A 72089-nucleotide genomic window follows, 5' to 3' on the forward strand; every position below is an offset into this window, starting at 1 on the left:
CATTTGTAGACCCCTCCCATCTCTGCAATGTCCTCAATCAAAACAAGAGGGTGGAAGTTCTCCTTCATGTTACTCTGCAGCATTGAAAATCTACCTGAAGGTTCTGCTTATTGAATTATCTTTGGGTGAAGTGGACACAGAATGCAAGGGATTGTGTACCTAATCAAATTCAGGGGATGGTGACAAGAATGATGAATAGGATGTAAGCCAGATTGTGAGAGTCCGCTTTGGGGGATGTGTCCATGATTTGATTGTACGCTTGTGCAAGGTACCTGACCTGGATTACTACTACACCCCACCCCCAGTACTGTAACATGGTAAATAGTTTGTTGTCCACATGCAAAACAACATGCAACAACATCATTTCATTTGTGCAATGAAATGTTACCATGTGAACCAACCAACACTAAGGATGTAGCAGAATAGTAGAGAACTCTAAAGCAACTCTAAACCAATTGTGAGGAGATTCTCACTTGAACAAGTAATGATTAGATTCCATGCAGCTCACAGGAAGTTTAAACAGAAGGATACTGTTCTTTACAGAATTCACAAAATGGTCATTTGATTTCACAACATGGAATTGGTATTTAATTATTTGTAAAAAATAATATTACTTTATTTTTATATATTAAAGTGGTTGCATTTTTAAATTATGAATATTTAAAAGGCTTTATGGGACAACTGGCAGCCCTAATTATGGACATTCACTCTGTTCCTGATGATGAAAGATAAATGATGTTTACATCCTGTTTCCCTTGTTCTGGCATCATAGCGGATTTCCACAAGCTGTGTCCCCACAGAGTGATTGGGAACAACAGCTGACACCATTGGTGGCATTGTCTGTTTTCCTGCCAATGTAGTCACTGCAGATTGCCTATTCCTGCTTTTGTCTGTCTGTCCCAGTTATAAACAAGATTATCAGCTCTTGGCAGCAGTTAAAAACACAGGTAAAACTCCTGTGAGTCTAACTGAAAAAAGAAATCGCTAGAGAAATACATTTCTGACTATTGGCCCTGTGTTAAAGATGTGAATACTTTAAATGCTCTAGATGATTTAACTCTTTAGATCAGGGCTCACATACATTAATCATTAGAGAGATGCAGAGATTGCTGTTTTTTGTCAATACTTAATTACATTACATTGCATTCATTAAGCAGATGCTCTTATCCAGAATGACAATGGGTTCATTTGATTAATATGAGCAATACTTACAGACCTACTGTACCTAACAACATTTGCAGCCCAACAAGTAAAGATGCAACATCAATAAGGTACCTATGTAATCCACGATCTAAAGTACGTGTTCTAAATACACATGGACTACATCCATAATAGAAACATAAAATGAAAAAATACATAAATCCATAAAAATACCATGACCTATATGAATACAAATGAATTTCTGTGGGATGGGGAAATGGGATGAGAGGGGCCCCAAGATACAGCCTGAAAAGGTGAGCGTGGGTTGGAAGAGAGCCAAGGATTCTGCTGTCCTGGCCACTTTGGGGAAATTGGTCCCACCACTGTAAAGCCAGTACAACCAGGCATTGTGACTGGGAGAAGCGACCACACAGGGAAGAGAGAGCTAGTCACCTCAAGGTTGTGTAATGAGAGATCTGGCCAGGGTGTTGGCTTTGAAGATTTAGGTATGGTGGAGCTTTTCCATTCACTGCCCTGTAGGCTAGCATCAAGGTTATAAACTATATGTGAGCTGTAACCAGGTAGCCAGTGAAATGAGTTGAGAAGGGTTGTTACATGAGCACATTTGGGAAGATTGAAGAGGAGTGGCGCACGTGTCTGCTGTATTAGGTACAGGGGTTTAGTGATGCAAAAAGGGAGACCCATGAGAAAAGAACTGCAATAGTCCCGGCGTGTGAGCACCAGTGCCTTGATTAGGAATTGTGTAGAGTAGGGAGTGAGGAAGGAGTGGATTCTTTGGGTGTATAGAAAGAATCAATATACCTGGTTCACTGCCGCAATATGGAAAGAGGAGAGCTGATCGTCTAGAGTTATGCATTGTCTTCTTGCAACAGGAGAACTTTGGGTGAGCTGCACAGTACTTCAGTCTTAGCCACATTGAGCTTAAGATGACGGTCCACTATCCAGTATGAAATATCCTTCTGCCAGAGATGCGAAGTGTGACTTGAATATATGATGGAAGGAAATACAGGAAAAGCTGTGTATCATTACCTTATAAAAAGGTGACAGACCCAAGGGATTGTATATTAACAGAAAAGAGAAGGGGGCCAAGTACAGCACCTTGGTGGACACCAGCAGGAAGGTCTTGGTCTGAGACATTATCCCTGGAAACCCTAAAGAGATTAGAATTCAGTCCTCTTGACAGCAGTGTCTGACATCCTATGTGAGGTCAGGGCGGAGAGGAGGACAGTATAAACTATAGGCTGGAGAAAGGTCCGGTAGGATTAGAACAGAAGAGAGGGAAGTCGCACAAGCTGACTAATGCACTTTGGTGATAGAGAGAAGGGTGGTTTCAATAAAGTGACCAGTCCTGAAGCCAGACTGGAAGGGGCCAAAAATGTTGACTAGAAAGTAAGAAAGTTTACTAGAAGCTTCCTACTCCCCTTCTTCGCCTGGGTTTTGGAGAAGAAGGGGAGTAGGAAGAGCGACTAATAATTCTGGACATCAGAAGGGTCCAGAGCCTGTTTCTTCTACAGAATGTAACCTGAGCTTTCTTATAACTATGGGCTCACTGCCTATTGACAGTGATGAGTTGATCATGGAAGAGATAAATGAGAGTATGCTGAGTGAGATGGTCAGACTCCTGCAGGTCACTAACCTGTGCTTGTGCTGAGCTCATTTACTGACTGAGCCACTCTATAGGGCCTAGCCTGTGCTTGTGGTGACAGCCTTTACTGACTGAGCCACTGTATAGGGCCTAGCCTGAGCTTGTGGTGAGCTCCTTTACTGACTGAGCCAGTCAAGCAGAAGGACATGGTATGCTTTTCTGCAGTGGCTGCCCAGCTCAGAGAATCAATGAAGGGGATCTTGTGTTGGTTCTCTGGGCCCTCAATGTGTGGTTTCTCACAGGAGGCTGGTGTGGATAAAGACTCCATTGTGCTCAAACCCTCTGGACATGAAGCTGGCAGCATCCGAGTCGGGAGCCAGACAGCCTCCTCCAGTCCACCTCAGGCTCTGACTAAGAGCCGTGGAACGAGCAGCCAGGCGCCCGCAGAGCAAGGCAACACCAACACACACATGCCTTCCACTGTGTGTGTTTGTGTGTGTGTGGATCTTTGGTGAAGTGCATTGTCTGGATAAATGCTATGCTTCATTGATTCTAAAACTTCTGGAAGGTATAACCAATTAGCCTAATGGTATCTAGTACTTTGGGAAATCGTTTTATACCATCCTTATTCATAGTTAGAGCATTCTGAGGTTACATTATTTATCAGTAGGACTCCTCCATTAAAGGAATCCCATTCAGCATTTTTATATTTGTTATATGGCTGTATTGTATTTTGTTGGCAAACAAATACCTTCAGATATCAGGATCACAACAAAGTCATCTCAAGGTGTCTGATGATCTCTTGCACTGTGTGTGTGAGTGTGCATCTACTAGTGATGGTGTGTGTAAACTTTACACTGAGCATGTGCATGTGTATGTTTGTGACTAAAAATACATGCTTGATTGATGATCATGCCATCCTCTTAATTCAAGATAAAATCATGCCTGTGTATGCATGTATGTACGTGTGGTGTATGAGCTCAGAGAGTATAAACACATAGCTTCTACTACCTCGACCAGACAGACTAATATAGCCCCATATCCCTCCCAACCCCAACATGCCAACCCCAGATCTAGGGCAAAATCCACTAGCGGATCCTAGAACTGGCTTTTTGACATGGATGTTGGTATGGTTAAAAAATATGGCATATTTTTATGGTTAATGATGTCAGGGGACTTGAAGCCTGTTCTGCAGCATAGGAAGACAGTTGTGGAACTCACACATGCTCACACTCACACACCCACACACTCCTGTTCTGTAGGCCATTATAATAACCAGAGGCATGATTTCATCTTGAATTAAGAGGATGGCATGATCATCAATCCTCCCAGCAAATTAGCTTGCCTTCATCCTGGATGCATCTGGCCTAATGGACTCCTAATTTAATTCACTCCTCCGCCCCTCACTGGGGCCACCACCCCACACAAGCAGACATGCCAGAGCCTCATCATCCAGCCTGCAGCCCGAAAACACAGGGCTAATTCCCATGGTAACCCCACTGGTCCACTTTAAAATGTGACCCAAGCTTGCATGATTGAACCGTGAGTCATGGGCATAATCTATTGATTTTAAGAGAATGCTGTTCATCCACCTCTTCGTTTGAGTGACGCGCAGTCTGATGCCTGTCCTGCCTTATCATCAGCTGACAGATTACTCCCCATCTCAAACCGAATTAGAAAATAACACCTACGTCACCATTGCAAGTCTTTCAACCATAGATGAATGAAAATACCACTAAGCAGAAGGCTTTCATCTGAATTGGTGTCACAGTGTTCAATGTGACCAGGTCTTTGATAATTAATCCCAGGTCTTCTTGGGTATACGTTACAGTCACTGATCAGAAGAAACACAGGATCGGCACAAGCGAAGGCCAGCCATTGAGGTTTGTGGTTAAAAGGCCTGTTTGGGCAGTTTTCTTTCTGCTGGGGCTGGATTGTCCAAAACAAACTCTTAGTCTGACGTGATGGAAAGCCCCTGGCTCCTCCCTCTGAGCCGCCCACACACCCACACCCCCTCCCACAGCAGCACATCGCAAATTCCAAGCCTTGTGCTGGCCTACAGAGAGCCCTCCTTATACGGCCAGTTTGTGAACAGCCCAGGAGCGCTTCTCTTGCTCTCTCACTCTTTCTCTCTCACACACACACACACACAACCCCTCCCTGCCCAATAATGTCACACTCCCTGCATACAGTAACAAGTCAGTAAAGCTTACCAACAAAATCAATCTGTTTGGAGGAGGCCAAATCAATTATTAATTTAGAGTAATTTTGTGCATTAACTGCCACACAACTGTCACCGCCCTCATTTAGTAATTGCTCCCAGATGTGCATTGACACTAACCTTTTCATAGATTTGGTCTCATTGCAGCAACCACAAATATAATACTGCACTGTTTCCCACCTGGCTTGCAATGGAAACAAATGATTAAATGGCAAATGTAACGAAATGTGCTGGCTTGTTTTTTAAGTGTTCCAAAGCAAATTGAATATTGCATCCGGTGTTACATAATGAGGTTTTTGCTTCTCACGACATATTCAACACACCTCTACTGTTTCACATTTTCCCATGTGATGATGGGGTTCTCTAGCTTGTTCCACTATGGAATGCTTTAGGAATCCATGCAGGACTCTGTGCATGACAGTAGTCCCTTTGTGACAGAGCGCAGCTCTAAATGTGTGCTGACACTGGGAGGCTGAGGAAAAACAGATGCACTCATCACATTCATATGGCTCCATCCCCTCCTCCTACTCCCAGTCCTGTTCTTCTCTGGGGAAGGGCAGATACCAGTGATGTGATTTCTCCTGATTGATCAGGAAATGCCATTTTTCAGACCATGAATGTCTCAACCAGAGGCAGTGGACAGTGGCGTGTCATAAGTGCACACAGCACGAGCTTTGGTACTCTGACATCTGAAAGCAGGATAGAATGTTCAGTGATAAAATTAAATGGGGACATTTTGGTGTGAAACATCAGTCTCCTCTGACAAATCAGAAAAAAATTGCACCACTGGGCTGTGTCACAGCTGGTTGTGGATGTATGCAAGGAAATGCTTGCCCCTTTTGTGAGCTGTTATTAAAAAACAAACAAACAAACAAACAAAAAAAAAACACAATGGAATACACTTCAGATTTTTTGTCTGTTGGTTGCTTATCAAATAATGCACCTGTAGTCCCATTACATCATAAGCTAAAACGTGGTGTGGAGGCCTGTATGGTCTTATGGGAGAAAAAGATTGGGTAAGGTAAAAGTGAAAAAAGAGACTGGCTCGCCAGGCTAAGTACTGCCTAAAGAGGACATTTTGTCAAAACATGTTGCATGCTTTCTTTGGGCACATACAGCCATAGCTATTGTCTTCTGCTGTTATTGCAAGTAGTTTTACATCGATTTTAATTCACCACGTACAAGCAAACCAACTCTAATTAGTGTATATGTGTTTGCTCTCCTATTCCGATTTCATTGTTCTGTTGACGTGATGGCATATCAACAGACTGCACCAATTTGGGAAGAGAACATCAGCTGTTCTGCGTCGATGCTAGCTACACCAACTGACCGCCAGGCTGATTTATGAGTTAAGCAGAAAGTCTTCATCTGGATGCTGGATGTGGGACAGCGTTGTCCTTCGTTTCTCCAGTATTGTGTGAGCGCTCACAACTGGGAAAACACTGCATTACTGTTGGCAGTGCGAGCTAGTTGCCGTGGAACCAGGCCAAGTTAGTCACTCCGTAACAAAAGGCGCAGATTTAGCGAGTGTTCACACTGCCCTGCAGCCTTGCACATTTTTCGAAATTTTCTGGAACAAGGTAAACAAAATGCCGGCGTGCCCAACAATCTGCACATACGCTAAAAGTGACATTGTGGTCATGGTTTATTTATTTATTGCGTGTCGTATTTTTCTAAGTTCACGAGTCACCGCTAGCATTCACAGGTGATTGGACAAAATCCGAAGTAGTTTCAATTATTTTCCTTTTAAAGATGGCGAAACTGAAAATATACTTGTGACTGAATTTGTTCTTAAATGAAATGAAGACTGGCTTATGATTTTTATTATTTTACAAAGATAATTATGTGAAGCTGGGAAAGACACAGGCTGGTGTATCATGTTTTTATTCAATTTTTGTGATCATGTAACAAAGAATAAAATGAAACTGATCACAAAAAGTAAGTTTTGGAAGAGATAAATGACTTTAAAAAAAAAAAAAATTTTGAGAGCCCTAGGATCAAATGTTTTACTAATTTCCTTTCTATGGGTTGTTTTTGAGTAGGTAACCATTTTGGGTTTGTGGTTTCGAATTCCTTTATGTACTGTTCTCACTATTCCAGAGTTTTACTCTTTTTCTTACATTCAAGTTTCTATACCATATTTTTTTAACTGAATGGCTAGTTCCAAAAAAGGCTATTGTAAGCCAATTCAAATATTTTGGTGGAACTCTTATGTTCCCAATAAAAATTGGCCTTTGATCAACATGTTCCCTGGTGTTTAAAGCTCACTAAAACCCCTACAGGTCGGCCATGAAGGGAAGCTGTTTCAGTGCAGTACTCACGCTCAGCTTTAATAATGAAATTAAGTTTTTGGTTTTAGTTACATTTATCTCCAGCACACAATATTTACAGCAGTTTTGAAGAGTACCGATGCAAGTCTGCTCACATTAAAAAAATTAAAAAATAAAAACTTGTAAGAAAAATCCCTGCAACAGCCATATGTTTGTCAGTATTTTAAAATAAACTGGCTTTTATACTTTGTTTCTGAATTTCATTGGTGTATACTGAAAACAAAAGAGTTGACAGGTTGCAGCACTGGGAAGCACCTGTGTTTAAAATAATTTCATTAGAGAATACATCATGCATACAGGCAAAGAGACTGATCAGTCAAATTTCTAATCCAGTGTAGACAATTTCACATTCACATTAAAAGGGAATTGTAAAAGAATGGGATCTGTGTTGAGTTAAATGCCAAGCTGAAATCAATAAAAATGGAAAAAGAAGTTTGGGCATTTGAGGTGCTTGGCCACTGAATCAACTAGAGTGAGAGTTAACATTCTCTGTCCCCCTTTGTGTTCTGATTATAATTGACTGAAGTTGCCTGTTACAGATTACATAATTACTAACAACACTCTTTCCATAGACTTATCCAATAGAGAGGTGAGGGTCACAGGTCTAAATTCATTAAGTGATATAGACTCAGGTATATTTCAAATTGGTACAACAGTTTTTCCATTTGTTTTGGTCAGTACGTATATTGAGCAAGAGCTGGAAAACTTTGAGCTGATTAACACATTTCCAGCACTCTTTACAATTTATGTAGCTACATAATTATACATGCAATGGAAGCAAAAATCAAGGGATCAGGGCTTGAATCTAAAGCCCAGTTATGAGTATTCATTCTCAAACACTTAGCTGCTCCAATGGCCTCGTTCTAATTTGCGATGAGAACCACACCCACTCCACATCATTGGGTGTTAAACTATGGCTGCGCTGGGGGTGATGTCAGAGAGAAAACTGTGACTACAAAGACAACCCCCGATTCTCAGTGTGATAGCTTTGCCATCAGTCAGGCTGAAGACCAGTCTCTGGGGATCAGCTCAGGTTTGCACCAACAAACTGATCGATGCTGCACCACGATGCTGTCGGGCACTTCTGCTGTGTGTGTTTATCTTCTGTGAGGCCAATCTCTTTGGTTATGACAAAGCACCCAATGCAGTTGCAGTCTCTCAATGTGCTCGCTGTGTGACTGACTCCAAAGTAATAACAGTACCATCATTTTACTAGAATTTAGCAAAAGGGAAGTATTTAGAACACAGGGTTCTTAACTCCAGTACTGGGAGCCTATGAAATCGGTTGTTTTTTGTTTTTACCTTAAAAATCAGATATCAATTCAGACCCAAGAAACCATGGGAGGCCAATTAACTTGTGTAACAAGTAATTTTACTTCATAAATTAAGTTCTGAGTAACAACAACCAGCAGATCCTGTGGCCCCCCACCAAATCAGGAGCAACTATTCGGTTCTTGTTCTTTTTTCTAAACTGCCAACACCATTCCAGGAAGATGTGTCTCCTGTGAAGCACTCTTGAAATTAAGATACATTTTATGAAATATTTTAGGTAGCCAATTTAGGTTACCATATGGCATAATGCTATTTTTGTGTTTGTGTTCTTTTTTGTTCCAACAGTCAACAGTCTGGCCAAAGAATGATTATCAAACCAGCTTGAATGTGAAGATCACAGTCAAAACTGTGAGTTAAGTATCGTGTTGAAGGAACAGAGATTCTTCTTGCTCACGCCTGTCTGCTCAAATGCGTTGCTGCCCCACCCACCACTTTTCTGCAGCTCCACGCTATCCTACCACAGCACATCACTGTCACACTCTCGCTAAGTGCTCTCCAGAGCAGACACATGAGAACAAACTGACCTCTGTGTGTGCATGCGAGACATTAGCAGGCAAGGCACAGCACTCCCAAGCACAGTTTGACTAGCCATGCATGGATATTTCACATCAGGATCAGGATCATGTTTGGACCGGGTGAGTCCAAAAAAAGAAACTGATGGAAACTACAGTAGATCATATTCTATGACACTTGGATTGTTTTCAAATGGTAATTTTTTATTTCTTATCACATTTAAGTTTTTTTTAGTTATCCACCTGTACTGTATTTTTGATGCACCGGTGCTGAAACTCAGTGTTGCTGTGTACTGTATCAGTCCAGCACTTTACTACTGTAGTTCTTACAGATACATTTCACAGATCAGCTGTACAAGAGCTCCCTCTTGTGGTAATATTGAATATTATCCGTTTCCACAAAGAGCAAGACACCCCACAAGTATGTAATTTAGGTGTATTACTTGCTGTGCTGAAAGTTGAATGTGGGGATCAACACCCTGGTTTAAGGACAGTATAACATTAATGTCAAGACACATCAGCAGTGCTGTTAATCTGATCTTTGGCGTGGAAAAAGTGTGCAACAGATACTAAACCTCTAACTACAGAACATGATATGATATTAGTCAAGGGAAACAAACAGAGAACAACATGTGACATGGATACAGAGGCGCTACTGGCAAATATTGTGAATGACATTGTGATCAGCACTTAGTATTGTGGTGAAGGTTGTCTAAAATCGGCTTCAGGCTTCCTTGTGCAATAAGTGTTACGAAATGGCATGAGCCTTAATAGGATTCAGCTGATTTAAGCACTGTTCTGAATTGCTCCTAAAAAGGGTGCTGGAGGTCATTCTGCTCTCCACCATGATTTATAAGCCAATGAGAATTCCTCCATGTCTCCTTTTGCTGAGCCTAAAGAGATAACTTTATGATTTTCATGATTTATGATCATTTTCAGTCTTCTGACACCAAGAACTAATATTTTTGTCCTTCTCAGCAGCTTCTACATCCTTTTTACAGAGTGGCACCAGCCAAATGGCATAAAAGGGGACTTTTTACTTGAAAAAGCACACCTGGAATTGTGCTACTAGCTATAGGTTGGCCAAATACAAAAATGGTAAAATAATAATTATACAATGCTGAATAGTTGTTAAACATTGAATTATTTCTATGCACTCAAAATGGAACATTGTCACAACTATTTCTCAAAATGACTAATGAAAAAATCTTAAGGTTTATATATAGCTTATTTACACTTCTGTTGCATGTAATGATAAACTCTGGCATGAGCATTGATCAGTCATTAAAAAATTCATCACCCTACCCTGTCTCGTTATTTTGCTGTGCAAAAAGAAGGATGGTACACCAAATAGATCACGTTAACTTTATCATTCAGAAGTTTGAAGTGGTCATATAATTTTGGTGCTTACTTAACCAATATAATACATTTTTTTATTTTATTGCATGGCATTGTGTGCTTTAGACCTACATTTTCTCAATTAAAAAAATAATTGAACACGAGAGCTTGAGTAAAATTACTTACAAAAAGTAAATAATGCAGAAAAGTTGCATATTTTATTTTCGTTTATTTATTTTGGTAATCCAGTCACGATAATAAAAAAATGTCATAGTTATTTTAATGAACTACAATAACCACCACTTTCACGGTCGCGTTTTTGTGCGTCATAGTTTTACGCACAACCCACATTGTCCAATGACGTCCTGGGTTGGTGACTATTGGACGAATGACAACTGGAAGCCTTTCGAAAGGAGATCAATATGAGTAAATAGTGATGTGGTTATGGCTGGTGAGTTTCAAAATAAATATATTTGTTTGCCTTCCTGCACAGACAGGATGTACTATGTTTAGCAAACGTTCTATTGCTGCAAGATATATGAGCTTTTTCTCCATAAAACAACGTGCTTAATATGAGGTTGAATTAACGTTAGCTTGGTCGCTATAGCAAGCAAGCAAGTTCAACTAACCTTAGCTAAACGTCGTTAGCTTGCTAGCTTGGCTAACTTAGGGATTGTCAGTGGGTTACTAACATTCGTGACCATAAATTGATCCCACAGTCGTAAAACAACATGGTGTTAGCTGGCTAATAATAATTTTAACGACTGTTTGAATCAAAACATTAGCTAGTTTGGTTATCAAAAACACTGTCAAGCCTAGTTAGCGATAGCTACCACATCGCGCCTCCCTGTCATAGAGCGTCATGTTCGGTCCGCTAGCGATCTACCTACCGTTAGCAAGGTCCGTTCCTCGGCGAAACAGTTTCCGTATCAAGTTTAAGTTAGCGGTCTAAGCTTGTCATCTAACCGTATGTACCTACTACGGTGTCGTACTATTAGCTAGCTATATACAGTTCAATAGCAAGCTGGCTGTGTGTTAACTCACTGTTAACGTAAACAAAAGGCCAACTGGATCTTTGCATCTTACTAGTAATAACAGACATTCACCTCGACCTAGACCAACTCGGAAGATGTGTTAAACATGCTGACGAAGAAAACTTGCTAGTTGAGTAAGCTCTAGCTCGCAAGATAATCTGACGAAATAGGCAACACTAAGTAGTTTAACGCTTCTCGTCGTAGCATCTTCAATTTAAAATCGCAATTTGGGCAAGTGCAAATGCTACTGCATTCCCACAGACACGATGCATATAGCTTCTCAGTTTACTCATTGTCAGTCTGTTTTTCCATCACTTGTGACATTGCCAGTCTAACCAGACAGTGCGCTAATTTACTGTAAATGTAAACGCTTGCATTTTGCTAATATAAACACTACCTCTTACCTAAAGGCATTTAAATTGAAACCAAAAATAAGGGCAAACAGTTCTGACGTCTGAATCTGTTAATGAAAAACGATAAATATAGGTGTAATCTTTTTTTCACCAATTTATGACTTTTAGAAAGAGAAAATGGTGTGATGGAATTCCTAAAACGGTAGTCCCGTACGACGAGGGACCAGGGGGAACCATGTCGTCAGAGCTACAAGAAACGATATGCACGGCCAGGCAAGAGAGGCACAAAAACCTGTTCCTGAACTATCGGAACCTGAATATCTTTCCTTTGGAACTTCTGAAGGACGAGGGCCTGCAGTTTCTGGAGCGCCTCTACATGAAGAGGAACTCTCTAACCACCCTGGTAGGAGTCGCTAATCCACTTTACCCCACCCTACCAGCCTAAAACAAGAGCAGTTTGTTGATGATAATATCGTAAAAACAAAGGGTGCTTGAGAGCTTGACTCTATCAACCAAAACGAATGGCTGAGCTGAGCTGTGCCAGTGTGGTATTTACACAGAGTGACTTGTTTTCTGATTTTTTGTTTATTATTTTTTGTTTCATTTCTGTGCATCAACCGCCATAGGTTGTTGCTTTAACAAAATATGAGGTGCGTCAAACGACCATAATTATTTCCACTTAAAATAGTGAAGACACTATTTTGTAAGACGATCTTTCCAATGTATATTCACTTAGTGAATAGAGAGAGCCTCCCTCTTTTATGCATGGAGGAATTCCGTCTGTATCCTAATTGGTGGGCATCCAGCGAACCCCCTGCTTTGGTCTCATTCTTTGACAAGTGCAGTCAGCCGTGAAAAAGACTGTTCTGCTGGGGGCTGTGCGCTCAGAAACGGTGTGCCTGTAATTAGCTACAGGTGTTTTTAGTACCGTGGCCAATAACGCGCAGCCTGTTGCCTCGTCAGAGAGCTTTACGTTGGTTAGAGGAAGAAAATAACTGGCCAGATGTTGGAATTCTCCTGCAGTTTATGTTTTGCGTTCATGTTTGGTAAATTATGCCAGCTGTCTTTGTAAATGGGGAGATGACATTCAGGTCGGCCTTGCAAAAGAAATTGGCAGAAAACTTTTTTAAAACGATCTGTATGGCAGGTTCCTTTTTTCTCTTTCTTTGGTCGGTGAAAGTGCAAATGACTAGATTGGCTACATGGTCCTTTGCTTCCTGAACCATGGTTCGTCTAGTTTGTCTCTGCAAAAGTGCATTGAGTTTTCTAGGTCACCTACATACCTAACGGTTAATGATTTAACAAATACAATAAGTGAGAATCACACATGCAGTCTGTTGGAAGATTGGCAATTGACTGTGGTGAACTGTAGTGATAGTTGTACATGTAGTGATAGTTGTGCATGCAGTGAATTCAGTGAACCCATGTCATTGTTCAGTATCCCACTCATGGTATCTGCTGTTTAATCTCTTCCTGTTTTCTATCTGTTCGTCCACAACAGCCTGAAAATCTGGCCCAGAAGCTCCCGAACCTCATTGAGCTGTGAGTACGCTGGGAGTGTCTGCCCTCCGGCTGATTCTGGGTTTATGGCCTTCTTCTTTACTTAGTTTTATATTTTTTCCCCCTATTCTCTTAAAGTTAAACAAATCTTATTTTTGATGTCACTTACTACATGTATCACATCACAATGTTCCAGTGATGAAACACAGTTTGTGTGTGAGATGATGTTCTCATCATTATTTTTGTCATGATTATTTCTGATTATGATGTCACAGAGACAATACAGGTGTGGGACATCATAATCATTATTTTGATTGTGATGTCACAGATACACAAACAAGTGCGCCTTGTACTGTGCTGCATCAGTACCAGTACAGTACAGCCAGGTACGCATGTCCTAATCTGCAGGGTCCCTCAGGTGTACAGTCTATGGATTTAGTAATTACTTCCATGAATAATCCCAATGAAACACACTTCTGTTCATTCAGCTGCACTGCTCATAAAACTCCTCTCTGGAGGGGGAGGGGTCAGCGCAGGGCGCTCAATGGCTTGCAAGCAATTCCGCCACTTATTGTTCCATTAGCGCCTCCGCTACGGGAGGATCTTTTATTGGATGTAGTCCGTTGGGTGCAGGTCGGAGGATGGAGGGGGCGTCGCTGGCGAAGATGATACGGGCCGTCGTATATTTATCTTGCGCAATCTTTTTTTCCCTCCCCCCCCCTCAGGGATGTTTTAATAACGGCTCGCGTCACTGAAGTGGAAATCTAGTTAGAGGAATCTCCGCCCTTCACTGCTTGCCAGCGTCCACGGGTCCATATATAATGTGGATGTGAGAGGGGGCCTGGAGCGCAGTCCTCAGCCCCGTCACTGGCCTTCTCCTTCCTGGTTTTATAGTGCCCCGGTCCATCGACGCAGAGACACTCAAAATGAGCTTCGCTGCGATATTACGAACAAATGATCTTTCACACTATCAGTTACAGGTGTGCAGTCAGGTGCCACCTTATTTTCTTTTCGGTCAACCGTGGAAATCAAAGCTATTACTATTATTTTATTAACGGTCATATACTCTTGTATGGGGCAAGTTGCATGTCGTCTTGTACGGCTGGATATTTCTCTGGGGCAGTAAGTACCTCAAGGTTGAAATTTGCACTGCCTGGCATTTGAACCTGCAACCACTCAGGCTTATTATGTGATGCAGGCTCAGCTGATATAATTGTGTACTGTTCGCCTTGAAGATTGGCTACAGAGATGAAAGTGCTACCCTTGGGAGTTGATGGGGAGATGCTTGTGTGAGGAACTGTTTTGCACCTGCAGTTGTCATGGAAGCCTCTCTGATATTTATGCTTCCTGATTACCGTTCAGTGTAATGCACAAGCTGTTTAATTGTTTTAAGTGATTAAGAAAAAGCACATGAATGGAGACGGGTGTCTCTGAACGCTATGGAATTTCTCTATCCTTATGCTATTAGTGTAGGGCAGTTGGCTGAATGACATGCAGTTTCATGGTCGTCCACTAGGCGTCGCCAAATAATCAGACATAACATGTACCTCCAATGGCGTAGTAGATTTTGTCAATCTGGAAGGAAAGTGCACTGTTGCCTGTGGTGCAGGCGTACATTCTATTTGTTCTGTAAGGGAGGTGGTATTGATAGGCAAGAACTTCACTGGGTGTCTTGCAAAATTTACTTTTTAGTAACATATTTCAAAACCGCTGACTGCCAACAGACCTTCATCAGAGTATTCTATTCATAGTGAAATGCTTCCATGATAACACTCAAGGGTAATTAGGCTACCGTAAGTCAATTATGACATCATAAAGACAGACAATTATTCAGTCATTCAATCTCACGTGTCATCAATTGTTAATTAGTACTTTACAACATTTTCACCTTCTGTGTGAAGTTTGGGTGTGTCTTTTTAAAATCCCAGTTCCTGCAATTTGATCCAGCACTTCAGTGTTCCCAGTTAAGTGAAAGTAATTGCCTACAGTATTGCAGAGGCTGGAGCAGTGTTATGCAGATAGGGATCAGTTGGATTCGGGCTTTAGATTAGATCTCAGTCAAAGTTTTCCTGGAATATTTTAACCCTTTTGACACCAGTTAAAATTCCTGTGTCCTTCTGACAGTTTTAAAAGTAGCACTTGTTTTCATCAATATTAAGTATGATGTTTTTATGTGATTGTACGATTTGGTTGGTAGCATTTAACTGAAAGTTTTCTCAGGACCTGCATGTAAAGAGTTATTTAAAATACATGTTTGACCCAGGTCTGTTTTAGATGTTACATCTGAGCGAAGTTCACTAAAAGGCTCCATCTTTTCTCCTTAAGGTACCTGCATTCCAACAACATCGTCATTGTTCCTGAAGGTAATCTCACCTTCTTGCCCCTCACCCCAGTCTGGATTCCCCAGAGTCTATCCACCAGATGCTGTTTTTTGGTCTCTTGAACTTCACCTGCTCCCTGTAATCCGAATCTGTGCCCTGCTTAACCCTTTGAAGAGTCTAGTTTTTTTTTTAAATGTTTTTTTTTCTTCAAAATTTTAGGTGATTGTTCTAGAACTCTGTTGCTCTGAGTTATCAGCTGTGATGGTTACTTCAGCATTAGAATGTTCAGCTAAGAACATTCTAATCACATATTTGTGATCTTAGGGTGAAATTTAGCTGTTCTTAAGCCATGGTCTGAAAACTGTTGTAGTCACCAGACTGACTGTGATGCACCAGAAGACAGCTTGTTTGTAAAAGGTGCTGTACAAAAACAGGGAGGGATGGATGGATGGATGGGTTGATTGAGTGATTGATTGAAACTGATCCGCCCTCAGCCATTGGAAACCTGGCCAAGCTACAGTCCCTGGACCTGAGTGACAACGCCCTGCAGGTTATCTGCCCCGAGATTGGCCGACTGCGCTCCCTGCGCCACCTCAGATTGGCCAACAACCAGCTCAAGTTCCTCCCACCAGGTACGTCACACCTGCGCGTGGTCCTGGAGGGTCACAGGGTCTGCTCGGGTCCCCAGTCCTGGTCCTGGTGCATCGCTGGGTCTGCTGGGGTCCCCAACCCTGGTCCTGGAGTGTCGCAGGGTCTGCTGGGGTCCCCAACCCTGGTCCTGGAGTGTCACAGGGTCTGCTGGGGTCCCCAACCCTGGTCCTGGAGTGTCACAGGGTCTCCTGGGGTCCCCAACCCTTGTCTTAGGGTTGCTGATTTTTGTTTTCACCTTAAGATCAGCAACCAGTCCAGTCCCAAGTCAAGTGATGCGGGTTAACTGTGTAATAAAGTGGTGTAATTGATTCATTAGGCCAAGTGATAATGAGTAATAACACAATATAACAGCACACACTGTGGCCTTTCATCCGTGGAGTTTGAAAATGGATGGAACATGGGGCACCCCTTTCCTGCCCATTTTTGCTGAATTGCCCCATTACTATCCCTGTGCTGCTCCCTACTGCCCCTTGTCTGCTCTCTGCTCCCCATAATAACTGCCAACTGCCCAATACTTTCCCCCTCCTGCCCTATTGCTGACTACTGGCTGCTACTGCCCCCTCCTGCCCTGTTACTTGTCCTTACTCGGGGTGGGCAGTAGGGAAGCAAGGAGGCAGAAAAGGGTAGTTCTAGTCTCCATGCTTACACAGCCTCCTGCACAGTGTCTTAGGTCAGGGCAGCCCCACCCTGTTCCTGTAGATCTGCCGTTCTGTAGGTTTTCATTTCCACCTTAATTTGGCACATCTGATTTTATTCATTAGCAGCTCAAGGAGACCTCTAGCTGTTAAATGAGGTGTCCTTTGTTGGAGTGGGAGTGAAAACCCCACGGGACAGTAGATCTCCAGCAGCAGGGTTGGACGGCCCTGTGTTAAGTGCCTCCCCGGCCTCCCTGACACACAGACAAACAGGAACTTGTGCATGTGAGCGGGCGGGGCCCTGAGGGGGGCGATTCTCCACGGCGACGCCGCGGGGGCCTATTTAAAGCCTCCCAGGCCAGCGGCGGCCGGGCCGCACGGGGCAGGGGTGCGTTTGAGCGAGCACACACCTCTTTTTTTTTTTTGCAGGGCCGCTGTAATTATGCCTCTTCCTGTTGACTGTGGTCATGGTTTTGAAAGGGTGTGTGCGCGCGCGCATGTTTTTGTGCGTGTTTGTTTGCATTCGCGTTTGTGCGCGGATGTGTGTGCGTGCGCGTGTTTGTCTCTTGGCGGTTCTTGGCCGCGGTCCTCAGAGGGCCGGCCCTTCTCCTCTCCGGGGACCAATCGGGCGCTGGCCCTTCCCTCGGCAGGCCGGTCGCGGGCCAATGGCAGGCTGGCCCGTGTCCCCCTGGCAGGCGCCTGGGCCTGCGAGCGCCGTGCGGTTTCCTAATTTAGTAACGGCGGGTAAAAATACGCTCTAACAAACGGGCTCTGGTATGCCAGGCAGGCAGCCAGGCCGCGGGGAGAGGGGGGGGGGGGGAGGGCTGGAGCAGGACCCAGGGAGAGAGAGAGAGGTTTGGGTGTTTGGGTGAACGAGCGAGTGGGCGTGGCCATCGGGGCGACAGAGCGGCCTTCGGAATGTCGGCACCGGAGTAACCGAATCCAGACCCGCGCTCGCTGCTCAGAAGCCCCCAGACCCGCGCTCGCTGCTCAGAAGCCCTCGGACCCGCGCTCGCTGCTCAGAAGCCCTCGGACCCGCGCTCGCTGCTCAGAAGCCCCCGGACCCGCGCTCGCTGCTCAGAAGCCCTCGGACCCGCGCTCGCTGCTCAGAAGCCCTCGGACCCGCGCTCGCTGCTCAGAAGCCCCCGGACCCGCGCTCGCTGCTCAGAAGCCCTCGGACCCGCGCTCGCTGCTCAGAAGCCCTCAGACCCACCCGCGCTCGCTGCTCAGAAGCCCTCAGACCCACCCGCGCTCGCTGCTCAGAAGCCCTCGGACCCGCGCTCGCTGCTCAGAAGCCCTCGGACCCGCGCTCGCTGCTCAGAAGCCCTCGGACCCGCGCTCGCTGCTCAGAAGCCCTCGGACCCGCGCTCGCTGCTCAGAAGCCCCCGGACCCGCGCTCGCTGCTCAGAAGCCCTCGGACCCGCGCTCGCTGCTCAGAAGCCCTCAGACCCACCCGCGCTCGCTGCTCAGAAGCCCTCAGACCCGCGCTCGCTGCTCAGAAGCCCTCAGACCCGCGCTCGCTGCTCAGAAGCCCTCGGGCCCGCGCTCGCTGCGCAGAAGCCCTCAGGCGTTCACTTCCCAACGTGCTGCCGGCCTGCTTACACAGTTAAAAACCTCCTGGCCAACGACGACGGGCTTTGTTTTTTGGTTTGTGGCTCCAGCGTGGGCCCGGGGGTAGGGGGCGGGGGTTATTGTGCACCAGGAGCCGTGTGTGCATGTGTGTGTATGCGTGTGCGTTTGTGTGTGTGTATGTGTGTGTGTGCGCGCATTCCAGGGCTATTCAGCTGAAGCCTGTGGCCAATTCCTGGCCGTCATAGCTCTGTTCTTGGCACTCTGACCACTGAGAAGAAAAGGAAGCATTATCCGAATTAATCACAAATTGTGATTACATCCAGTCGATTAGCATCTGCTCAGTGTCGGTATACGTCCCACCGGTGTCATAAGTAATACTGCAGCAGTGCGTATTTTAAGAAGGCATCTGTGTGTTTATACGCATACACAGAATTCATACATCGCTTTAAAAATAGCGCATGGGACATGTTTGGCCCATTTGCATCTCTGTAAAAATAAGTCTGGCCCCTAGGAAGAAGTAGTTTACGAAATCAGGTGTTGTGTTTGGTGTGGGCCCCATGGTGGCAGAGCAGCTGCAAGGAGATGCGCAGACTGCACAGCTGAAGCAGGTAGCCTGGTTTGATGCCCTTTGACCTCCCCACTGAAGAGACGCTAGCAGCCTAGCAGCATACGTCACAGCATCAGCCTCAGCTGTGCTCCTACAGTGCCTCTCTTTACAGTGCCCTGAAAAAGTATTTGCTCCCTTCCTGATTTCCTCTCTTACTGCATGTTTGTCATACTGAATGGTTTCAGATATTTAGATAAAAGTTGATATTAGGCAATGGAAACCTGAGTACACACGAAACATTTTAATTATTTAATTTCATTTTCCATGGCACTGTATGTGCCTGCAAGAGTTTTATTTTGCAGTCCCAACCAGTTTTTACATTTTTTATTGTCTGATCCTCACGCATCATTCTAAGATTTGAGTCCTTCTCCAGCTGCTTGTGTGCGTGTGCGTGCGTTTATTTTTAACCTTTACCTGCCTTTTTGTCATGTCTGTTTTGTGGGTTTTACATTGCAAGATGTACGCTTAAGATTTTTTTGTTTTAATAAAATGAAAATGTGGCCCAGTTTCTTCTGTCGACAGCTTTTAGAGCACACGGGCAGACATTCTGGCGGTTCAAACCGGGCTGTGCCGCAGCTCTTGTGATTAAGCGCTTTGCCTCGTGCTGTTGTTTGTCCGCGGCCGTCGAGCGGCGGAAAGCATCGAGCGCACGTTTCCGCTCTGAATCATCGCCGTGCGGAAAACCTGCCGGCCTCGCTCGTAACTTTCTGCCGCGTTACTTAAATATTTCGCTGAAGAGCGTCTCTTGCATTTTGGCCCCCTTCCCACCCCCCCCTGACGGGGTGTTTGCGGAAGGTAAATAAGTTGTGTGTTGCGCGCTCGCTGCGGTTTTCTTTCCACGAGGTTGTGCGTTTCAGTTTCTGTTTCCGCGCGCGGGGCCAGTTCCTGTGTGAGCCCAGGCGCAAAAAATTCGCCCTCTGCCAACTGCGCCACACCGCGTTCCCCTGCCCCCCAGGCCCGCTGCCGCACGTCCTGAAAACCCCGAGCGTTTCCTGTAAAACGGCCCCAGAAATTCCACAAATAGCACGGGCCGGCTGATAAGGGCCTGTGTCCATTTCTCAGGACGTGGGTGTTTCTGGAGGACTGGTGTGAGCGCTGATTTTTTTTTTTTTGGGCTTACCCAGGGCTGCCCTGCCCTGTTCCTGGAGATCTACCATCCTGTAGGTTTTCATTTCAACCCTAATTTGGCACACCTGATTCTGCTAATTAGCAGCTGATTGCGATCTCTAAGGCTGCATTCACACCAGGTCAGGCGATGCGGCACCTTGCCGCAGGGTTGTGCGGCGGTGTGGGCGTGTCACTACATGGCCCATTTGTGTGACGTCGTGTTGTGAACTTTAACCCCGCCCCCTCTGCATTTCCTGTCCGCTAACTCAAAAAAAAAAAAACGACAAAAACGCAAACCGAAGGAAGCTCCTTGCTATCGTTATTTTGCAGCGTAGACTGCCAGCCAGACGCAGACGTCAAAGCTGGGTACACAAAATAAACCAAGCGAGGACACAACTGGGAGAGTATCATCGTTTGGTCCATGAACTCCATAGTGCTAGGTACAATAAACTAACATGCAAGAACTGCTAAATTTTTTATACAACTTAATTCCGACGTTCGGAATTGATATTTAGCTAGTAATTATTGTTTTGGTACTCGTCCCATTACCCGGTACTGTCAAATCACGATGACGATTATAAAATTAAATCCTAGGAAATGAATCGCGTCAGTAATTCATCTGACAGTTGCTCGGTAAACAGCGGACTGCTACATGGTCATTTAAACAACTTGCGTGATTGGCCACTGCAGCGTGACGTCGGGTTGCGTTCCGGAAAAAGTTGATTCCGGTTCAACTTTCTTGCCGCAGGCTGCTGCGTTTTTTTTCGGCACCCCATGCGGTCCCCCACTGCCGCAGCCTAAACGCGCTACCCCCATTCAAATGAATGGGAAGACTGCCGCTTTTGCCGCACAACCCTGCGGCAAGCTGATCTGGTGTGAATCCAGCCTAACTGTCGAATGTGGCATGCTTTGTTAGGGTCGGAGTGAAAACCTACAGGATGGTAGATCTCCTTGAAAAGGGTCGGGCAGCCCTGCTCTAACCAATTCCCCTGTCTACTAACCTGCTGTGTACAGCACTGCTGGTTCACCTGTGTATCGGACCACGGTAAAATATATTCACCAAGGCTGCATTGCTGATGCTCATGACTGTAAAAAAAAAAAAAAAAGAAAATCTGATCCTGATTGGGCTTCTTAAATCATGAAGAATCAAATTGGCATGAAATTCCAAAAAAGGTCAGCTTTGGTTGTGCACTTTAAGCCACTGGGCCCTATGCAGAAATCAAGCCTGCAACCGCAGGATTTGATGTAAACAAACAACTACAATATACTTTACCTTTCTCTGCTATTCCTTCTGAAAACTCTGTGTTTCACTTGAGTCTGGGATCATGATATCATTCAACACTATTTGGCAGCACCTCTGTGGGTGATTGTAAGTGAGAATGTAAATTGCGGTGTTGGTTTTTGCTTGGAAAACCTAATTAAAATTGAAACTTATTTTTAACCTGAGTTTGGAAAAAAGCAAAAATTTCAATCTTCTTTGAGGGGAACAGGAGGATAAAACGGAGAACAGAACACCCAGAAAGAGCTGTGGTGCAGTGCTCTGTTTTGAATTTGTCTCCTAAATGCTGTCATTTGTATCGAACTGAAGGCACGTTTGGAATGGCTGAAGCCAGTCCTTGGCTGAAAAAATGTAATGGGTTTGTGGCTTATAGGTCTATGAGTCGTAACGTTCATTTTAATGCTTTACAAGTGCCGCGCGGAAGATGAAGAGGCCTCTTTGTGAAGAGCGCAGTGTCCCCCTGTGGTCTAATTGAAGTGTTTGCGTGTGTAACAGAGCAGTCGGGGAACAGGTGTTACTCCGCCCCAGCTGTTTACCGCCAATAGACGCAGAAGCTCGGAGAAATATTTTTGGAAAATCTGGAGTTGGGTTTTTTTTTTAGTGAGAAAGGCGGTGGAGGTGATTTTGGGGCAGAGCGTGTCGCGCCGTCTTTGTGGAACCATCTGGAAAAACTGCTCTTTCCTCGCCTTTGTTCCCGCTGCGGTTTTCGGAACGGGACGAGCCGGCGTTGTTCCGCAGTCCGAGTGGGCGCGGGACAGGAAAGAGATCTGTTTTTTGTGTTGGCTGGTCTCCACCGCAGACGCACAGTTTCTTTAAGGCGTGCGGGGGGGGGGGGGGGGGGGGGGGAGCCAGCGGTCGGAGGTTTGTTGACCGCGGTCTGACTGGGTCCGGTGAGTTTTAGCCAGCGTTATGGTACAGGTCAGCGGATGACTTGCCACCTCCACCTGGAGTTCCACCAAAAATAGATGATGGTTTCCGACAAGTAACTGTTGGTTTATTGGTGTAGCTCACCCCTAGAAGTCGGGCAGACCTCTCACACCAGAAGGCAAGAATTTGGTTAGGCTTGCTGCTAGCAGTGGGAGGCTTTGAATATGTAGCTTCAAAATTCAGACCCTTTAATATATTCACAACATACAAATTTGGTACACCTCGTAATATCTTGACTTTGTCTTCCCCCCCCTTCTGTTGTCTTACTAGCATCTTTTTTCACTGGCGATTGAAAAAGTATAACATTTAAACATTACGGGAGGCCAGTGCACTCTTGTTGTGCCATTTAAAGAAAGAAAAATACAAGCACTATACTGAGGAATGTACTTTATTCTGACCTCGCATTTGTGTGGTTATGGTTGCACGGTCTTAAAATTACCTTTCACCGTTAAAGGATAATTACACATTTATGCTTTTGCCTCTTTCGCTTTGTTTTGCAAATCCACGATGGAGCGAGCCTAAACAGGAAGGGACGGCAGGAACCCACGTACAATGTCAGGGGTTTGGAGTAAGAAGCTGTATTGTGGCTTACCAAGAGTTGCACTTGCTTTCCAAGTTGTTGTTTTTTTTAGATTTCAGGAAAATATTTTGGCAACCAGCAATTTTGCAGGTGACAGAAAAAAAAGAAGTATTTTTTTTTGCCCAGCAATTTAGAAGGAGGAGGAAAAACAACCCCAAAATGAGGAACAATTTGAGCCAAGTGGGCTCCGCTTCAGAAACCGCTAAGCGTCCCAGCGGCGTAACAGCTAAGACGCTACGAGCTGCGGGTTTGTGGAGGGGAACACCGTCTCGTTCCAGCTTTCGTTTCGATCGTTCTCGGCTTTGGGCGAACTTGTGGATTTCTCTCCGTGCTGGCTACCTTCTGAAAGCAGGCCGAGCCGTGCGTTTGAGCATGAAGAGGCCGGGGCGAATTCTCGCCGTCTTTCTGCGTTCGCGCCACGTGGATTCCATCGGCCAAACTCCCGAGATTAGCCAGAGCTCTCTGGTGGATATTGTCTGTGATTTACGGAGACACAATGGCGTCTTAAATCAGTAACCGTGTTTTGGTCGCTCCTGGCTTGTGACGGCCAATTTAAACATCGAGTGGGGACACGTGTTGGTTTTGTTTGCCTTGGCAATGTTGCCTAGGGCTTTAGGGCTCCCAGCTTGCACTGAGGCTCAACAAACCGATCTATTCTGGTACGGGTAGAGCATACGTTGTGTTTTTTACTTACATTGCTGGTCTCTCCTGGAATCTCCAAAGGAATGCTGGGATTGCGTGGAAGTGGCTGTGGTGTCGTGGAGGTCTGGCCGGGGCCGTCTAATCCCGACAACTCTCCACTCTTTCTGGAGAGCGTTTCTGCCGTCTCGTTCGTTAACCGCAGGAGAATGTGCAGGGCTCTCCAGGTCTTATTTCAGGGCCGAGGAATTCACAGTTTATTGAACTAAAGACTCAGTTACACCTGAAAAAAAGCCTGACTTCCACAGTGCCATAAGGAGGGCAGACCTCGCCCTATTTGTTTTGCCGAGCTGGCTGTAGGAATGTTCTGGAATCTCAGCCTGTAAAGAGACTCATTTATCCTCCATTTCTTCCCCGTTTCCTCCTCTGCCGACGGTGGCTTGCGTTCCATGCTCAGTCGCTTTAGTGATCACCGGAGGCAGCGGTTGAAGGTAAAAACATGTGCCGTCTATGACCCGGGATTAGGACGAGGTATGGCGGAGAAATGGCAGTGCATGACTGACATGGAGGCCATCTTCTGCCCGGTCAGGCCTTTCTTACCCACGCTTGTCTGGACACAAACCTTAAACCAGGGCTGCCAAACCCTGTTTCTGGAGATCTACTGTGTCCAGTAGGTTTTCACTCCTACCCAAACAAAGCACACCTCATTGAGCAGCTAGTGATCTTATCAAGCTGCTAATTAGTATAATCAGGTGTGCCAAATTAGGGTTGAAATGAAAACCTGCAGGGCGGTAGATCTCCAGGAACAGAGTTGGGCAGCCCTGCCTTACCCCAAGCAGAAGTTTTGCTCTGGTGTTACTCTCTAGTTTCATTCCTGCAGTAACTGTCAAATGCACACCTACTCATTTGTCACATGCTTCACACTACTGGTTAACAAGTATGTTCATGCTTCACTCGTGACAGAGGAACAGATGCATTCATGGGAGAAGAACTGAGCCTCGACAGCAGGCAACTGTATGTCTATTATCGAACAAACAGAAAGTGGCTGAGGGTACAAAGACAGTGATTTCAGAGTTCCCAAAAGGCTAAATATCAGCTGGTGTGCCCAGACCCCAAATTCTGTGGCATATAATCATGAGCATAGAGCAGTAGCAGTAAGTGGAGAATGTAGCAGTGAGTGAAGCTTAGCGTAGGGGTCGGGCTAGCTTAGCAAAGTGGTGACCGTATTGCTGTTGTAGCAGTGGATATTGGTTTGCAGTATAGCGGTTTTATAGCCACTCAGTATAAGGTGACTATAACACTGGAGTAGTGGCAAGTGAAGCTTAACTTATCGGTGAGCGTAGTCTAACATAGCAGTGATCATATCGTGCTGGTTAACTGTGCAGTGTAGCACTTTTGTGGCTGCATAGTGGAAAGGTGACCATATTGCTGGGCGTAGTCCTGGTGTGGTAGCGTGCATAGCCTAGTGTAGCATCGATGTAGTAATGGGCGTAGCTTGGCACAGCAGGGAGGGTTGCATGAATGTATCGCTGGTGTAGTGGTGAGAATAGTGCTTTTTAATGGAGATCGCAGTGCTGATTTAGCAGTGAGCATAGCTAACAAATGTAGCGCTGGTATAGTGGTGAGCATAGTGCTTTTTAATGGAGATCGCAGTGCTGATTTAGCAGTGAGCATAGCTAACAAATGTAGCGCTGGTATAGTGGTGAGCATAGTGCTTTGTAATGGTGAGTGCAGTGCTGATTTAGCAGTGAGCGTAGCTAACAAATGTAGCGCTGATGTAGCGGTGAGCGTAGCGCTTTGTAATGGTGAGTGCAGTGCTGCTTTAGCAGCGACTCAGCGAGCGTAGCTTAGCACAGGTGCTGCCGGCTGCTATGTGGGTCAGAGGCGGCTCTCGGCGGATGCAGCGAGATTGATGAGGAGTGCCTAGGCTGCGTTGCCGCGGCAGCGCACCCCCAGCCAGTCTCGCAGCCCTCGAGCGCCGGAGAGGCTTCCCAGCTGAGCCGCCAAGCCGCCCTTCAGATGACCTTCAAATTATCCCCGCTTTCACTGCCCAGCCCTCCAAGGGCTTCCTGGAAAGATCTTCCCACCCTTCCCTCATTCCCTCTTTCTCTAGCTCTTTCCCCTTTTCTCCTAGTCTTTTCTCTGCCTGCTCTTGCAGTTTCTCTCTCTAGCTTTTCTCCTCTCTTTTTTCTGAAGCTCTTTCTTCCCCCTTTCTCTTTTCCTTCTCCCTCTCCTCCTGTTTTTCTCACTCTAGCTCTCTCCCTATCTCTTTCTTTCTCATTCTCTTTCTGTCTTTTCCCCTCTTTTCCCCTTTCTGTCTAGCTTTATCCCTTCCCCTCTCTCTCCTTTCTCTCCAGGGCTTTGCGTCTGTTTCTCTCTCTCTCTCCCCCCCATGTCTCTGTTTCTGTCCTTCGCTGGCATTAGCGTGAGATTCTGAAGTTGAGTGGCGGGAATCGAGCCGCTCGCGGTGCCACCAGAACCATTTTCCCCCCACTGGGACCCGGTCTTAATCCTGGAGCTGCCTTTACCTCTGCCAGAGCCACGAGCCACAAGCCACTCCATTTCATAAATACAAAGAAATGTATTCTTCAGTGTGAACGAGCATACAAATGCCCCTCAGCTTCTAATGTGCGTGGCTGGATTGATTAGTTCTGTCTGGAATGGGCCGTGGCTGCTGAGCCACAGCTTAAAAGGCTAAGTGACTCGGCACACTTGGTCCTTAGGAAAGCTGAATGGTGCCTTCAGTTTGTTTTGCTGAGGAGGCTGCACAGTATTTCATAGCGGGGGAACCTGAGGTGGCCGTACGGATGTCCTGGGTTGATTGAGGCCCCTAGCTGTTTGATTTAGAAGGCTGATCTGTTGCAGCCAAATTATTCAGTATTAATATTTAATTAGCCTGCTGTTCCTTTGTGAAAAATAGTTCTCGTTAATTTTTTGGCCCGGAGCCTGGGTATCGGCACTTTTCAAGCGGAATGTTTTTCTCCGGATTGTGTCAGAGGAGAAATGCGTTAATGTGAAATACATTTGTCATTGCATTTGAACAACAGAACGGAAGGAAAGCAGAGCGTTCTCTCGTCCTCCCTGATTGCTGATGAATTAAAAAATAGACAGAAGCCATTGTGTGTCCAGTGCAAAGTGAAACCTGCACTGGTCTAGAATTGCGAGTAGACTCAGGTGAGTAAGTGTGGTGTTCTGAACAGTAGAGGGCGATGGAGAGCCTGCTGCTCTCTCACAGAGGCAGACTTTAGTCCTTGCTTTGCTACCTCACTGGCTTTGTTCTGACTCCTCTCCCTCCTTACTTCTCCATTTCTCTCTCTCTCTCTCACGTGTTCTCACACACTTTTGTTCTTTCTCTCACTTTCCACTTTTTCATATAACAAGAAGGTTGCCATCAAGGTGACAGGAAACTTAATTTGCACTTTCCTCCCTCTGACATCCAGCATCGGCTGCCTTTCTGTAAAAAAAAGAGCATGACACAGGTCTCTCTCTCTCACACACACACGCGCACACACACACACACACACAGGATGCCCAGGCAGTGTGGTGTTTTTGGGCTGATCTCGGCCCTGGTTGAGGAGTGCACATGTGCCCCTCTCCACTGCTGTAGTCTCCAGCACCCCATCGGGCCAGCTCTTTTAATACTGCTCCTCATCAGCTGTTAGTTGATGCTGTTTCTCGTTAGGTCTGTTAATGCTGTTCCTCGTAAAATTTATGGTAATGCTCTTCCTTGTTGGATCTCTGTTAACGTTGTAATCTTTTTGGTTGGAGCCATTTGCACAGCCTCTGGAAATATAATGTCACGTTACAAGCTGCTTTGGAGTAACTTAATGTGTATGGTTTGCTTTAAACCACTGTAACAGGTTCTTGGCAGTGGGTGAACGACACTGGCTTGGAATTGTCTCGCGCAGGTTTATTTACACAAGACATAACGAGGCCACAGCACGCAGAGCACAAAACAAGAAACACAAGGGTTCTGAGTCCAGCAGCCTCTTCCTGCCAACATCCCTGTGTGCGTCTCCTTACTCCAGCGCTGATCTCACTGCAGGCAGAACAGATAGAGATTAGTACTCATTATCAGATTGCCTACAGCTGTGGCAGCAGGCCAGTTTAGCCCCCCCCCCCCCCCCCCCCCTGCTCCCCGCCTGCAGCCGGCCCCGAAACCACGCCCCTACTCTGGCAGGCTGTCAGAAACCTCTGTAAATATCTGAAATATCTTTCATTGTAATCAAAAACCTTCCAGGCTAATCAAAAGATACACTGCAACTGAAAAAATATGTTAAAAACTACAGGAAAAGTAGCTATTCCTAAAAAAAAAAGCATTGTCTGTACTGCTGTTGCTCATCATGTTCTGTGCCAGCTGTTAATGTCATTCTTTGGTAATGCTGTTGATGCTTATTCACTCTTAGTTAATGTTGTTCCTTACTCGATCTTAGTTAATGGTATATTCACTCTTAGTTAATGCTATTCCTTATTCACTCTTAGTTAATGTTGTTCCTTATTCGATCTTAGTTAATGCTATTCCTTATTCGATCTTAGTTAATGCTGTTCTGTGTTAATGATATTCTTTCCCACCTCTAAGTTAATGCTATTCCTTGTTCGCTCTAAGTTAATGCTGTTCCTTGTTAATGATATTCTTTGCCACCTCTTTGTTAATGATGTTCTTTGTCAGCTCTTAGTGCTGTTCCTTGTTCGCTCTTAATTCCTGATATTCCTTGTTAATTGTGTTCTTTGTCAGGTCTTTGTTAATGCTGTTCCTTGTTCACTTTTAGTTAATTCTATTCCTTGTTTACTCTTTGTTAATGCTGTTCATTGTTTGATCTTGATTAATGCTGTTCCTTGTTGCTCTTAGTTAATGCTGTTCCGTGTTTGCTCTTAGTTAATGCTGTTCCTTTTTGCTCAGTTAATCCTGTTTCTCATTAGATTGCTGTAAGTTCTGTTCCTTTTGAGCTCTTTGATTCTGTGTCTTGTCAGCCCTTTGTTAGCGATGCTGTATGCCAGGCCTCGTTAATGCTGTTCCTCGTTAGTGCTCTGTCGGGGCTGTTTTTCATTGGCCCGGTGAATGCGCTAGGCATCGGGGCAGCACTCGGGGGCAGTGCCTCTATCATCCGCATAACAAAAATGTGCTGTGTTGTTGTCTTATGTGTCAGCCAATCAGCTTGTCTGCCTATATTAACTGCCGGAATGTTTTCAAATTTTTGTTGAAAGTATTGAGAATGTTACTATCAAAAATGCATATGATGAGACTGTTTTTTTTCCTAAATGAAGGGCTAAAGTATTTCAAATTTGACATTGGTTTGTATGTGTCGATGGGAGGTCACTGACGTAAAGACTGACTTTGTGTGTGTGTGTGTACGTGTGTACGTGTGCGTGTGTGTGTGTGTGTGTGTTTGTGTGTGCGTGTGTGTGCGTGTGCGCGCGCGCGTGCGTGTGTCTGTGTGTGTGTGTGCATGTGTGTGTGTGTTGTGCGTGCGTGCGTGTGTGTGTATACGTGTGTGTGTGTGCATGTGTGTGTGTGCATGTGTGTGTGTTTGTGTGCACGCGTGTGTGTGTGCGCGTGTGTGCGCGTGCATGTATGTGTGTGTGTTGTGTGTGCGTGCGTGCGTGTGCGTGTGTGTGTGTGTGTATGTGTGTTTCTGCATGCGCGCACACAGAGATAGGGGACCTGCGGGAGCTGGAGACTCTGGACGTGTCGATGAACATGCTGAGCACGCTGCCGGCGCGGCTGCACCAGTGCCTGTCCCTGCAGTGCCTCACCGCCGACCGCAACTGCCTGCGCTGCCTGCCCCGGCAGCTCACCCAGCTACACAGCCTCAACGAGCTGAGCATGGCCGCCAACAGCCTGGCCTCCCTGCCCCTGGGTGAGTGAGCCACAGGGGAGGGGAGGGGCACTGCCTCTGGGGGAGTGAGCCACAGGGGAGGGGAGGGGCACTGCCTGTGAGTGAGTGAGTGACAGAGGAGGGGAGGGGCACTGCCTCTGGGTCTGGGTGATTGAGCCCCAGGGGAGGGGAGGAACACTGCCTCTGGGTGAGTGAGTGACAGGGGAGGGGAGGGGCACTGCCTCTGGGGGAGTGAGTGACAGAGGAGGGGAGGGGCACTGCCTGTGGGTGAGTGAGTGACAGGGGAGGGGAGGGGCACTGCCTCTGGGGGAGTGAGTGAAAGGGGAGGGGAGGGGCACTGCCTCTGGGGGAGTGAGTGACAGAGGAGGGGAGGGGCACTGCCCCTGGGTGAGTGAGTGACAGAGGAGGGGAGGGGCACTGCCTCTGGGTGAGTGAGTGACAGAGGAGGGGAGGGGCACTGCCTCTGGGGGAGTGAGTGACAGGGGAGGGGAGGGGCACTGCCTCTGGGGGAGTGAGCCACAGGGGAGGGGAGGAGTTGGCCAGGTGGGAGAGGGTACTGAGTTGTCAAGGGGTGACGGGGGATGCAGGGGATCGGTTGAGGAGGACGGGAGGAACTACAGGTCATCTGGGGACGCTGGGCTAGGGAAATGTGTGCTGTCTGTCTGTGAAGGGGTGAGCTGGAGGTGCAGAGCTCCCAAAATCAGGGCCACTGACATCCGGGGTGACCACGACCCCTTCCCCCATCCTCATTCTTATTCTCATTACAGCCTAACGAGCGCAGGTTAATCTGATCTGGTCTCTCTCTCTCTCGCTCTCCTTCTCTCCTCTGGCTCACTGCTTATTTTGGTTTTCTCACAGACGACTTTCAATAGGACAGATGCGTTTGTTTTATTAACGTATTTATGTTTTCTCCTTGGGAAACTGTTTGATAAGATAAGATAAGATCCGAGCTCGGGCTCAATACCCCTCCACTGCCTAAAAGAAAACATTTTGCGAAACCCCTGAGGTCTGTTCTATCGCTGACACCCAGCCAGACATTTGGAGTTAATTCTGCACCTTTGGAGGTGGAGTGCCAGGGAAGACAGCAGATCACGGCTCTCAGACAGCAGGCAGGAAGATGGCCAATGGGGCGGAAGATAAAACAAGCGGCCGTCGCCTGGTTCCGAGAGCACGGGAGTGGCTGGAAAAGGCGGTGGAGCGAGAGGGAGGCGGACCCAACCAGACTCCAAGCTTTTTTTCTCTTTTCTTTTTTGAGGTGCCGTTAAGTTGCCTGATCTGGCTGGAAAACGATTCAGCAGACTGGCTCCGGTATTACATTTTTTCCACGTTGATGATTCGGCGTATTTTCGGCCCAGGAGTTCAGACGACGGGGGCAGGAAGAGAATAATCCTGTATTGTTGCCTCTGCTCAGGGCCTCCGCGCTGAAATTGCTGCAATATGTTGGGCACCGGTTCCTTTTATTTTGGAATCATTTGAGGCCTACCTTATCCAGGGGTGAGGGCTGCTTGGAGAGTTACTCTTCCTCAGTGGAGAGGGTGGTTCCAATGCACGAGGAACAGTTTTATCACCGGCCCTGAAAATTCACTAGCGTTCACATACAGCTTTGAAGCTTTTGAAGATGATGAAGATGGTCATGATGATCTTGATCATGGTGATTAGGACAGCAATGATGGTTGATTGACTTCACATGGCATATTTCGCGTCAGAGAGGTTTACAGTAAAGGGCAGTGCAGCAGTTGGCCCATTGCACTGACCTCACATCAGAGTAGAATTGACTGATCTCAAGCCCTGCCTTATTTCTTGTGGTAGCTTGCTAAATTGAATGACTCTGGCCATTTTTCAGAAGGCTTGATCCACGTAGCAACAGCAACCAAGCATGGGCGGGGCTTGCAGTTGGTCATTCGTGGAGCCGGTTGAATTGGCAGGTGATTTTGTGGACTGGTTGGTAATTTAACCAGGTCACTGATGGAGCCCTTTACTTTTAAGTGCCATGGCATTCTTTATGGTCACAGTGGGTTAGGACCTTGGTTTAATGTCTCATCTGGCAAACCTTCCCAAAGCCAAGGAATATGGAGAGGCATTGCTTCTGTGAGGTCATAGGGAACAGTGATGCACACACTCAGTTGGCTGGGGTACAGAGGAAGGTAGCAGTGGATTGCTTAGGCCCATGGAGGTGGAGATGGAGATCTGGAATCTCAAACTAGTCCAAGAGGGCTGCAGGTTTGCAGGTTTTTGTGGTTTCCTTTCAACCAACAGGAAGTTTAGCCCTTGGAACCAAGGTGTGATGTCAGTCAAGCCAATGAGTGAGCCCAATTAATCAAGTGAGGAAACACACTGAAAACCTCCACACTGCTTTGGGGTGATGTTGAGACCAATACTACATTAGTAGCTGCTATGTTATGCAGTACCAAGATAAAGTACACAATCAACTGGTTGCTCCTAGCTAGCATCTTGAAATGTCTTTTTGTGGGGGGAGGGGGGGGGGGTGAAGGGATGCAGTGAACCCCCCTCCCCCCCAAAAAGAAATGGATGATTTGTGGACCTCTATGTCCTTTCCGCTTCTTAATTTTATGTTTCTCCTCTACGACCCATTCCCCACGCCTTCACCTTCGCACTGCATAGTTACGTCTGCGCTGAAAAAAACTCAGGCACTGCATTAAATAAACCCAGTCGCGGGCGCGGGGCTGATCACAGCCTGCTACGTCTCGCAGGTCGCGCCCGATCGTCCGTCCTCCGGGGGGACGGAAGGAGGTCCAGGTTCCGCGCTTTCGTCCCACGGAAACATGCTTCCGTTCCCCACGAGGCCTCCGTCGGCATTTCCCTGGCACCCGCTTCCGTTTCCCATCAGGCCGAGCGAACCCTCGTCTGAACGGTCGTCTGGGAAGTGGAAAACAGGAGGGAGGGGAAAAAGGTGGAACTGAACCCCAGCGTCCGACGGCTGGGACCTGTTCAAAAAGGACGAGCGAATGGGGCGCCCATGTTTAACACGTGCGGAAACTTTTTCTGTGCGCGGAAAGAAATTTTGGCGGATGTTTATTTTTCTTCTTTCGGTGGGTGACGGGGGTTGGGGGTTGGGGGGTGGGGCAGGGGCAGGAGGCGTTCGTTTCCACGTCGCACGGACGAATCCACGCGGGCCTCTTTTGAACTCCGGCTTCAAACGGTCACGAGCGCTGAGCGCAGCCATGTGGAGGGCATATGCTAATGGGCTGATGCAAGGGCCTGGGGGGGCGTCGTTTGCTCAAGGTTGCCAGGTTTCGGGTTGTGTCCGCTTTGATCCGGGGATGAGAAAAGGGCGGCGTGGGGGGGGAGGGGATGGGGGGGATTGGGAGCATGTGATCCAGGCAAGGGGAAACGTGGAAGCGTCTCAGACGAAGCTGTGTTCCTGAAAGCAGCCGCATGAAAAGAGGCTTTGTGAGGGAGCCGTGAGGGAGCCCCCTCCGTAGCCCCCCCCATCCAGATGTGACACACACCGTGTGGTAGAATCAAGCCCCTGTCCTCGCGGGCCGCCCCCCCCCCCCGACCCACTGGGGAAATGTGACCGGGTGACTCACTGTTCACGCACCAGGTCGGGTTCCTGGGCAAAGCGCGTTTTAATACAGCTTTATTTAATTTTTTATGCTTTTTATGAGGTTTCTATTGCTGAAATGGCTTCTGTGCTTCTTTGTGTGGGTGTTATGTCACGCTCGTGATTTATCAGCGGTGAGGCATCGGGCCGCCCCCTGTTAACCTAAGCGTAACCACGGGTAACCTGCCTTGCTCCGCGCCAGCTGAAGCCCCGCTCCTGAAATGCTGCCACGCCCCCCGCAGCTCAAACAGGTCGGCCGGGCCCTGCCCCGCCCGGCCCGGCGTCTGCATCTTCAAAGGACCCCAGCCACCACAGGATAAACCCCTCCCCCGCCCCCCAGCCCCTCTCAGTGGGCTTCAAGGGCGGACCGACTCCCTCGGTGAATAGCGTGTGTCTGCGGTGATGGCAAGGAGAAAATTCAGTGCAGTTAACAGACAAGGGCGGGGACAGCTGGACGGGGGACAGGGGGAGAGGGGGACGGGGGAGAGAGGGGACAGGGGGAGACCGAGTGGCACTTCTTTTGGGCCTGTGCCATGTGGAAGCACCATCAGGGTGAGGTTCCCTCCACCCTTCCGAAAAAAGAAAACCCAAAGACAGTTCATAGAGTGTATGTAATCTGTATTAACACATGGTCAGGTGTGACAGCTTGTGTCAGACTCCTGGTTAATGTGCCTGAGGGCGGAGCTGGACCTCCTGCAGTCAGTGCAGGGCAGGGGTGACTGATTGTGGGGGTGTCCCTCTCTGAGATGCAGGGGTGACTGATTGTGGGGGTGTCCCTCTCAGAGATGCAGGGGTGACTGATTGTCGGGGTGTTGGGGTGTCCCTCTCAGAGATGCAGGGGTGACTGATTGTCGGGGTGTCCCTCTCAGAGATGCAGGGGTGACTGATTGTGGGGGTGTCCCTCTCTGAGATGCAGGGGTGACTGATTGTTGGGGTGTCCCTCTCAGAGATGCAGGGGTGACTGATTGTGGGGGTGTCCCTCTCTGAGATGCAGGGGTGACTGATTGTGGGGGTGTCTCTTGCAGATCTGGGGCGCTCCCGGGAGCTGCAGTTTGTCTTCGTCGACAACAACGTTCACTTGAAGGGCCTCCCGTCCTTCCTGTACAACAAGGTGATCGGATGCAGCGGGTACGAGGCTGCCTCTCCTCCCCTCCTTTATCCTTCCCCTCTTTTTTCTCCTGTCTCCTTTTCTCTCCCCCCTCCATCTCTCACCCTCACCTTTCTTTCCTCTGCCTCTCTTTTTGTCCCTCTATCCACTTCCTCTGCCTCTCACTAAGCCCTCCACCCTGTGGTCTAGCCCTGAACTCCTCACCCTCCACCCTCCTCCCAGCGACGCCTCCTTAAGCTGTCTACTTTATACCCTGCTAGCTCTGCTTCTGCCCTACACCTTCCTTCTGCCTCCATCCTAAATCCCTCCATCCTGAAACTTGAACTTCAGTGTGCCGTGCTGTTTATTCATTAGACTTGCATTTTCTTAAGTGTTTGTGCCTCTTCAGAAGCCTGTAGTAAGCATTCTTTGTACGATGTGTGTCTGTAATGATCTGTACTGTAGGTGAGCAGCACTGTGGCTGCTGGCCGAGGGTGGCCGTGCTGTCCGAGGGTTGATTGGGGTTTGGCTCCGCCCTGTCTGTCCTCTGCAGGTGTGGGCTGTCGGGGCAGGTGTCTGACACGAAGCTGCTCTCTGTGGCGCTGGAGGAAGTGAGCGTGCCCATGCCGGCAGAGGTGAAGTCCGTCGGCGTGGAAACGGAGAGGGTCATGCCCCTGGAGGAGCTGGCTATGAGAGCACTGCACTGCATGTACAGCCCTCTGCTCAAAGGTGAGAGACCACAGCCTCTTACCTGCCTTAAACACACCCACTTACCTGCCTTAAACACACCCACTTACCTGCCTTAAACACACCTGTTTACCCAAATTAACCACACCCACTTACCTTCCATAAACACACCTGCTTACTTGCCTTAAACACACCTTTTTTCCTGCCTTAAACACACCCACCTACCTGTCTTAAACACACCCACTTACCTTCCATAAACACACCTGCTTACTTGCCTTAAACACACCCACTTACCTTCAATAAACACACCCACTTACCTGTCTTAAACACACCCACTTACCTTCCATAAACACACCTGCTTACTTGCCTTAAACACACCCACTTACCTGCCTTAAACACACCTGTTTTCCTGAATTAAACATACCCACTTACCTTCAATAAACACACCCGCTTACCTGCCTTAAACACACTCACTTACCTTCAATAAACACACCCGCTTACCTGCCTTAAACACACTCACTTACCTTCAATAAACACACCTGCTTACCTGCCTTAAACACACCTGTTTACCTGCCTTAAACTGACCCACTTACCTGCCTTAAATACACGCACTTACCTGCCTTAAACACACGCACTTACCTGCCTTAAACACACCCACATACCTGCCTTAAACACACCCACTTACCTGCCTTAAATACACACACTTACCTGCCTTAAACACAGGCACTTACCTGCCTTAAACTCACCCACTTACCTGCCTTAAATACACACACTTACCTTCCTTAAACACAGGAACTTACTTGCCTTAAACACACCCACTTACCTGCCTTAATCACATCCGCTGTACTACCATAGCCGTGCTGACACCAGGATAGTCCTGCCGGACACGTACAGCCTTTTGATAAAAGTATGAGTCTGCATCCATTCACCTACCTTAACCCTCCCTGCTCACCTGCTTTAAACCTGCCTGACTCAACTATTTTAAAAACGTTACTTTCCTGCCCACGCACCCCTTCTGCACGCCCAGTTCTCTGGGTCTCTCAGGCACGAACATCCTGTCCAAAACGAGGCTCAGTCACGACGGTAGAGACTGGGCCTGTTTCCGCTTCCCTCTCCTGTCACGACAGCGTAATTGGCACGACAGCGCAGGGGGCCACTCGCGGCACCCTGAATTTCTCCCGGCACCCGCCATTGGCTGCGAGGAAGAGACGGCACCGCTAGTCGTGACTCACCCCCCCCCCCCACTCCACCTCCAGCCCAAATCACAGCTGGAGGAGCGCATCTCTGCGCATATGCGTTATGGCTTAATTACTCGCTTTATCTTTAGTTAATCAAACCGCATGCGGTCTGCCATTCTGCGCGCTCCCCATAAACAGATAAGAAATTTTAACGAATGAGGAAGCCACAGGCCCTGCGCGGGTAAGCCGTCTGCCTTCCATCTGACTCAGTGGAGCCGCCCCGCCTCAGACTCGCTGAACACAAACACAACGTGTATGCACACACACGCACACACATACTTTCACACACGTACACACATACTTTCACGCACACACACACACACACACACACATACACACATACACACACACGCACACACACACACACACGCACACATACTTTGACGCACGCACACACACACACACACGTGCACACACACACAAACACGCACACATATGCGTACACACAAACACACATACACACATACTTACACATACGCGCACACACACAAACACATACGCGCACACACATACACACATACGTGCACACACACACATGCACACACACACATATACACAAATGCACACGCACACACGCACACACACAGAGAAACACACATGCACTTACGCTCACATAGAAACACACATTCATACAGACACACACTCACACACACACACACACACAGAACCGTGTAAATGGCCTCTAAATGAAACGGTGACTCACCTGTTTCGCATATGTGGAGGATCCCACTACAGCCTGATGATTATTAAAATCTAAAGATAAACAATTTCCCTATGCTATTTGGCTTAAAGGGGCCCTGGGAAGCTGATGGAAAATTATCAGCAGTTATGCCGTGTGTTTACGATTTCATTTTATATAATAAAGGTTCAAATTGATTAGAAGTTCCTGGAAAATGTCAGTGAAAAGAAACCTGAGAACCTCATGCATGCCAGCTGTGTTCCAAGTCATTGTTTGTGAATAAGGAAATCTTTGGCATGTCCAACCAAATGCCAACCCTGGGTTTTTTTTTCATTAATTTTTACATCTTTGGACTTTCTACTCAGGTAAACTTTTTGTAAAACGTGTACACATGAATGTGATTATTTCTTCCTCTGAAGTTGGTCTACCTCTCTCTGAAATTCAGAATGAAGAATGTTTCTCCTGAAAGGGAAGCTGGCGAGCTTTGCGAGGTGTTGACGCGGTTAAGCGCTTGACTGCCTTTTGTGAATGGCAGGAGAACAGAGGGAGGAAACTGCACGTGTGGGTGCCGAGCTTTACTCGATGCATGTGTTCGGAGGGGGCCCAGAGGGCCGTCTTTGGCAGCGCGCGGCGTCGTCTGGAGACGAGGCGCAAAAAAATAACCCGCCACATGTCCGTCTCGCCACAACAGTGGGATGACCTCATCCAGGTCATGGGGGTTCTGATGCCCTCACAGGCCACGCCTCTCAACCCAGCAGCCCCCCCCCTCCCCCGGGCCGTCTAGACTCGCTCTTCAGCCAAGAGTGTGTACAGATGTTAAACTCGCCCCTCACCTGTTACCATGGGGATTGCCTGAAAAAGCATTTTATAATTATACTATTGGTTGACCTTTCTCTTTACGTTTATGTAGTCGATAAGAGACTGACGCTCGGCATTCTGGGATGCGTGTCACAGTGGCAGGACTTGGCAGAGGCAGGCTAGCCGGCTAGCCGGAGGCGGGCTGCTGTAACGACAGCCTGCGTGGTGAGCGCAGTCATATGGGCCTCATTACAGTGGCTCTGTGCCGCTGCTGCTCGAACCTGCTCGGAGCTAATTGACACAGCATACCAGGCAGCCTTGCAATTTCACAGTCGTTTAGCCCGGCCCAGCGGGCGTCCGTGGAAGCCTGCTGAATTTTAGAGGAGGGCCGGAGCCCGCGGCCAGCGTCCTGTGCTAAAGTGCACCTGGCTTCCTGTTAAATCAGAGGAACCGGCCCGACGATGTTCACTCGCGGTCTAAAGACCAGGGTGTGATTTTTAGATCTTTTTTTTGTTTCTTGCTTTATCTCTCCCTCGGATTGTGTGTGTTTTTTTGGTATAGGTGACTGTAGAAAAATTGGGAGGGCTTAGTAGAGAAGGAATGGTGCGTGTGCCCTGCGATAGATTGGCGGCCTGTCCAGGGTGTATTCCTGCCTCTCACCCAATGCGCGGTGGAATAGGCTCCAGCACCCCCCGTGACCCTGCTCAGGATAAGCGGGTATAGATAATGGATAGATGGATGGATAGTAGAGAAGGTGTGTGGCCGTGCTCTCTGGATGAGAGTGGTTGCTACAGTGATCTTACAGGGGAGTCCTGATTCATAAACAACTTTATATTGTTTTTGCTCTTTGGCACTGGGTCAAAGTTTTGGGTCCTCATGGTTGGTGGGGATGATTGAGAAGACTAGGTTTCCAGAAGACCAGGTTTTTCTTCCTGATCTGGACAGCATTGGCTGAGGGCGCCAGTCCTTTACTTAGCCATCACTTAATAAGGCTCTAAACCTCACAGAAAGTGGATGGATTTGGCCTGTGCTCTCCTGAGACGGGTTTGAGAAATGGGGCTGCACAAGCGCGTTTGTCATTGACGTGGGGGGACGGTGCCTGGGGGGGAATCACCCTCGTTCTTTTGTGCCATTCTTCGGGCCCGTCAAGTTATTACCCTCAACCGCCGGGAGAGCAGTCTGTGGGTCACGAACGAGCCGCTTTTTAATGGGTTCCTGCCCGCCCAGACCTTACAGTCCGCCAGCGGGAGGACTGGCCCGCTGAGGGCAGGCATCGGCAGTGCCCGCCGCTGGAGGACGGAGGGACGGTTGTCGTCAGGAAGGCACAGGAAAACCGCTCGGCTGTTGCTTCCTCTGCCTGTGACTCGCCATTCACCCGCGGGGGGGGGGGGGGGATGTGTGGAAGCTGAAGAGAAACCCCCCTCTGAGGTAGTGGGGGCAGCCAAACTCAGGGATTGGAGGGACGAGGAGGACTTGTTTTTTGTCCAGTAGGATGCCACCGTTGGTCTTGTTCAGCGATGTTGGAAAGAGGGCCCTTTACACCATCTGGTCAATGTTCTAGACCTGCACACTCTCCGGGGACCAATAACCATCAAATTGGCCTCACTATCTATGGTTTGGCGCTTCCCAGAAAGGTAGCTAGCCTGTATAATCCCCTTATTGACTAAAGGTCAGGTGATCTACAGTGGAGGGTTGTGCATGGAGGAATAGCCACAAACAGGCCCAAGTGTTTCACATTCTTGTTGATTGTTTCACATTCTTGTCATGGGCCGGAAGGGGTCTTATGACCACTTGAGAAGAGCTGCATTGCTTTGTGCGATGGCTTACCCTCATGTACTTTTCATACGCTGGCCAAAATCCACAACAGCGGAATATGTGGTACTGCTCAAGTTTTTGTTGCACAGGGCAAAGTCAGCCATTGGCTTACTCAGTAAGTGGTGCAGTAATAACCTTGGTACTGTTCTTTTGGACCCTTTAAGTGTTCTCAGAGGCTAATTAGACGGAGATTGTCCATGCTATAAATGTGTGAAAAATGTACACAGGCTTCCTGGGGTTATAGAGAGTAGGAGTATGCCAGTGCTAAGTGAGGGAAGAGAGCTGGAATTGTCTCTCTTTTTTTGTTTTGTTGCTCCACGTGTTTGTATTATTTATTTTTAGTTTGCATTTATTCATCTTTGTAAGTGTTCAATTTTTATTTTATTTTCAAATTTATTATATATATTTTTGGACATGTTCTTTTATTTCTTATGTGTATGGGTGCGCTGCTACTACCTTTATGCATGGCTGGATAATATATTTTGGTTATGTGGGTCTCATTATTATGGACTGCGCAGTAAAAAAGTCACTTTCACTTTCCTTCTCCATCTCTCTGTCTCCCTTTTTCTGGCCAAAACCAGAACGCTTGAAGTTCAAATTTCCAACCCCAGCTGTTTGATCCGTCTAAGCATTCTGCAGTGAAAAGTTACTGGGAAAGGAAGATGTGTCTGTTTCTTCTTCGTTTTTTCCTCAAATTAATTTTTTTGTTGTTGTATATTTCAGGTATTGTACAGCATAGAGGTTGTGAAATCCAGCACGGCTATTAGCAATAAAATAAAATGAAATACTGTAAAAGATGACTGGGTGGAAACTAAATAAAGATACAATGCATGTCTAGCTTACACAAATGCCAAGTCAGTACAGCCATCCCCGACACAGCTATATATTTTTTCCTGAATGTTACTTGATCTCAAAGAAATGATTACAATAATCATTAGATTTACATGCCTCTATTTTTGGTTTATTGCCAATGTATCAGTTTTCTATAGCTTGTTACTTGACTCCAAGAATGCAGGCAAGTTTTCTTCACTTTTTTTCCTTTGTATCCCTAGTCCCAGCTAACATTTTTACATGGTGCTGTTTCTATCATTGAATCAACCGATTCTTTCATATTTGGAGATTTGAGTATTCAGTATTTGTCATGTTTGGTGTTTTTGTTCTGTGGTATGTTGGTAATATAAACTCCAGTCAATTTCCCACAGATTCCAGAATTTTACTCCAAAATGGATAAATCATGTGACATTCCCCAATACAATGAAAAATGGTCAAAGACAACTTATATCTGACATTGCCAGAACAAATCTTTTATTAATCAAACGCATTCTGTAAAGACTACATGGTGTCCAGTATAAAACTGTTCAGTTTCTACTGAACAGTTTTCCTCAAGGCTTCTCTAAAATATATATATGAATGGTTACAGTTCAACCAGTCATTATCAGTTTCACACACAAGATAATTTAGCCATATTGCTTTGAGATATCGGCAACCATTACTAAAAGTAGAGAAATACTCCCACACACAACCTCTTGCCAAATCTTACATTTCTGTATTAAGTACATTTTTATTAACAATGCTGATTGTTTAATCTGGCATGTATAATATAAATATGTTGGTGGGGAAAGTTCTACGCTTTGAGTAGGTGAAGCACGCTCAAATGAAGGTCTTGGCAATAAAATGTGAGATTTTGCACGAGGTGGTATGAGGGAACATTTATTTGTTCTTTAGCATCATATTTTCTCTGCAGCACCAATGCTATAAATACAAGTGGCATAAACACCAACCTTCTACTATGCTAACATTGCTAAGAAACTTATTAGGTGTTCTATAATACACGGATTTATGAAATTGTGTTGTAGCCCAGAATTATCAAGAATGATTTGTGTCATGACAGAATGGAAGTTCAGTATCAATAGAGGTATTTGCAGATACTTCCATGGATGTCCTTTGCTTTACATTTGTATTTTGAAGTACTGTTTCTTCATTAATTTGTGTATGAATGAATGGGGTGTGACGTGAATAAATAATAAACCGTTGTTTTTCCTATTCATGTTTTAGGATTATAAGATAATCGTATTTTAGGCTGCATGTAATTTTTTTCTGGCTTGCTCAGACTAACGTGGATGTTGTGGGTGAACAGTAGGTGTGGGGGTTGTTGATTTGTTGTTATGGTTTGTTCCTCCCAGATGTGAAGTTCCTGCCCCCGATCTCGTTACCCACGAGCCTGCTGGAGCTCCTGCGCTGTCCCCTGGGTCACTGCCACCGCTGCAGCCAGCCCATGTTTACCATCGTCTACCCCAAACTCTTCCCCCTGAGAGAGACCGCCCTGGCGGGGGTGCACCGCAGGTACCTCCACCCTCCCTCCCCCCCAGCACCAGCCACGGCAAAGCACCCCCCTCCCCTCTCCCCCTGACCGCAACCATAGCGACGTTCCCATCTCCCTTCACTGAAAACAATAGCCACTGCGACAAACCCATCTTTGCCCCACAACAGCCACTGCAAAACACCCTTCACCCCACTGCTAGAGTGACCATGACAACGGCCCCATCTGTCTTCATCAAAAACAACAACCACTGTAACAAACCCCTCTCCACCCAACAACAACGACTGCAACACACCCCTCACCCCTAGCTACAGTGACCGTGGCAACATCCCCATCTCCCTCCCCCAAAAACAACAGCCACTGCACCACTCCTCTTTCTGCCCAACAGCAACAACCACAACCATGTGACCCTCTCCCCTGACAACAACAACGCCAACGCGCTCCACTCCCCACAGCGACAGCCACGGCAATGCAAACCTCCCCCTCGACAACAACAACCGTGAACCCCTCTCTCCCTGACAACAATGACCATGGCAACGAGGAAGAATTCCTCCACTAATCTAATTTCATACTTTCTTTGTTCACTTGTATAAAGAAACAACGAGCCAGTGACTCATCAGCCTTCTTCGTTTCGTGAGCCACAATAGTCACGCATTCCATCGCACTTACCACCGAAACGAGTCCTGTTCTCTTCAATGAGCCTCTGATGCTCATTTCAGGGTCTGGAGTAGAAAGATACAGGTGAACCGCAGATCTGTGTAGATGATTGAGTTCAGGTTTTGGGGCAGGAGGATGGTGCAGGTGAACTGCAGATCTGTGTAGATGTTTGAGTTCAGGTTTTGGGGCAGGATGATGGTGCAGGTGAGATGCAGATCTGTGTAGATGTTTGAGGTCAGGTTTTGGGGCAGGAGGGTGGTGCAGGTGAGATGCAGATCTGTGTAGATGTTTGAGTTCAGATTTTGGGGCAGAAGGGTACATGTGAGATGCAGATCTGAGTAGATGTTTGAGTTCAGGTTTTGGGGCAGGAGGATGGTGCAGGTGAGATGCAGATCTGTGTAGATGACTGAGTTCAGGTTTTGGGGCAGGAGGATGGTGCAGGTGAGATGCATATCTGTGTAGATGCTTGAGTTCAGGTTTTGGGGCAGAAGGGTACAGGTGAGATGCAGATCTGTGTAGATGTTTGAGTTCAGATTTTGGGGCAGAAGGGTACAGGTGAGATGCAGATCTGAGTAGATGTTTGAGTTCAGATTTTGGGGCAGGAGGGTGGTGCAGGTGAGATGCAGATCTGAGTAGATGTTTGAGTTCAGGTTTTGGGGCAGGATGATGGTGCAGGCGAGATGCAGATCTGTGTAGATGTTTGAGTTCAGGTTTTGGGGCAGGAGGGTGGTGCAGGTGAGATTCAGATCTGTGTAGATGTTTGAGTTCAGGATGATGGTGCAGGTGAGATGCAGATCTGTGTAGATGTTTGAGTTCAGGTTTTGGGGCAGGAGGATGGCGCAGGTGAGATGCAGATCTGTGTAGATGTTTGAGTTCAGGTTTTGGGGCAGGAGGATGGTGCAGGTGAGATGCAGATCTGTGTAGATGTTTGAGTTCAGGTTTTGGGGCAGGAGGATGGTGCAGGTGAGATGCAGATCTGTGTAGATGTTGGCGTTTGGACTGGGGTTTGAGAGTAAGGGCTAATGGGGTAGCACTCGCTGCCAGTGCCCCCTGACTGTGCCAGCAGGGGGCGCACAGCTTCACGCTGGGAGTCTGCACCCCGGCATGCCCAGCGTAGTGAAATAACAGCATCCTCCCCTCCAACCCGCCATGCCGCCATCACCCAGGCAACCAGCCAGATGAGCGCGAGGGGAGAACCTCCATCTGCCGTCCTGCTTCAGCGGGGTTCCAGCTGCCCCCGCTGTCTCTGGGACCGAGGTGTCTTGGGGGTCGTCACCGTGCTGCTGGTTAATTAACTGCCTCCACCCCCCCCCCCCTTCCGAAAAAAAAATTATAAATTCGCCGGCGTGTACCGTGCTCCCTCTGCAGCGCAGCCGTCCGGTTCACAACGTCGGTTTCCGTGCCGACGCGGGCGGCGTTTTCCGGCAGTTTCCGCTCGTTCCGCCGACCCCAGCCCGAGCGTCCGGGTTAATGGCTTCATTAGCGCCGTTTCCCGGGAGACGGAGCTCCTCGTCTCGTAACGGCTGGCGGGAAAGTTTCCCTGCTCGGCGCGGCGTGGCGCGGCACGATTGGTCCCTCGGCGGGGGGCCAAGGTGAACACGGCCGCGATTGGCTGCAGATGGCGGCTCCTGTCCCGGTCCTAATTTCCCGTTTATTTGTTAGAAATCTGTTTGTTCATCTGGGGCAATGTGCAGTTATAAACACTCTGGGGCAGCCATGCGTTGACGCATTGTACCCGGGCTAGCCAGAAGGCTGCTTTCCATTGGAAGTCCCAAAGTACATTGTATTACATAAAACGATCTGCATACAATCACAAGTCGTTAAAGAACAATATCAGTACATTACAGGGGAAACAGAGCAAAAATTCTGCAGTTATATTATAGTTTGTGGAGGGGTTAAAACATCAGAGACACTTGTGGGGATGCTTGTTTGGGGTGGGGGGTGGGGGGGGAGGCAGGGTTAAATAGCACCATGATGTAAAAAACTGTAACCACAGCAGGTGCTGCTAGGACCCAGCCTTGTACCAGCACTGTGAATCCTTCTGCTGTCGGGCGCTATGATGTGGTCTTTAAGAGGTGCTCTTCCTGAGCCGTCCCTCCAGGTTGCCTTCTCTGAACGGTCTTACGCGCAGTTGCTGTCTCTGCGTTGTGGTCCTGTGCGCAGTCACTGCCGTCTGCGACGGTGACCGTCTCTGAGCTGCGGTTAATTGCGTTTGTTACCTCTGTGCTGTGGTCTTTGACGATCGCTGTTGCGCGGTCATTTTTGGTAACCCTAACCCTAACCCTCTGAGCTGTGATGTCATACAGCCCTCTCTGTCAATCACATCTCTTTGCTACGGTTCTTCACGATCAGATCCTCCTCTAAGTGGTGGCCCATAACTGTAACCTGCCTGTTTTTTTTTCTATTTAACAGGACCACAGTGAGCTTTGTGGCGTACTGCTGCTCTAGCCAGTGCGTGCGGACGTTTGACCTCCAGAGTTGATCCACGGTGAGGGGGGGTCAGGTGAGGGGGGGGGAGAGACAGCCGTCCTCCCTCTAATGCACCCCGAAACTTCCTCTCTGCCGCCAGCCAGAGCGGGGGTCCCCTGACATGAAGTCCTCTCAGCACTTCCGGAGGAAAGGCTGGATTCCAATCAGCACTTTGACCGGAGTTGACCGAACCGCACTTTGACCAGTCCACGAACACGAACTTACTGGATCTCCCTACGCCATGTCAGATGTCCTCGGTAGCAGTTTTCACACTGAACGACGACGCTGGCTGGGCGGGTCCGTAACAGGAGCCAATGAGAACGATCGATGATGCAGTCACAGCTGAGTTGCACGGTTGCAGACGAGTCCTCGTCCTGGCCATCGCCCTCGTTTTTACACGATCGCCCACTCTTGCACAAAAGGTTCCTCCCTCTCGGCTCCCTCGCAGAATTTATTTTCATACTTCACAAATAAATTTTATAAACACGACACTAATGTGGCAAACGGAAGTGATAGTTTAAACAGTAAATAAATTAAAATCCAATTTGACATTCATCATAAAGCAGTTGTTTATAAGTTTTATAGAGACGGGATATTTTTTATCCATAAGATTTCCAGTGCTCCCTGTAATTGTGTTTCCATTTGAATGCAACATCTGCCCAGAAGGTAGCTTTTTTGTATTGTTCATTTTGCAGCTGCCTCCTGTCCAGGATGACTGGCATTTTTACATATTGTATGTACTGTTTATTTACTGAAGCAATACAAGTTAAGGGCCTGATTTACTAAGACCTTTCGCATGTGCGAAACCTTTTTACGCACGCAAAACCAATAACATGACAAATGATTGGTCATGCTATTTGTTTTGCACCAAAGTTTGGTTGTGGAATTATTTTTGCCTGTGCTAAAAGGTTTTGCATGTGCTAAGGCCTTAGTTAATCTGGCCCGAAGTACCTTAATCAAAGTGTACGGCAGCAGTGCCCCTCCTGGTCGTTGGATGCAACTGCGCCTTTGCTCCCCTTGCCATTTTTCCATTGGGCTAATGTGGATGATTTGTATAAATATATAAATACTTCATTTAAGTGATGATAAAATCTGATTTTGAAATAGGTTTTGGACATGGATTGGTGTTTTTCTGAACAAGAGGGAGAAAACAAAACAAAAAAAAGACTAATAAATTAATATATTTTGAAGTGATTGCTATATTACCTGTTTGGCCATGAAATCTGAATGTCCATCAGTCAGGAGCCATGCGATGATCTCTCTGAAAGATCTCACCTGCACTTCGGTAAGCGCACTGATTGGCCGAGGCATCAGAGCTAGTTGATTGGTCGAGGTGGCGCTAGTTGGCTCTGGACCTGGCGTGATGGCGCCTTCATAGCTGAAGACTCATCATGCATCGTCCTCCCCCCTGTAGTCCTGGTGGCACTGGTGGTCAACTTCAGAGATTGTAACCCTGTTTTGCAAAACAGGACAACTGGAATCGGATGCCAGAACAACATTCACTGTTCTTGAAGTTTCTTGAAGTTCTGTAAGTTTAGTGTTGTGGTCGAAAAAAGATTCACCAAAAGTCTCCACCGTTTTAAGGATTTTGCTGCTCAATAACTGTATTCGTGTCTGGCAATGAAGGACTGAAGGACAATGATTGTGAAAATACTGCTCTTTTCAGATAAGTGGCTTATCAAGTTGTCTGACACCTCTGCATCGTTTGAGTGGGGCTCGTGTTGTTGTTTTTCTCGGATGTGTATTGTACCACACTAAAACCGAGCTACGGTTCTCCCAGCTCCAATGAAGAAAGAGAACATTCACTGTCTGCGTTGTGCATCGTGTATGTCATGCTACCCCTGCGGTGAAAACGGCTCGATTGTGTATTCACCTTTGGACATTTGTACTCTGAGTGGGGGGAAGCTGTGGCGGTAAAACATGAATAATTGCTTATTTTTCGAGGAGTCTGGCGTGCTCTCTGTAATAACAAGCGCTGTTTTCTTTGGACGGGCACCGTTAAACGCGGGCCCGATCGCTCGCTCACCTCCAGCCAGGTGATTGCGCAGGAACTTTTAGGGGCCCCCGAAGACCGTGGAAAAAAAGGCCGCTGGCCTCATCAATCTGCCGGCGGCGCTCGCGCTTGCCTAAAAAAGGCAAGGTTTTTCGCTCGCGGTTAGCCGACAAAAGGGGAGAGCCGAGGAGAGAGCCCTGTCTGCTCTTTTTTTTTCTCTCTCATTTGTTTTCATTTGGAATTTGGAAATACAAGGTTGTGGCCCACAGGGTCTTTGGTTTCTCTTTAAAAAAAAAAACAAAAAAAAAAAAACAAATAACAGGGTTCACACCCTGGCTGCCCATTTTCCCATGATGCACCTGGGTGCGTGAGTGAAAGCCGTCTCTGTCCCGTGGTTCAGGTCAGGTTAGGTGAGGTTGGGGGGGGCAGATGTGTGGATGTTCCCATGTGGCCTGGCCCCCCCTTGCCACCCCTGCCTTTACCCCCGCCACCACATCAGAGCGCATGAGAGCACATAAAGAAGCCACGCCCCCCACCACTGAGACGGGTCCATTGGTGTGGGTTCCGGTCCACAGCAGACCCTCCCGCGAGGCCACGCCCCTCTCCACAGAGGCCCAGTGTGAAGAGCAGACACTGGCGCCATGGAGACGCAGGAGAGCCCCGGTCCCGCCCTGCCTTCCTTTGAGCTGGCAGGGGAGCATCTCTGTGTGTGGCTGTGCTCAGCTAGCCTGTGCAGTCACGCTCACAGACCTGCCCTCTAACACACCACTGACCCTCACAGACCTGTTCTCTAACACACCACTGACCCTCACAGACCTGCCCTCTAACACACCACTGACACTCACAGACCTGCCCTCTAACACACCACTGACACTCACAGACCTGTTCTCTAACACACCACTGACACTCACAGACCTGTTCTCTAACACACCACTGACACTCACAGAACTGCCCCTTAACACACCACTGACACTCACAGACCTGTTCTCTAACACACCACTGACACTCACAGACCTGCCCTCTAACACACCACTGACACTCACAGCCTGCCCTCTAACACACCACTGACTTTCACAGAACTGCCTTCTAACATACCACTGACACTCACAAACCTGCCCTCTAACACTCCACTGATACTCACAGACCTGCCCTCTAAGACACCACTGACCCTCACAGACCTGCCCTCTAACACTCCACTGACACTCACAGACCTGCCCTCTAAGACACCACTGACCCTCACAGACCTGTTCTCTAACACAACACTGACCTTCACAGCCTGCCCTCTAACACACCACTGACACTCACAGGCCTGCCCTCTAACACACCACTGACACTCACAGCCTGCCCTCTAACACACCACTGACTTTCACAGCCTGCCCTCTAACACACCACTGACACTCACAGACCTGCCCTCTAACACACCACTGACACTCACAGCCTGCCCTCTAACACACCACTGACACTCACAGACCCGCCCTCTAACACACCACTGACACTCACAGACCTGCCTTCTAACACTCCACTCACACTTATTGACCAATGTTCCCGGATCCTCCTAATTTTTACTAGAGCTGTTTCTAGAGCTTGTACTCCAGAACAACCACTTTGCTATAGGAGGATCAGAGTTTGGTCTGTGAGATTAAAAGTGGCATGGTGGTTTTCCCTGACCGGTGAATTATTCATGATATGTGCTTTTTTGTGTTTGGTTCTTGAGGAGGGTTTTGATGTTCTCCTACCCAGAGGGGCTGAGACTTGACTGACTATCAGTGAAATGCAGTAATAAAATTGGTTCCAGAACTGCAGTCTTTTACTTTGTCTACGGGCGTTTGCTTTTCCTTCCTTTTTACGGACAAAAAGGTGGTCTTTGCTCAGTGCACTTGGTGCTAGCGTGTGTGTTGCGGATATACATTTATATATGTCCAGTATGTACTTGTGTGTGTACGCTGATATGTTTATCAGAAAAAAAACATTACTTTTCATTGTTTCTCTTATTTAGTGCTCTGATTTAGTGACTTAGCATGGTGTGTACCGTTGAATGAGTGAGGATGAATGAGCACCATTATAGATGTGGAAAATTGATTATAGAATAACACGATTAAAACGAAACACATCGTGGTTTTTTATGAATATTAGAGATGTTTTTCTTTTAAGCCGTCGGGAACCTACAGCGGTCGCACTGGCGTCTCGAGGGTTAAAATGCTCCGCGCTAATTGAGCCAGGTGTGGTGCGCCAGGGATCAGGCTGGTCTCCGATCGCTCAGACAGGAAGCCCAGCAGGCATTACCTCAGCGCCGCGACTGCTTTGAATCAAGCTGAGCACCCGTACAAAAAAAATGGCATATGTATATGAATTCATCTGTGCCATGTAGTTATGTTCCATAATCAGTATTCAGTCATGGCATTTCAGGCTCAGATTAAATGTCACCCCAGTGACGGTGTTCAAAATTGTCTGTACTCTGATGATTTTAAGCCCTGGTTAACACATCAAACATAATGGTAATGGCAATAAACTTCAAGGTAACATATATCACATCATACATCAAAATGCATGAAATATGTATTCATCTACATCAGCTCATATTTCAGTTATGACATTTCGAATTTTAAATCCAAATAAATATAACCCCCGTGTTAAAAGTTGACATCTTCCCCGATCATTTTCAGCCTTGGTTAACCCCTGAAGTATGTTGTACTGGTTCTGATGTATAATAGTTCGCAGAGAGCCAAAGTGTACAGTGCAGATGGGTCTGTGCTACTGGGATAGATACCCTCACAGGATATGGGTTATGGGGTCTGTTTCTTATTCCCAGTACTTCCTGTCAGCTGAAGTATGGCATTACACGTCCTTGCTAACATAATCCCGATTTATTATGTATTTACATTGAGCTGGGTACATGCCTGATATAGATCCGTAGCACATATATGATGACACATTTTGGTTTGGTATGCATGTACTGGAGTGTTAATTACCCTCTGCATAGCAGTAGTGTAGTGGGTGTTCATAAAGGTGTCAAAAGTTAGTCTGTTGAAATTGGCCGGTGTTAGTTCCTCCCTGTAATGTTTCAGTTACCCTTGGACAGATGGGTGAAAATACACTAACGTGTTTGTAGCAAGTTTGCTGAAATACAGTTGTTACTAAGTGCCTCCCAGATAAATCTATCTATAAACTGCAATGGAAATGGTGGAGGCATAGCTTTGCTTTGCAGGTGGCACAGAGAAATAAAGTATGTATGAAAGAAGGGATGAGAGCTGTGTTACTTAAATATAAAATTAAATATATCCATGCACAAGTAATGCATGTCCACCCCTGCGGACAGATTAATAATTGTCATCAGGCAGAAATACACCTCTCCTCTGATTATCAAACTCCCCCAACTCCAGCAGCATTTCTGCCATGTGATCTGTATGTTGCATGCAACCTTTAAACTCCACCCTCCCCCCCCAGCCGCCCACTCTCCCCAGCTGGGAGGAGAGCCCCCCAGTGAGTCACTCATTTCTCATCTCTCCCCATTTCGACTCTTACCCAGCAACGCACTGCTGCGACTGGGAGTGTTCGCCCATCGGTGTGAGAGCGTCTGCGTGCGCACGCGTGCGGGCGAGCGTGTTGTGGCGGCGGGCAGACCTTCCTGGTGTCGTTTGTCCTGGGTCAGGGGCAGAGGTGGAAAGTCCAGGACTCCTGCCATGTGTTCCTTCCGCCTACGAACTCAGCCAGCTGATTTCACTAATTAATTCTACCTCCTGGCTGAAGAATCGTGCTAATGAGCAAATCCAGGTTCTCGGAACAAAATCCTGGAGAGGACTTTTACTTTCTGAGCCTGGATTTTCCATCTCTCGTCAGGGGTGCGCCTTCAGGCTGAAAGAAATTGTGAACATGGAGGAGGGAGGCGGCTGTGGATGCAGTTCTCTGTATATGTGTATAAATCCAATACGGATGTGGTATGGAAACTGCTTGACATTGCCTGTATTGAACAAGAATTCACTGAGGGATGACTGCAATAGCTCCGCCTCACATGAAGCTGTCTTCCCCACTCCACTTAAATGTATATATATATATAGAGTATGTCATTGTGTCATGCTACAAGTGTGTCGCCCTGCTTCTTACAATGCACACACGTGTGTGTGCGTGTCCTTGTGTGTGTGCACATGCGCGTCTACATGCGCGTCAGGGGCCTTATTAAAACTGCCAGACACACACGCTGAGGCCAGCCTGGCGTTGGTTGGGCGTGGCCCCCGTCGGGCCGCTCGGCTGTCCCTGAGAGGGCCACAGGCCCCCGAGGGGCAGCTGGGGGCATGTTTGAGCTTGTTGTTTCCATGGTGCCCTGTCGGGCCACCCCTGATTGGTGGTCCCTGACCCTGCCCCCCCCCGCCCCCCACTGCTCTGGATGGAAACAGCCCTGGCCTCCACATCCTTTTTTATAGTTTGTACAGCAGACACTGACCCTCTGGCACAGTTACCCCTGTCACCACCCCACCCAGCTCTCCTGAAATCCAGCTGCTTTTAATGAAATCCCTGTCCTCTGAGCCTACGAAGGTGGCATCCCACTCACAGTCACTCACAAACACACACACACACACACACACACCCCCATACAGATGTGCACTCGTATGCACATGCACTCTTCTCTCGATCTCTTGCTGGGCTGTGTTCTGCGCCAAACCCCATTGTTCAGCTGGCCAGGGAGTGTGGTGGGGGGGAGGGGGGTGGGGTCGGTGGTGCGGGGGCTCCATTGTTTGATCAACCTGTAATGTGATACCATAACAGCAGTCAACACCCAGCCCTGGCCCCAACAGACAGGCACAGTGGGGGGGGGGGGGGGGGGAGAGAGTGTGTGTGTGTGTTTGTGCACGTGTGTGTGTGTGTTTGTATGTGGGGAGGGCTGATCCATCAGTCTGCACAATGAGTACGTCGTGCTCAAGAGCACGGAAAACCAAGGGAGTTCCCAGCATGCTCCGATATAAATGACCTTCTATTTGCGTGCGCTTAAGTAATGCACAGGGAGAAAGCCTTGTGTATCTTACTGTTGAGATGTAGCTTTCCTGTACTGCCCTGTACAATATTGCAGTCTTCTTTCTAAACCTTTATATATTTCAATATTTATTGCATTTAATTGCATTTAAAAAAAATCAATTTCATTGCAAAATGCATGCGGAAATAAAAAATCCAAACTGACTGAATTACACAATCGTCACACTTCCTTCTGCATTAAATATAGCCTACTGTGGTAGTCTGTTCAGTACGAACACTTAATGCAAGGTGGATTCATGTTAAGACTTGGCTAACCCTTATTTAGTGATTCTTTGTGACTGCAAAGCCTGTGCAGCCAGCAAGCTGTTGTTCACTGATGTTAAAACTAATTTTAACCTCCCCCTCCTTCACTATCTTAACATAAAAGGGATGTTTAAGCACATATATATATATTTTAATTAAATAAAATGGGTACATTTAATTTGCTTGTGCCTGATTTTGGCACAAGCAAATTAATTGTAGGTACTTAAATCCCATAGCAAAATGAAATTTGGCCAAATTTAATATGAATTTTAGAAGTACCATTAAAAGTACCATCTACCATCTATGATGTTTTATTAATATTACATGATGCAGTCTAATGTAACATTGTTCAGGCTCTGAAATGACATGGTACAGTACTGTATATCATGATTTCTTTATCTTACAGTAACTTCTCATTCCTTTGGATTGTTTGTATTTTAACAGTTAACAGCTGAGGCACTATGAATAAATATATCAATAGATAACTGTAATTGGGCCTATATGCAGAACAAATCTACAAGTAAAATATTGTATTTGTAATTAATTGGCAATTGCAAATATTTTGCAGATTTGATCTGGAAAAGATTTTAGATTTTATAGGAACATAGGCCTATAAATACAGTGACTCCCCATCAATGAGATTTTTAGTATGTCCGCCCTGCTCAGAGGTATATGGCTGTGTTCAAAACTGTATACTGTGTTCTGTCTTTTCATGTTCCTGTTGGAACACACCTCCAGGTACACTTACAAGACCACTTATCGAGTGTAAGAACGCTGAAAATCCATTCAATTTGAAATATACTTGTACTTTGATGTCACCACTGCTGACCCCTAACCTTAGCAAGAATCACATCGACACTACAAAAACCCATGAATAAAATATACTTACACTTGTACGTGAAATCCTCCTGCCTTCTGTCATCCATTTTTTTTGGCTGAGTAAAAAATTATTTTTTTCTTTTTTGCCCTCAAATAAAGAATAGACTGGCTACTGGGAAGGGAAAGCATGGAAAAGTCTGATTCAGAGTGCACTTTGTTTTTCAGTCCTCCCAAGAACACAAAGAGACATTATTGTTCCGTTCCTCAGTTTGGAACACACTTGATCACATGACCCTTCGTGCCTGCTATACACTTTAGGTATAAGTATAAGTATAAGGTTTGGAACACAGCCATACATCTTTCTCTAAACAGAAATATTCTGAGGGTCCACTTAATAGCGGTTGCCAACAAATCGAATATAGGAACCAAATGAGTGAGTCATTACATGGAGCGGATGCAGTTTGCATGAAAGATTCATTTAGAAAGTACAAGCTGTCCGCAAATGACCCAGGACGAGAACACACCAGCTCACCGCGAAGCAGTGGGTGGTGCTCGTATTTCCTCTTTCTGCATTCTTTGTTTCTTTGATTGCTTGGGGTTCACAATACTGTATATATTACATTAATTACACGACATTCATTTTGTAAGCTTTTAAAGGTTTGCTTCCAGTTGCATCATTTTTCAAAATCCAGTTTCTCACATCCAGGTTGTGAATCTTATCAAGACTAATTGTGTCTTGTGGAGTGTGAACCTACACGCACACACGCATTTATACCTGCACACCTGCACTTCTCATTATTCAGGCAAGCTTGATCTTTGGTCATTTTTGAGAGGCAGCCATTTTTATCTTCTGAGCTTTTCTGATGTTGTTCTTCTGGGTAGCTCATTTCCCGCAGTGCTCATGGGCAGCGCTAATCTCCGCTCTGCCCCCTCCCCCCGCCTCTGATCTGATTATTTATTAATGAGGTGGAATTGAGGGCTGTCTGTACATTGCGGGCGAATGTGAGCCGGGTCACATTCACCTGCAGTCACCTGGGATAGGGGTCCCCTACCGGCGCCATCGTACATCTCCGCTCCGCTCTATCAATCCCTCTCTCCATCCTTCTCTGCTTCATCCCCCACTCTCTCCTGAGAGGGACCCCGACTCCCCCCACCCCCCCACCGAAAACCCCAGACACATCAAGGTGAACTGAAATAATGCAATAACGTAACAGGAAAGCAGGGGAACGACAATGGATCCAGGCCTTGGGTGGCCATGGCAATTTTTCAAGGCCTTTATATTTTTAGAGTCTGGACCCGCGACCATTGTGTTGTTTCTTTCTTTTAAAAAAAATACAATGCGGTGTACTGCACAATGGGGTATTCTAAAAGAACGAGAAAGAATTCCAGGTTTTAACTGTCATCGAGCATTGTCCTGTTTTAATGGGCTTTTTAGAAGAGTCGACAGAGATGGTGAGGAAGGGTTCGAGGGGTGGGGAGCAGGTTGGGTTAGGTTGTCCAAAATTGGCTTTGGAACGGTGGGACAGTCGGGGAAGTCTCCGTGGTAACGCGAGCCCTGGTGTGACTCCCCAGAACCCTCCCCAGTTATTGCAGCGTCCTGAACCTTCTGCCCACAAGGCAGGCCCATTAGGACCGGGAACTGGGCAAAGACGCAGTCCAGCAAGTCCGGGACCACTGGGTTTTTTCACTCACTGGAAGAACAGCCAGAAGAACCACTTTCTTCACCTCCACAGAGAGAACATCCAAAATAAACAGTTTTTTTTTAAAACTTTTAAATACTGATTTACCAGCACAATGGCTGTGCCAGCATCAATCAATCAGTTCTGTTTTTATGTGGCACTCTTCACATCCGGTGTCCACTGGCAATGGAAGAGTCAACAACAATTAGTGAAATGCGAAGCTAGTCGGTTACATATATAGATTACATTCAATGCTAAATGTCTTAGGCTGCTTTTTAAAGGTCGCCATTGTTGCGTTTCTTGCATTACCTGGAAGAGTTACACAATCTCGGAAACGGTAAGTGAGCTATCTCAGTCCAGCTGACTCGAGGCAATAGCTGGGAAAGAAAATCACTGCTTTCCGTGATCTGACAACCGAATGCCCCTCCAGTGCATCTCTCTCGCTCTCCCTGGGCCCCGAAGGCGGAAGGACTCCAGGAGACAGAGTGGACGGGGCGGGGACGCGCGAGCCGTCCTCCCGCCCTCTTTTGTGCACTGTGCAGCGGCCCCGTTAATTGTTTCGCCCCCCGGTCCTTAGCGAAGTTTTTCCTTTTTCCTTTCAGCGAGGCGAGGCGAGGCGGCCGACCTGCGCTCGGGAGCGCCCGGCGACCTCTGCGTGACCTTCGCGTGACCGTCGCGTAGCCTACACCTCACCTCTGCACGCTCCCTGCGTTCAGTGGGTCGCGGCAGCTAAGGGTCAGGTCGCTTTCTGATGGCCACAAATGAGATTGAGATTCCGCTCCACGGAAAGGACAGAAACGAGAAGAATGTCGGGTGGAGGGTAGGGTTTGGGGGGGGTTAGGGGTGGATGGAGTTCGTATGAAGGGTCTGTTGGCTGCTTGGCCACTGGTGTTTTTCCCTCCCTCCCTTTATTTCATAAAGGACTCTATTGCTGTAAACAGTCACATTGCTCTGTACTGCCATCCTGGGTTAGTACCTTGGATTAACTCCAGAGCAGCAGCTCCCAAACTTTCTGAGCACATGACACCACACATAAATGCGCAAATCCTTTTTTCATTTAAATGTCATATTGCAACACATGCCGGGCTTCACTGTATTAAGGCATGGACATAAGGAACATGCATTATTTCATGTTTGAATATGGAATTGCGAACTGTATATGCACTAGAACTATTGTAGTGCCTGCAGTAGCAGTGTTTCAATATTTGAAAATCATTTACAATGAAGAGGTTTCTAAGGAATATCATTTCACGGATTGCGTATGTGCTTTCACGAGAAATGATTGTGCCACTGGAAAAGTCCAGCCGCTACAGCTGTTAATGGGGTAACTGTGAGCAAAGTTCAGGACAAGTGAACCGGACCTCAGGACGGTATTTCACACACGCACGAAAGCCCCTCCTGCGCGCTCTGATTGGCCGGCTGCACTCCTGAGGCATTCTTTGCATTGCGCTGACAGGACATTGACAGGGTGCTGGCTGCCGTGACCATGAAGGCCAGGAGAGGCTGGGCGTGTGCATGCGTGTGAGTGTGAGTGTTCCTGAGTGTTTGTGTGTGGGAGAGTGGATGTGTGTGTGCATGTGTGTGGGTGTGAGTGTTCCTGAGTGTGTGTTGGAGAGTGGTTGTGTGTGCGCACGTGTAGTACGTATGTAAGCGTGTGTGTTTGTGTGTGGTGTAGGGGGGGCGGGGGTATGATGGCAAGCGTACAACACAAAACTCCACTTTCCCAGACTGGCTAAAATTCAGTCCTGACTTCCAAACCCCCCCCCCCACCCACATCATTAATACCCAATAGAACAGAAGACAGCTGTCAAGCCCTGTGGCGGTTCACACTGCTACCAGCCTTAGCAACACCCTACTCTCATATACCATATCCTTACACCTCTGCAACGCATAATTTACACCTCAGCGTGAATCTATACTGCAGAAAGAAGAGGGGAAAACACAGCATACTGTATCAAAGTGAATCAAAGTTATTGTGGGCAACTAAGATCTCTAACCTGAAAAATAAAAAATGTATTTTGTTCTTTGCTCAAAGGCTGTGTCGTGGGCACCGCTTACAAAAACAAGGCAGTCCACAAGTGTGGACCAAAGAATCGGGAAGACCCCAAAACATTCTGTGCAGAGGAGTTGTCATGGATCGCCCAATATGTTTAAAAATACACTACAGACAATGAGTAGTGTTTTGACTCATATCACCTCTAAGGGAGGGTGCACAAAAAGTTCTGGAAAAAGGAGTGAATACATGTGCCAATTTTTTGGGTGTATATATATATATATATATATAATATCATTCTTCAATTATTTTTCAAGAATATTGCCCACATGTTTGAGAATTATAATTTATTTTATGCTGTCTTTTTGGTTCGATCAAGGCTGTGAATAACAAATAACAAATACATGCACACAACATGGGAATGTACACGCACCATTTTACAAATCCAACAAACAGATACCACAGTACAGCAGGAAATACAATGGTATAATACTGATGTAATATTTATAGAATAGCATTGTTTTTCAAGTTCTGAAAGTTTCCTGATAAGTGCCACGTGTGCTGCAGGACTAGTAGAAACGGGGGGGGGGGGGGGGGGGGGGAACGACCGTCGTTTATCAAGCGAAAGCCGAGCTGCTATCAGCGCCAGACTTGGGCCGCTGCCTCAGTGCGAGCGTGCTCAATGTCGACTCCAAGGACACGCTCACCACCTTCGATAAAACCACCATTCCCTATCTAATGCTGGGAGTGCCTGTGGAGCAGGGGAGCGGGGGTGCGGGGGTGTGGACGTTTAGGGCGGGGGCGCCCAAATTTGGGGGGAAAAATTGGGTACATAGATGTGCTAATTCAGCCGTGTATACAGAACCCACCAACTGCGCTTGCCTGTGGTGTCCAAAAACAATACGAGATTTACGTATATATAGAACTCGTAGCTCAAATTGAGGGCAGATATGTTGGTGTGCCCATAGTCTGCCTGAAATTAGCATCTTATATAAGGCTACAGCTATTTACACAATCAGTGAATGGTACTGCCAACTATTCACGTTTTGCGTATGAAGCAGAGATTAAAGGGCGCAGTTCAAAAAAAAAAGGACACAGTAAAATGTCCAGTGTTAATGCAACTAATACAGAATTTATATATTGAATTTATTTATATGTATAGTGATGGCAAAGAAGGAGTCACATTTCTAGACTTTTTGAACAGGTTGAATATAAGTAGAAAAGTTTTGTTTTTCCCATGCAATGAGAATTCATTTACATTTTACATTAGAAAAGGAACATGAATTTGAGGCAGGATGCATATTGATGATGTCATGGGAGATGAACTTTGCGTGGCAGTGTAGTATGGGTAAGGAGCTAGTCTTGTAACCTAAAGGTCACAGGTTTGATTCCCAGGCAGGACAGAGCCATACCCTTGAGCAAGGTACTTAAGCTGAATTGCTTCAGTATATATCCAACTGCACTAATGGATGCAATGTAAATGCTATGTAAAAAAAAAGGTGTGTAAGTAGCTCTGGATTAGATCATCTGCTAAATGTCTGCAATGGAATGAAATGTTTCTTTACTCTTGCCTTCATTCCTAAGCAGGAATCCTTCCTAAGAGGCAAATCTTGGTAAAATGTATTTTCCTGAATGAGGGGTATAGAGATATGGCCATATCTCTTGGTCTGATTGGTATGCTTGTGCTTGCATTATTCTCATCTCACTCCACTTTACTCACTCAGGCAGTGCCGATGATCCACGCTGGTCTAAACTGTAACTACTGATGTGGAGTCAGTGGCCAGCCTCCCGCCAGCACACTTTCTAAACTGTCAAACACTATAACAGCTGATCTGGAATCAGCGGCCAGCCACCTGTCTAAACTGTCAAACACTATAACAGCTGATCAGGAATCAGCGACCGGCCTCCTGCCAGCACGCTGTTCTGTTCACTGTAAAAGAGACAAAAGAACACAACTTTACGCCTTTCAAGTCGAGGAATTTTTTGATTGCTGGTGATTAATAACTGTGGCACATGCTGGAGCGGACACCCTTGAAGCAGGTACAGATCAGTCTTTGTGTGGAAAAAAAAACCGACGGTACCCTCCCTCCCCCCAGAATGCTTCTACCACCCCCAGCCCCCCCACCCAAAACTCTCACTCTTTCTCCGGCACTTCAGCCGTTTCTCCGCCAAGTCCGGCTCGCGCGCTCCAGCTCGGACCCATAAATCATCCCAAACAAAACACCTTTAATCCGCGCGACGTGCCTGCCTGACATGCTAATTTATTAGCTCTGCCAGGCGAACAGATGCTGCTCAAATCCCCTGTGCCTCCCTTTTGTTTACCTGTGCGAAAAAGGCATAGAAGGAGGAGGAAAAAAACGGTTGTGGGGGTATAAAATAATCTGTGAGAGAGGGGTGGGAGGGAGTTGGATTTGGGGGACTGGTTTGGGGGTGTTCCTTTCAGGAATAAACGGGCATGAAAACAGCACACGGAAAACCTAAAACGCTTGGCGCGAGGCATCGGTGGGCTTGGACGCCCCTGTTTGCAGCTGGCACAGCCGCGAATGACCTTGCCAAATCCGATCAAATATTTTCCCTCCAGATTTGTTTTCTTTCCATGTTTCTATCAGCCGCGTACCTGCCTAAGCTCTTCTTCTCCGGCCCTCACTCTGAGGAGAGAGCAGGAGGAGGATGTGGGATGAAGGTTCGAAAGTTCCACAGTTTTGGGCAGACTCGGTTTTACGGCACGGTAATCCCCTGACTGCAGACAAGATGTATCCAGACAATCTGTATGTTGTTTTGGGCAGAGTGGAGGCTGTTTAAGCTGTGATTGGAGGTTCTTAGCTGATCGTTAGCCTGTCGGAGGGAGTTAGCATGTCAATGTCCACCGCAGAACGTCAGCGTGTTCCCTTGACTGTGGGCCCTTGGTCTTTAGACCAGCAAACTGATTTAGCCTCTTCTTGTGTGGAGTGGCCTGTGAGGGTCTTGTTTCAAAACCCTCCGACCTATCCCCGTTACACATGCATGAGCTCACCCTGATCCAGCTCCTCCATCGCTCCACTGAAACAGCACCACGCCTCGCATGAACCCGCCATTATGCTGCGCGTTAATTTTTCATGGGCCCCAAACCTCCAGGAGCAACCGAAACGTCACAGTCATCTCCTGCTGCACATGGAATGAGATTCATCTGGAGATTTATTACAAACAACACGGAGGCCAAATGTGTTTGTTTATCAGAACTCGGGGGGCTGGGGAGAGACAGCCACGGGGGAAAACAAGCACAATCACACAAGCCTCAGACTTTTTTTCCTCCAATACTCAGCTCTATAATGTTTTGACAACAGGAAGCTCAGGACGCAGACCGAAATAACATCCTCTCGGCTTCTGTTTCCTATCTTTTCTTGCTGTTTCATTTGATCTGTTTGATAATGGAGGAAGGAGAAGACTGTGTGTGTTAGGGGGGGTTGTGCCACTCGACCCAAATGAGTGTGTTCTCCTTGACCTGGGGAGTGTGCTCAGGAAGTTCTGTCTAAAGTGTCTGCTCAGTCTAACCTGAGCTCAACATGGAAAAATTAAGATCAATTTTGCTGTTTTTTTGGCTTTCTGTTCTAATTTTCATTTATTGTTTACTTTCTATTAAATGAATTGATCAATTAATTAGGCGACTGGCAGCTTATTTCCAATAGTTTTTGTAATGTAGAAAATGTTTAGGTTTTAATTTGTAAAAAGGCCACTCAGTTACAGGGCCAGAGTATCTGGGCAAGAACAGCAACAACAGCAAACCTGTCTTTGGGGTCCAGGTGCACCAAACATAAACCAAACTGATTAAAAAAGGGGAGCGAGGGGGGTTGGGGGAGCCCCCTGTGGGGCACCTTCCCTTCCACAAATACTCAGGACTTGCAGCGCTTTTGTTTTGGGGTGAGGGGGCACTAATAGTGGCACACCTGGTCTAGAAAGCAAAAATGTCTTGCCATCTTTCAAGCTTGTGACTGTAGCATTTGTGGCAGTTGAAACAATGGAACATAAATTCCCCCATTCCCTTGCTTTCCTGTCAATCAAAAAACTACTTTGAGTGAGCTCTGTTGGGACAGCACAGGCTGTCACAGTTCCTGCTCGCCACCAAAGTACAAAAGACTAATATATGCTTGTTACAGAAGCAAATTATGTAATTAATGTTGTCACCTGGTTTGTGCATGGTTGCGTATTTAAGTTTTCCTGGTTCTCTTCTTTGTAGCCCTGTCCTTGTGTTTTGTGGTTGGTTGATATGGGGAGCTGTCACCACTGCTGAGCTATCACCACTGCAGTTCTGATTCTATTAAAGGTAAAGCGCATTACCAATAGATACATATGCTTCCGTTGCTAGTGAAGTGTGTGGGGGAGCTGGTACTGTGCTTTTCCTTCTCATTCCTCAGCCATCGATTGCTTTTTGTGTTTCTGCTCTTTAGTGGAGTGCTATGGACCGAGTTCAAGCACAAGGACAGAGGAATATCGACTTTTTAAATATGTCCTGATATGTTTAATATTCCACTAGATGCTCTTGCAGTTTTTTTGATGCAAGATAGCCTCTTTCTGTCAAACTGTTGATCCACGTGGCAGGAGATTTCATTTTTACATACCCATTTTCACCCCCTGGATACACTGCCCAATAAATGCTCCTGTGTTTTACATTCTTATGTTTACAGCAGGTCGTACACTCTTTAAATTGAATAAATTAATGTCAGTTGAGTACCTTTAAAAAAAATGCAATCAGAGGGGTGATGGAGGGGCAGACGATACGTATAAACTTAAATCCCTGAGAGTAAACCTATTTTTCTCATAGTCCCTGATTAGCCTCAGGTCATTATGCTGTTTAGCCACAGAATTACAACAAGATAATACTACCTGATAACAGGATGTTAGAGTGAATTATTAAAGGCTGTTTTATGGCTGATAAAGTTATAAGCAAAATTAAGGGCTATGAATATTGAAAGGAAGAGTATTGCTTCTAACATTACATTTTTAACAAGTTTGCCATGGAAAACACAGTATGGTTGTTCGGTTTTAAAAGCAGCGATGCACCAAGATTGAGACAAAGTCCCAGCAGATAAATATCCTCCATTTTGAAATCTCAGGAGGCCTCTTCCCTCATTAAGAATAGCCTCACCAAGCTTTGACACTGATGCTGCTGACGTTGCACAAACTGCAATCACGTAGTTTTTCCAAAGTTACATATTTTTTCCAAAGTTTACTCTTTACTCTTTTTTGGCTTAAGATAGTCTATGTTAGGCCTTCCAAATGGCACCTCTTGTTTTGGTTCTTGTCTTTAATGATGTAATGTGCCATCAAATGAGAGAATTGAACCTGGGCCTAGCCAGGGCTGCCTGGAGTTGGGAGCCCCATGGGGGTAATCTGTAACTGGCTTTTTTGTCTTTTTGGGAGGGAGGGTTTCAGTTGACGGAGTATTTCTAAGACTCTTTTTTTTCATTCTTAATTTCAATTTGTAACTTCTGGTTCAACTCAGGTGGTTGATTTGGGTCTTTCACTTTGGCTTTCAATTTCCCCAATGGAGTCTGCATTCAGACCGCCACTGTCAAGACAGCAATTGACTACATCAAAAGGTTTGCCTGTGTCCATGTTATTCTTTTTCATGGGATGCTAATATGCTATAGATCTCTGTTCGGATTGATCAGAACATACTAGCCATCTAGCTTTAGTGCAGCTTTTCCTTATTTTAAATGTGATATTGATGGTATTGCATTTGTGATATTTGTTGGAAAGGTACTAGCAACAAACTTTGTAACATCATGTTTAACAGAAGGGAAATCAGCACTAAAGCTAACTGGCTAACATGATCAATACAAATATTTAAAAATGGATTATTCCTCTATTTTATGAACATACATTATGCAAACGCATACTGAAAGAACTAGGAATTCACATCTGTGCTGTTTGTTGCCGAGGGTCCAAGCGACAATCTTTCTAACATTACATTTAACAGAAGGAAAAACATGATTCAAAAAAGTTTGAAAGCTTGTGTTGGACAGTGTAATGTATTGTAAGTGCAATAACTGCAACGGAGATGGCCCCACTTCTGATAATAAGCATTTATGTTTCCTCTACATATTTCTTTATACACATGCACCCACTAGACATACACACAGGTCACAGGAGAAAAATAATTGAACATGAAATATAAAGGAATTTTTTTCAGCTTGCACAAGAATTTGATCCCTTGATAGCCCAGCTCCTCACTGGATATGTCTTATCTAAGCTTGTAAAAGTCTGAAAAAAAGAGAAAGCAAGAGTATGTATGATCGGTGCTACTCAGCGTGGGCGGGGCAGGGATAGTGTTAATTACGCACGGTAACGAGAGACCCAAGCTGGCCTGCGAGACACCGCAAGTATTTTTAGATCCTGAACAGTTTGTCGAACGCTGTGCCAAATCTCTCACAGGGACACCTCAACGTTTTAGTTACCCACCCCCGCTCCTCCCTCATTTGAATTTGGCATGATAAATGTCAACATGTCAAAACAAAAGAAGCAAATGAGGCCTCTGCATACTGAGAAATGTATGTAAAATTACTAATAAAGATCAGAGAGCTAAGCTCCATTGGTGGGGCTTTTATAGGCAATCAGTCAAGAGGCGATCGATATTACTGAGCTCTCCATAAAATACGCACTCTTGCCAGAGGTCATTATATCTCTACGCAGTTTCTCAAGGATGTCTGAGGAGAAGAAAGGAGTGGAACCGCTAATATTTAACTGTTAAGCTTTAATTGTCATTGTTCTGTTGGCTGTTGTCATAAACTTTTCCCCAAACTAAGTCAGAGGTCCTGTCTTTCTTTGCAGCCTTATAGAACTTATAGCAATACAAGCTTTGAAATACTAGGAGGCTCAAGTTTTTAACAACTTCCTTTTGCCTGTGTTGTGTTCCCAACTGCACCCTGGCATTACTTTTGTAGAGTAACACCATGATGCAGTAGAAAATCATTGAGAAGCATGTTCAGACAGAGCTGTAGATGACTTCCCTAATGTTTAAAATTCTCATCAGTAAAAGCTGGTTATCAGGAGGGATGTAGACAGAGAAGCGCTAATGAGCTTTGAATAACAAATAGTTGTTTCTCAGATGCATTTGCGCTGTTCCAGCCTTATAAAATATAAATCTGGGCTTCGTTTCACAAAAGTGATTTACAAGAATTTTTCTGTTGCACCTTGGGTCAAAATGCATTCACAGAAAATTAAACAAGAGTATAACGACGACAGACTTCTTTCACATCTATTGTGTTCCATGCAAGTATGACATTTTCTATGATTCAGTGATCGCACCCATACTTTAGATAATTACGAAGGAAGTGAGTTTCTGGTAAAATAGGTCTATATGCCTCGCTTTGATTTTATATTGAACTTCTGCATTTGTGCACAACATTACAATGCTTCTCTGCTCTACGTGGGGTGGCTATGGCTATCAGGAGTCAAGGTCGCAAGGGGTATCTGAGGATGTGCAAATTCAGCTTGTGGTCAGATTCAATTGTAATTACACCATGTAAATGTCATTTGAACTCTTTGCTTTATTTGAAATAGTAAGTCTCCCTTGTAGGCCCTCATTTTATAGTAACATTAGTCATTTTGCTATGTGTTGTATTCAAATTAAACCTACACACTGTCACTTAGAAGCCATCCATCAGTAATGTCACCTGTCATAAGGTAGTGACACAACGGGTGGGGGGGGGGGGGGGGTCATATTTTCTCCATATGTAGCTCTTGTATGTGCTTCCAGAGTATTATCTGTGTGGAAAAGTTTCATTTGACACCTGTGTTGGCGCTCGGGACACCTAATGAAATCAGTATTTACAATGTGCGGCCTTACAGGCACATCTGAATGTAGGGGCTTCACTCATTCCATGGCTTTGTCCGACAACCCAAAGAAAGCTGCCGGTTGCCAGGAAGAGCAAAGCTGTCAACCCTTAAAAAGGATTATAAAAGTATGCCTTAAGTACACTTCTTATTAACTAAATCCCAGTTAGTGTACTTAAAGTGTACTTTCAATCTAGGCCTATGTGAAGCACTCCAAAAAGAGTAGAAGAAACCTGTTGCATCTCACAGATCTCAGCTCGCTCATTGCAAATTTCATAAAACGAATGCCTGGTCTCCCAAGTGCCCTGAAAAGTGAATAAATACTTCTTTTTTAAATTTATGAAGTAAACAGGTTCTGTTAGGATAGATGTGCCCAGATCAGGCCTTTGTGGGGTTTCTATGAAAGACCTGTTCTGCATGCAAGGCATTTTTACAGTCTAGGGTTTTTTTTCTTTAATTGGTAGGAAAGCCTTTCTGGAGCTATTTCGAGAGGTAGTTACAATCCTGAAAATGCCAGCTGTCGTCCGACGGGAAAGCTTCCCTTTCTGCTATTTTGTCTGCTATATGCTCAAAAACCCCACTCATTACATTACAGGCATTTTGCAGACGCTCTTATCCAGAGCGACTTATCCAGACACAACTTTTTAACTTTTTTTTTGCATCCATTTATACAGCTGGATTTATACTGAAGCAAGTACCTTGCTGAAGGGTACAGCAACAGTGTCCAACCTGGGAATCGACCTTTAGGTTAGTCCAACTCCTTACCCATTATACTACACTGCCTCTCCAAATCACTTTTTCATTTTGATGATGAGGATAATAATAATAATAATAATAATAATAATAATAATAATAATCATCATCATCATCGTAATCGTCATCGTCACCATCGTCATAATGTTTTTCTGGAGTGGTCTAAAGAGGGCATTGTCGATGTCTGTGGCAGTCTGTAGGGCTGACAGGAAAAGATACGTGTGTGAAGCTGCTCACAGACAGAAAAGCAACACCTGCCTAGTTCAGTGGCTACGGAAAGAAAAGACCTTCAAAATAACCAGATATAAGACCCAGCACAATATGAATACCATGCTTCCTTTCAACATTCATTTCTATTCAAGATTTCAGTTTCACTTAAATCATTTCAACAAATTGTTGTAATTAATGCAATTTCAGATTAAATGTTTTTTATTTAACAAAATAACTTCTCGTTAAAGAACACCATATTGATGAGGGATCATCTGATCGATTCAAATTATAATAGATTATATATTTATTTTTATTATTGTTTATATTTCCACTGCCTTTATGGCAATTGAATATGCTGAAATATATTGTTAATAAGTGGACGTCTTGGAGCACATAATAATAAATGTACTTCAAAGCAGTGAATTGTAATTTACACGCAATATTTAGAAGCAGCAAAAATTTGTCCGTATATTTTGAATTGTCGCAATATTTTGATATCATTTTATGACAATATAAAAACAGCAAACATTGTCAGATGCACTTATTAAAATGCTGTGGGCTATTTGTCCTCATGGTACCTTTTTGCTATTGCAATTTGTCATTTCTTCTTTGACAGTGTTTGAATCAATAAATCCAATACATATTTATTTAATTTTATGTTCATGTACTTGGCACCCTGATCAAGAGAAAATGTTTTCACTCACACCTATTGCAACTCTCTGCAGCATTTGGCCAGAACTGGTTTTCAGAGCATCACATCAATGGAATTCAGTACCACAATCAGAGAGTCCCCATCCTATTATTCATTTAAGTGAATAATAGGATGGGTTATGGCTTATTGAGAACCAACAATGTCAACACTGATGCTGTTTTCATCCACCTTTCCTATGACTGTACTCATACTGTACCTGTATTATCTGCTATTGGATTTTGTCCACTCATGTTGTTTAACTGTATTGTATGTGCTTTTTAGCACAATGTAGTATGTTTTTAACTATTGTACATATATTATTTTTTTATTATTCTAGGATGCCTAACAACATCAGGCAAAGGGACTGCCGATGAAAACTAGCCTTTTGGCTAACTCGGGCACATTTACATTTGTTTAAATGTTGATTAATGTACATTGTCTCTTTTCAAATAGAGAAATAAATGAAAATAATACAGTTAAGATAAAAAGAGAAGCTTCTGTGAACATGATTGACACCTGTGGGTGGAGGAGCCACCACCATGCTCCCATCCCAAGCCCCCCCCCACCCTCCACCTCTGAGCTTTATCACAGGATGCATGGCTGGGATGTCCACATGACTCTTGAAGGGCTCTTCGATTAACACCGGGTTCTGTGAAGGTATTTTTGGGGAAGCGCTGAAACAAGTGAGAGACTGGGCACTGCGTTGGGGTGGGGGGTGGGGGGGAGAAGGTGGGAATGGGGTAAAGGGTAAGGGAGGGGGCACCACTCTCATTCCAGGAGGTGAAAGTGGAGGAAGAGGTGTGTGGAGCAGGAGAGGTTGTGGTCCTGTGAATGACACACACAGGGCACAAATAAGAATCAGATGAAGGTTTGACCCTGTGATCCCATGACCTTCAGCCAGCCAATCTGCCTGTGCCTTTTGGGTGCACGGTCAAAGGTTATTGTGTGCTATATGCTAGTCTATACAGTAGCATAATGAACTAGCTTGTGTCATTGGATTTGCCTGTACACCATATACATATACAGATTAAAAACTTGACAGAATAGAGTTATGATCTATTCACTCAATGTCAGGTAATGGGAAGCAAAAAAAAGAATGTAAAACTACATTTTGAAAGTGTATATTTGAGTCATGGGCATTCTTCAAGTACCCTAATATCTGTATCAGCTCTATCAGATATTGGACAGCTACTTATCTGGAAAATGTAGTTAACTGCCTCTGTACTTATATGTATAAAAGTGTGCTCATGCAAAATGAGAAAAAGGAGAGAGCTTCAACAATGTGAAGAGTATATAAACAAAATGGTGTGGAAATGGAAGAGAGAGAGAGAAATATCTTTTGGTTTCTGCTCCGGACTCCAGTTAGGCCTTTTTTTTGGAGATCTTCAGGGACGAGTGTTCATTCGTGGTGTGGTTCTTTCTGTTTGTCTGTCCATCCAGTTTATAAAGATTACTTGTATTTAAAAGAAGTTTGAGGCTTGTCAGGTATTGAATCGGAGAAGCAGATTAAGACGAATAAACGTATGAAACAATACTCTTGGATTTGAATCGGGAAAGAGGGTGCTCAGTGGGGGATTTTTGATTCTGTCAGGCAACCTTCTGTGGCATGACATTTGATAGGAGCACTGGCATACTGTGGTCATGGAATGGGAAGGAAGTAACAGGGGCAATGGATCAGCAAACCTGGTTATGGCACGTGTGGCTTTCCACATGCAGAACTCAAATATGTGCCACAACTGTGTCTTTGTGGAAGCTGAGTAAAGTAATAAATATTTTAACAACTTAAAAATTGTAACAGTAAAGATTTGATATTGAAATAGGTTCATTTCTGCTTACTTTTTTAATTTAATAAAACTTATCAAAACTAAGTCAAATAAACATATGGATCCATATATAAAAGTGGAACACATTTTTGCCCCTATTTGTGTGGTAAATGCAGCAGAGGACTGAATTCTCTGGAGGATAAAGATCTTACCACTCGGGTGATGGTGAGAATCACGAGTCGTTCTATGGTGTGAATTTTTTTTTTTTCCTGGAACAGCTCTGGGTGGGCACAAATTACTTGTTAAAATAAGCTTGTTATTGGGTTTTAATCACTTGCAGATCACACTTGCAAAAGCAAAACCCTTCTGTCATGGACAAGGAGGTTAATGGCAGTGCTTGTACAATGATTTATTTTATGCATAGTTCATGTGTGTGTGCATGCATGTATTTGTACATGAGTGTGTGAATATGTGCAATAGAGCTTGTGTGTGTACGCGTGTGAATGAGTGTGTGTGTGTGTGTACATGCACATGTGTGTACATGAGTGTGTGACTATGTGCAATAAAGCTTGTGTGTTTATATGCATGTGTGTGTACATAAGTGTGTGGATGTGTAATAGACGTGTGTGTGCAAATGCATGTGTGTGTACATGAGTGTGTGGATGTGTAATAGACCTGTGTGTGTAAATGCATGTGTGTGTACATGAGTGTGTGAATGTGTAATAGACGTGTGTGTGTAAATGCATGTGTGTGTACATGAGTGTGTGGATGTGTAATAGACCTGTGTGTGTAAATGCATGCGTGTGTACATGAGTGTGTGAATGTGTAATAGACCTGTGTGTGTAAATGCATGTGTGTGTACATGAGTGTGTGAATGTGTAATAGACGTGTGTGTGTAAATGCATGTGTGTGTACATGAGTGTGTGGATGTGTAATAGACCTGTGTGTGTAAATGCATGTGTGTGTACATGAGTGTGTATATATGTGTAAGAGTGCTTTTGTGAGTCTTTCATTGTTTTTCTGTGCTCTCAGACACAGCTCCTGTGAAATGGTAACTGGCTGGAACGTTGCCCCAGCCCTGGAGGAGCACGGGGCCACAAAGGGCCACGTGGGAGCCCCACAGGCCCACCCTTTCATGAACACACAAAAACACGCAGTCCTGTTGCCAGGCGGTGCAGCCACCGACTGCTCTGAGTGGTGCACGGTAACTGTCACTCACAGAGGAGATGTTCCCGCCATATCAATCTGAGAGTTGTCACGGCGGACAGTGGTTCATGTTCATTGACCATAACTATTATAGTTATGACTGTGTTTATTATGAAATCTTCTTTGCAGACACCTGAGGATAATGGAATTAGGGTCCAATCTTCAGTAAAGAGCACAGCATTGCAGAATGTAGCCATTCAGAGCATTTCAAAGAGTATCTGTTAAGAGCTTTTCAGATTGTAGCCATGAGGAGTTATTGCAACTGTACTGTTGTTCCTCCGCTCCGCTTTGCTTTAGGGGCAAAGGTCCTCCGGGATCCTATGACTACAATAGGGCTGCATGTCTGTGTTTTTGTGCAACATGGAACACAGCCTCCAGCTGCATTTTCCACGCATCATGGCAAGCAGGGAAGAAACACAGAAAACAACATCACAGAAACAGTGTTCAAACACTGCGGAAGTGGACCAGCGTCCAGGCTCATTTTGTTGTCGCAAAGGTTTCAATCAAGGCTTTCTAGATTTCTCATATTCGGAAAACAAAGGATTTTTTTTTTGCTTGAACATCAGCTTCCATTTATTCATAATCATTTTTTAAATCCAATTTTTGTCACATTTCCACTGTAGCGCAACGTATCGAAACACAAAGTGATCCAACACCTTCAATCAGGCTTTAGCTTCAGTCTGTAATCCTTAAAAGCCATGAATGAACCACAAGGATTACGTCGGTGAAATGCTTGGAGAATTTGCAATCTCATAATGATGGTGGGTTCTGACGCCTAGCAAAGATACAGCAGTTTTTAGGGCTGGATTTACATGTTGCTGGGGGGAGGGTTTAATTCCCAGAATATTAATCTCCTGAAACAAAGCACCTGAGCAAATTTACTGCACTTTAATGGTGGTAGGTTGGCTGTGTGCTCCAAAACATTGCCCTCACTGCCCACTCTACACAAGAAAGGATATGATTATCCTGTTCAACTGAAGACCAAGGTCCCCAGCCAAGGGAAATTATCACACTCCTACAGTTTCTCCAGAGGCTGTTCTTTTGCTTTTACCTTTTATCCCCTGCACTCTAAAGCATACACTCAGATCTTCAAACAAGGCTCTCCTCTCTACCCCTGCTACAGACTTACAAACAACAGGAGATTGGGCTCTTTAGGTTTGAACTACCAGACTGGGATAATTTATCTGAGAATATTAGGGCTGCTCAGATACTTTCCTCTTTCAGAAGTCTTTTAAATGCATTCTTTTTCAAATTGGCTTATAATTGCATGTGGCCTGCTGTAGTTTCCCGTATTTTATCAATCATAATTATTACTATTTTTTTCAGTTGTATTCCCTTTATTGTGTTTTGCACTGGTATACTGTATCCCACTGTGTAGTGCTTATTCTGCGTGCTTTCTTTCCTAGAAAGTGCTTTAAATACCATGCATGAAAAACTGAATAAAATAAATAAATAAATACTCTGTTATACTTCTGCATATTAAATATTCAATGTGAGAAAAGCAGGATGTGCCATTGTTTTCTGATGACAGACCCCGAAGATTTTTTGTCAGGAGGGTGTGCTAATGAATAGATGAAAAATGCACTGTGTAATTTTTTTCAGAATGTTCGTAATCGCAAGAAATTTTGCACATGTATTTAATGCAGTGAGAAAAGGCTGGTGCTAGGCCTAACTCTCATCCTGGTGATAATACTGTCATGGCTGCTGAAAATGTATCAATTTTCTCCAGTACACAGGAGGCATTGCACAAGTTAAAAGATGGATTTTACATTATTTCCAGCTTCCTGCATTTACTCATTACAATTGACTGTGCCAAAGTTCCATTGATTCCTCCATCACTCAATTCACACGTGCACTGAGGCAAACCACACAAACTCACTCTGCTCTGTGAATGTACAGATTGTCATGGCAAATGCTGTGAACAAAGTACTGGGCTATAGGGGGTAGGGTTTGTACAACTAGTGTATTTTACATTTGTTGTGTTGACATCTCAGGTCCCCCCAGCATGCAGGAAAGGAAGATCAGATGAGAGAAGTGTTCTTCTTAATGTTAGCTTCAGCTGTCCCAATGAATCCCATACTGTGATTTCTAAATATTAATTTCTGTATTTTGTAGCAGGAGAAAGCCAACATCCAATTATATATTTTATCTTATTATATCATAATGGTCAGTATTATTATTATTATTGTTGTTGTTATTATTATTATTACTATTATTATTATTATTATTATTATTTGTTGTTGTAGTAGTAGCAATTATTTTTTGCTGTTAATGATGTTTTATTAACCGGAAGTTATAACAACCCCTTTTAGATACAATATGACATTACATAATTTCTATGAATTTCTAAGTAGCATTATATGGCAGGCATTTTAAGTCAGCCTGTTGGAATTTTCAAATGGCCCATCAATACAAACCTTAGAATGAATTTTAAACCATGGAATGCTCATTATATGTGATAGAATTCACTATTTAACTCCGATCATTCAAACCTATCACATGGTTGTTGGGAAAGCACAGAGCTACCAGGATTTACATTTGCAGCCAAATTGGCAGAATCGTCTCTTATTCTGCACCAGTCTGTGTAATTGAAAAGCCAGCTGGCAATTTGGCAATCGTCCTCAAAAAAATCAGGTCAACTAAATAAAACTATGCATTTTGAGTTCAAATAGCAAGATGGTCTTTTTCAGTGCCAAGGTTTTCATAGGCCTATTCCAGTGGCCTTTGTGACTACATTGTTGCAGGAAGCCAGTTGGCAGTTTGGTCTTTTGGGGAGACTGAAAAATAATGCTGGCCTAGGATTTATAAATAAAACTGGCAACCCGCATACGGCGGAACTAAGAATTGCGACTTTGCGATGTTTTAACTGCACAGGTCATTTAAATTAGATGGTTTGTTCACATGATCCACCCTATGTATCATAACGTAAGAAATCTGTCTTTTTTTCAAGCAACCTTTGAAAATCCGTTTTATTAAGTTAATTAATTTCGGAACGTTAACGTTTTATTAATAAAGTCAGTGAATTATTGTAAAAACTAAAAAAACAACTTTCTGAACCTTCAGAAA

The 72089-nt window shown here is 45.7% G+C and overlaps 1 protein-coding gene across 4 annotated transcripts; it reads left to right on the plus strand.

Annotated features, from left to right (window-relative positions):
- The first annotated feature begins 10837 nt into the window (after positions 1-10837).
- On the plus strand, positions 10838-48636 carry LOC118227871 (leucine-rich repeat-containing protein 28-like). Of its 4 annotated transcripts, none has more exons than XR_004765364.1 (11): positions 10838-10930; positions 12035-12269; positions 13368-13408; positions 15692-15729; positions 16182-16319; positions 29336-29542; positions 34112-34214; positions 34727-34902; positions 41574-41733; positions 42099-43102; positions 43151-43684. XR_004765364.1 is itself a non-coding variant. In XM_035418858.1 (10 exons), the coding sequence occupies exons 2-10, from the start codon at positions 12102-12104 to the stop codon at positions 44847-44849; spliced, it is 1101 nt and encodes a 366-aa protein (XP_035274749.1). In that variant the 5' UTR covers positions 10838-10930; positions 12035-12101; the 3' UTR covers positions 44850-48636. The 4 variants fall into 4 exon arrangements, 2 of the variants coding, with proteins under 2 accessions (XP_035274749.1, XP_035274748.1); XR_004765365.1 differs by having other exon boundaries at positions 42099-42571; positions 43151-43681; XM_035418858.1 differs by lacking the exons at positions 42099-43102; positions 43151-43684 and adding an exon at positions 44780-48636.
- The last annotated feature ends 23453 nt before the right edge of the window (positions 48637-72089 follow it).

Source organism: Anguilla anguilla, chromosome 5, assembly GCF_013347855.1.
Source record: "Anguilla anguilla isolate fAngAng1 chromosome 5, fAngAng1.pri, whole genome shotgun sequence".
In the NCBI taxonomy this organism is placed as follows: Eukaryota; Metazoa; Chordata; class Actinopteri; order Anguilliformes; family Anguillidae; genus Anguilla; species Anguilla anguilla.

Bases quoted from the DNA above. Each gene is read 5' to 3' on its own strand.
- LOC118227871 (XM_035418857.1), top strand. From the start codon at position 12,102: ATGTCGTCAGAGCTACAAGAAACGATATGCACGGCCAGGCAAGAGAGG. The intron at 15,730-16,181 runs GTAATCTCACCT...ATCCGCCCTCAG, and splicing joins CATCGTCATTGTTCCTGAAG to CCATTGGAAACCTGGCCAAG. The intron at 29,543-34,111 runs GTGAGTGAGCCA...TGTCTCTTGCAG, and splicing joins CCTGGCCTCCCTGCCCCTGG to ATCTGGGGCGCTCCCGGGAG.